The sequence below is a fragment of the Manis javanica genome, chromosome 10, assembly GCF_040802235.1.
Source record: "Manis javanica isolate MJ-LG chromosome 10, MJ_LKY, whole genome shotgun sequence".
Classification (NCBI taxonomy): Eukaryota; Metazoa; Chordata; class Mammalia; order Pholidota; family Manidae; genus Manis; species Manis javanica.
In genome coordinates this window covers 46,285,570-46,354,298 of record NC_133165.1, presented here as the reverse complement: position 1 = coordinate 46,354,298, position 68,729 = coordinate 46,285,570, and the positions used below count along the sequence as shown (strand labels likewise).

Sequence of the window (68,729 nt, the reverse complement as noted above, 5' to 3'; positions counted from 1 at the left end):
GTCTATTCTGGAGAATGTTCCATGTGCACTTGAGAAGAATGTGTATCCTGTTGCTTTTGGATGTAGAGCTCTATAGATGTCTATGAGTTTCATCTCTTCTAGTGTGTTGTTCAGTGCCTCTGTGTCTTTACTTATTTTCTATCTGGTGGATCTGTCCTTTGGAGTGAGTGGTGTGTTCGAGTCTCCCAAAATGAATGCATTGCATTCTATTTCCTCCTTTAATTCTGTCAGTATGTGTTTCACATATGTTGGTGATCCTGTATTGGGTGCATATATATTTATAATGGTTATATCCTCTTGTTGACCGATCCCTTTATCATTATGTAATGTCCTTCTTTATCTCTTGTTACTTTTTTGTTTTGAAGTCTACTTTGTCTGATACTAGTACTGCAACACCTGCTGTTTTCTCCCTGTTGTTTGCATGAAATATCTTTTTCCATCCCTTGATGTTTAATCTGTGCATGTCTTTGGGTTTGAGGTGAGTCTCTTTTAAGCAGCATAGAGATGGGTCTTGCTTATTTATCCATTCCATTACTCTGTGTCTTTTGATTGGTGCATTCAGTCCATTTACATTTAAGGTGATTATTGAAAGATATGTACTTACTGCCATTGCAGGCTTTAGATTTGTGGTTACCAAAAGTTCAAGGTTAGCTTGTTTACTACCTTACTTTCTGACCTCACTTGCTTATTGAGCTGTTATAAACACAGTCTGATGATTATTTCTTTCCCTTCTTTTTCCTCCTCCTCCAGTCTTCATATGTTGGGTGTTTTGTTCTGTGCTCTTTTTAGGAGTGCTCCCATCTAGAGCAGTCCCTCTAAGATACCCTGTAGAGGTGGTTTGTGGGAGGCAAATTCCCTCAACTTTTGCTTATCTGAGAATTGTTTAATCCCTTCTTCATATTTAAATGATAATCGTGCTGGATACAGCATCCTTGGTTCAAGGCTCTTCTGTTTCATTGCATTAAATATATCATGCCATTCTCTTCTGGCCTGTAAGGTTTCTGTTAAGAAGTCTGATGTTAGCCTGATGGGTTTTCCTTGGTAGGTGACTTTTTTACTCTCTCTGGCTGCCTTTAATACTCTGTCCTTGTCCTTGATCTTTGCAATTTTAATTATTATGTGTCTTGGTGTTGTCCTCTTTGGGTCCCTTCTGTTGGGAGTTCTGTGTGCTTCTGTGGTCTGAGCAACTATTTCGTTCCCCAGTTTGGGGAAGTTTTCAGCAGTTATTCCTTCAAAGACACGTTCTATCCCTTTTTCTCTATATTCTTCTTCTGGTACCCCTATCATGTGGATATTGTTTCTTTTGGATTGGTCACACAGTTCTCTTAATATTGTTTCATTTCTGGAGATATTTTTTATCTCTCTCTGCATTAGCTTCTACGCGTTCCTGTTCTCTGGTTTCTGTTCCATTAATGGCCTCTTGCATCCGATCCATTCTGCTTTTAAGTCCTTCCAGAGATTGTTTTAGTTCTTTAGTCTCCCTCTGTACTTGCTCCTTTAGCTCTTGCATATTTCTCTGCAGATCCATCAGCATGTTTATGATTTTTATTTTGAATTCTTTTTCAGGGAGACTGGTTAGATCTATCTCTGCAGGTCCTCTCTCAGGAGTTGTCTGGACTATTTTGGACTGGACTAAATTCTTCTGCCTTTTCATGGTGATAGTGGTGGCTGTAGGTAGGTAGCGGGTGTGTCACCAGGGAGAAGAAAGTCCTTTCCTGCTTGCTGGACACTTTGCCCTTCTCCGCTGCCTGTGTCGGTTACCAGCACTCCTGGAGCAGCCACCGTGTTAATCCCCCAAGCTGCTGTGGGTTGGGTCTCCATCATAGCAGCGTAGAGCCCTGTGGGGAGTCGCAGGCATGCTGGGTGCACTCCCCTGCGAACGCAGCACCCCTGCCAGACAACTGTGTGCCCGCAGTGGCCTTTGGGTCTGGCCCAGGTGGCTGTGCATCAGGCTGGATTCTGGGTGGCTGCTGGGGGCTTGGCTGCTCCTGAGCTGCTCCTCTGCTGCCGCTGCCAGCTTCCACAGGCCGCTCCAGGGCCTTCTAGTGCCGCTGCCACCAGCGCATGAGGGCTGCACTCGGGCCTCTCTGGTGCCACCACAGGTGCGGTGGGCCTCTCCTGTGCCCTTCTGGCGCTGCAGCCTCCGGCACGTGTGGGCCGCTCCCAGGCCACTTGGTCTCCGGTGCCATGGGCTCATGCAGGCCTCTCCCGGGCCCCTCTGGTGCTGCGGCCGCCAGTGCATGCTGGCCGCTCCTGGTCCTCTCTGGTGCCGCCACCCCTGGCACACACTTCCACTCTCCCACTACTGGGCCAGTGTGTAGGGGTCTGTGCCAGTTGGAGGAACAACTGGCAGGCTGCTTATTGCCATGAGAGGCTTCAGAGCTGCGCTGCTGCCCAGGGCATTAGGGCGCCTAAAGTTCCCCAGGATTCCCAGTTGCTCGCTAAGTGTGCTGGGATGACTTCATCCAGCTGCGTGGTCCCTGTCTCTTTAAGACTTGCAAAAAACAGTCGCTTTTCTTTTGTCTCAGGGGTGCTGGTTGCAGGGACCTGCCCGCAGGTTTTGCTTTTCCATTTCTCTAATATCCAGCACCTGGTGCACCGTGTGTCTGCATTCCAGGTGTGGATTTCTAGAGCTGGTTGTTTAGCAGTCCTGGGCTTTCACTCCCTCCCCGTTCCAACTCCTTTCTTCCTGCCAGGTTCTGAGGTCGGGGGGGCATTCGGGTCCCGCCGGGTTGTGGCTTGTATCTTACCCCCTTTGTGTGATGCTGAGTTCTCGCAGATGTAGATGCAACCTGGCTGTTGTACTGTATCCACTGGTGTGTCTTTTAGGAATAGTTGTATTTATTGTATTTTCACAAATATATATGTTTTTGGGAGGAGATTTCCACTGATCTACTCACGCCGCCGTCTTGGCTCTGCCCCCCTACCCCCCTCTTTTTTTTTTTTTTTTTTGAGAGGGCATCTCTCATATTTATTGATCAAATGGTTGTTAACAACAATAAAATTCAGTATAGGGGGGTCAATGCTCAATGTACAATCATTAATCCATCTCAAGCCTAATTCTCGTCAGTCTCCAATCTTCTGAAGCATAACGAACAAGTTCTTACATGGTGAACGAATTCTTACAGAGTGAATAAATTCTTACATGGTGAACAGTACAAGGGCATTCATCACAGAAACTTTCGGTTTTGATCATGCAATATGACCTATAAACCATCAGGTCAAATATGAATATTCATTTGATTTTTGTACTTGATTTATATGTTGATCCCACATTTCTCCTATTATTATTATTATTTTTATTTTTAATAAAATGCTGAAGTGGTAGGTAGATGCAAGATAAAGGTAGAAAACATAGTTTAGTGCTGTAAGAAGGCAAATGTAGATGATCAGATGATCAGGTGTGTGCCTATGGACTAAGTATTAATCCAGGCTAGACAAGGGCAGCAAGACATCCACGGATGCAGAAGATTTCTCTCAAAGCAAGGGGGGTGAGGTTCTGAGCCTCACCTCTGTTGATCCCCAAATTCTCACCTGATGGCCCCCCTGCGACTGTGCCTGTCTTAGGTTGTTCCTCCCTTGAGGAATCTTACCCGTCTCTGGCTAACCAGTCATCTTCCGGGGCCATACAGGGAAATGTAAAGTTGGTAAGTGAGAGAGAAGCCATATTGTTTGCAAAGGTTAGCTTTTTACTTCTTTGCAGATTTATGCCCTGTGGCTTCTATGCCCAGACTTGTCTTGAGGTATCTTTACCACCTGGAGGAATTATGATACTCGGTAAATTCGATATGAGGCACGAATTCTATTTAAGGTTTGTAATTAGGAAGGAAGAAGAAAAGCTATAGATGTAGCATATGAAGGAAACTTGGGAGGATTGATTATTTCTTTGACATATCTTCTTGTATAGTACCTTAAGTATGTATAGGTTTTAAACTACTAACTAATTTGCACACACATATTAACATAATAGGAATACGGTGACATAAACAAAGCAAATCTATAATTACCATCCATCTCCAGTGAAGCCAAGAAAACCATTTAGGCACCCTAGGCATTTGTGAAAATTTATCTATGATATGATGGATATTTTCCAACTGTACTTGAACCATCAGACAAATTAAAGCAGCCCATTTCTGGGATCTGTTCACATCCCATATGTTCTTTTAACCATAGATAGTCTATAGTCATGAGATTTTGGGGTGCTACAACTTGCACCCCTCCCAACTCCTGGTTGAGTTCCAACAGTACAGATCCAGTCAAATTCATTGTCTCACTGTATGCACATGCCAGCCTAGACATCTCCCTCCTCCTTCTTATGGCAAGTCCAGGAGACGGTGGGCTGGATGCAGCCACAACCGCAGCATCGTCCGGATCCCTGTGGAGGCTTTTTGATGATCATCCCCCGGCACGAGTCCTCCAGAGACTGCTGATGCCGGAAGCTCCTCCTCATATCGTATCTTAGTTCATTTTCTGGGTATCCAAGCTAGGCCTTGATCTTCTGCGTAGAAATAAACAGACCCTTTGCCCACACTTTGACATGCCCTCTATACCACTGTGCAGAACTCATTGGAGGTCAGCACACAGTAACTGCTTTTTTTTTTTTTTTTTTAATTAAGAGAAAGGAATATTATCAGAAAAGAGTACCTCCATAGCTGATCATCTGACACCCTTTAAGTGATCAACATTAAGGATATTTAAAGCATGCGTTGATCTTTGATTTACCAATAGTTTTATCCTGTTAAGGAGTAATCCCCCTTTTCTTTCTTTCTTTCTTTTTTTTTTTAATTTTTAATCTACACTTACCTGAAGAATACTATGTTTACTATGCTCTCCCCTATATCAGGTCCCCCCTAACAACCACATTACGGTTACTGTCCATCAGCTTAGCAAAATGTGGTAGAGTCACTACTTGTCCTCTCTGTGTTGTGCAGCCCACCCTCCCCTTTCTCCCTCCCCCCCATGCATGCTAATCTTAATACCCCCCTTCTTCTTCCCCCCCCTTATCCCTCCCTGCCCACCCATCCTCCCCAGTTCCTTTCCCTTTGGTACCTGTTAGTCCATTTTTGGGTTCTGTAATTCTGCTGCTGTTTTGTTCCTTCAGTTTTTCCTTTGTTCCTATACTCCTCAGATGAGTGAAATCATTTGGTATTTTTCTTTCTCCGCTTGGCTTATTTCACTGAGCATAATACTCTCCAGCTCCATCCATGTTGCTGCAAATGGTTGGATTTTTCCACTTCTTATGGCTGAGTAGTATTCCATTGTGTATATGTACCACATCTTCTTTATCCATTCATCTACAGATGGACATTTAGGTTGCTTCCAATTCTTGGCTATTGTAAATAGTGCTGCGATAAACATAGGAGTGCATCTGTCTTTCTCAAACTTGATTGCTGCGTTCTTAGGGTAAATTCCTAGGAGTGGAATTCCTGGGTCAAATGGTAGGTCTGTTTTGAGCATTTTGATGCACCTCCATACTGCTTTCCACAATGGTTGAACTAATTTACATTCCCACCAGCAGTGTAGGAGGGTTCCCCTTTCTCCACAGCCTCGCCAACATTTGTTGTTGTTTGTCTTTTGGATGGCAGCTATCCTTACTGGTGTGAGGTGATACCTCATTGTAGTTTTAATTTGCATTTCTCTGATAATTAGCGATGTGGAGCATCTTTTCATGTGTCTCTTGGCCATCTGTATTTCTTTTTTGGAGAACTGTCTGTTCAGTTCCTCTGCCCATTTTTTAATTGGGTTATTTGTTTTTTGTTTGTTGAGGCGTGTGAGCTCTTTATATATTCTGGACGTCAAGCCTTTATCAGATCTGTCATTTTCAAATATATTCTCCCATACTGTAGGGTTCCTTTTTGTTCTATTGATGGTGTCTTTCGCTGTACAGAAGCTTTTCAGCTTAATGTAGTCCCACTTGCTCATTTTTGCTGTTGTTTTCCTTGCCCGGGGAGATATGTTCAAGAAGAGATCACTCATGTTTATGTCTAAGAGGTTTTTGCCTATGTTTTTTTCCAAGAGTTTAATGATTTCGTGACTTACATTCAGGTCTTTGATCCATTTTGAGTTTACCTTTGTATATGGGGTTAGACAATGGTCCAGTTTCATTCTCCTACATGTAGCTGTCCAGTTTTGCCAGCACCATCTGTTGAAGAGACTGTCATTTTGCCATTGTATGTCCATGGCTCCTTTATCAAATATTAATTGACCATATATGTTTGGGTTAATTTCTGGGGTCTCTAATCTGTTCCACTGGTCTGTGGCTCTGTTCTTGTGCCAGTACCAAATTGTCTTGATTACTATGGCTTTGTAGTAGAGCTTGAAGTTGGGGAGTGAGATCCCCCCTACTTTATTCTTCTTTTTCAGGATTGCTTTGGCTATTCGGGGTCTTTGGTGTTTCCATATGAATTTTTGAATTATTTGTTCGAATTCATTGAAGAATGTTGCTGGTAATTTGAGAGGGATTGCATCAAATTTGTATATTGCTTTCGGCAGGATGGCCATTTTGACGATATTAATTCTTCCTAGCCATGAGCATGGGATGAGTTTCCATTTATTAGTGTCCCCTTTAATTTCTCTTAAGAGTGACTTGTAGTTTTCAGAGTGTAAGTCTTTCACTTCCTTGGTTAGGTTTATTCCTAGGTATTTTATTCTTTTTGATGCAATGGTGAATGGAATTGTTTTCCTGATTTCTCTTTCTATTGATTCGTTGTTAGTGTATAGGAAAGCTACAGATTTCTGTGTGTTGATTTTGTATCCTGCAACTTTGCTGTATTCCGATATCAGTTCTAGTAGTTTTGGAGTGGAGTCTTTAGGGTTTTTTATGTACAGTATCATATCATCTGCAAATAGTGACAGTTTAACTTCTTCTTTACCAATCTGGATTCCTTGTATTTCTTTGTTTTGTCTGATTGCCGTGGCTAGGACCTCCAGTGCTACGTTAAATAACAGTGGGGAGAGTGGGCATCCCTGTCTGGTTCCCGATCTCAGTGGAAATGCTTTCAGCTTCTCGCTGTTCAGTATAATGCTGGCTGTGGGTTTATCATATATGGCCTTTATTATGTTGAGGTACTTGCCCTCTATTCCCATTTTGCTGAGAGTTTTTATCATGAATGGATGTTGAATTTTGTCAAATGCTTTTTCAGCATCTATGGAGATGATCATGTGGTTTTTGTCTTTCTTTTTGTTGATGTGGTGGATGATGTTGATGGATTTTCGAATGTTGTACCATCCTTGCATCCCTGGGATGAACCCCACTTGGTCATGGTGTATGATCCTTTTGATATACTGTTGAATTCTGTTTGCTAATATTTTATTGAGTATTTTTGCATCTACATTCATCAGGGATATTGGTCTGTAATTTTCTTTTTTGGTGGGGTCTTTTCCTGGTTTTGGTATTAGGGTGATGTTGGCTTCATAGAATGAGTTTGGGAGTATTCCCTCTTCTTCTATTTTGTGGAACACTTTAAGGAGAATGGGTATTATGTCTTCTCTGTGTGTCTGATAAAATTCCGAGGTAAATCCGTCCGGCCCCGGGGTTTTGTTCTTGGGTAGTTTTTTGATTACTGTTTCAATTTCTTTGCTTGTAATTGGTTTGTTTAACTTTTGTGTTTCTTCCTTGGTCAGTCTTGGGAGGTTGTATTTTTCTAGGAAGTTGTCCATTTCTTCTAGGTTTACCAGCTTGTTGGCATATAGGTTTTCATAGTAGTCTTTAATAATTCTTTGTATTTCTGTGGAGTCTGTCGTGTTTTTTCCATTCTCATTTCTGATTATGTTGATTTGTGTTGACTCTCTTTTTCTCTTAATAAGTTGGGCTAGAGGCTTATCTATTTTGTTTATTTTCTCAAAGAACCAGCTCTTGGTTTCGTTGATTTTTGATATTGTTTTATTCTTCTCAATTTTGTTTATTTCTTCTCTGATCTTTATTATGTCCCTCCTTCTGCTGACTTTAGGCCTCATTTGTTCTTCTTTTTCCAGTTTTAATAATTGTGATGTTAGACTATTCATTTGGGATTGTTCTTCCTTCTTCAAGTGTGCCTGGATTGCTATATACTTTCCTCTTAAGACTGCTTTCGCTGCATCCCACAGAAGTTGGGGCTTAGTGTTGTTGTTGTCATTTGTTTCTATATATTCCTTGATCTCTATTTTGATTTGTTCATTGATCCATTGATTATTTAGTAGCATGTTGTTAAGCCTCCATGTGTTTGTGAGCCTTTTTGTTTTCTTTGTAGAATTTATTTCTACTTTCATACCTTTGTGGTCTGAAAAATTGGTTGGTAGAATTTCAATATTGTGGAATTTACTGAGGCTCTTTTTGTGAGCTAGTATGTGGTCTATTCTGGAGAATGTTCCATGTGCACTTGAGAAGAATGTATATCCTGTTGCTTTTGAATGTAAAGTTCTATAGATGTCTATTAGGTCCATCTGTTCTAGTGTGTTGTTCAGTGCCTGTGTGTCTTTACTTATTTTCTGCCCGGTGGATCTATCCTTTGGGGTGAGTGGTGTGTTGAAGTCTCCTACAATGAATGCATTGCAGTCTATTTCCCTCTTTAGTTCTGTTAGTATTTGCTTCACATATGCTGGTGCTCCTGTATTGGGTGCATATATATTTAGAATGGTTATATCCTCTTGTTGGACTAAGCCCTTTATCATTATGTAGTGGCCTTCTTTATCTCTTGTTACTTTCTTTGTTTTGAAGTCTATTTTGTCTGATATTAGTACTGCAACCCCTGCTTTCTTCTCACTGTTGTTTGCCTGAAATATGTTTTTCCATCCCTTGACTTTTAGTCTATGCTTATCTTTGGGTTTAAGGTGAGTTTCTTGTAAGCAGCATATAGATGGGTCTTGCTTTTTTATCCATTCTATTACTCTATGTCTTTTGATTGGTGCATTAAGTCCATTTACATTTAGGGTGACTATTGAAAGATATGTACTTATTGCCATTGCAGGCTTTAGATTCGTGGTTACCAAAGGTTCAAGGTTAGCTTCTTTAGTATCTTACTGCCTAACTTAGCTCGCTTATTGAGCTGTTATATACACTGTCTGGAGAGTCTTTTCTTCTCTCCCTTCTTATTCCTCCTCCTCCATTCTTCATATGTTGTGTGTTTTGTTCTGTGCTCTTTTTAGGGGTGCTCCCATCTAGAGCAGTCCCTGTAGGATGCCCTGTAGAGGTGGTTTGTGGGAAACAAATTCCCTCAGCTTTTGCTTGTCTGGGAATTGTTTGATCCCACCATCATATTTAAATGATAGTCGTGCTGGATACAGTATCCTTGGTTCAAGGCCCTTCTGTTTCATTGCATTAAGTATATCATGCCATTCTCTTCTGGCCTGTAGGGTTTCTGTTGAGAAGTCTGATGTTAGCCTGATTGGTTTTCCTTTATAGGTGACCTGTTTCTCTCTAGCTGCCTTTAAAACTCTTTCCTTGTCCTTGATCCTTGCCATTTTAATTATTATGTGTCTTGGTGTTGTCCTCCTTGGATCCTTTCTGTTGGGGGTTCTGTATAATTCCATGGTCTGTTCGATTATTTCCTCCCCCAGTTTGGGGAAGTTTTCAGCAATTATTTCTTCAAAGACACTTTCTATCCCTTTTCCTCTTTCTTCCTCTTCTGGTATCCCTATAATACGAATGTTTTTCCTTTTGTATTGGTCACATATTTCTCTTAGTGTTGTTTCATTCCTGGAGATCCTTTTATCTCTCTCTATGTCAGCTTCTATACGTTCCTGTTCTCTGGCTTCTATTCCTTCAATGGCCTCTTGCATCTTATCCATTCTGCTTATAAATCCTTCCAGGGATTGTTTCACTTCTGTGATCTCTTTCCTGACATCTGTGATCTCTTTCCTGACATCTGTGATCTCCTTCTGGACTTCATCCCACTGCTCTTGCATTTTTCTCTGCATCTCATCCCATTGCTCTTGCATTTTTTTCTGCATCTCTGTCAGCATGTTCATGATTTTTATTTTGAATTCTTTTTCAGGAGGACTAGTTAGGTCTGTCTCCTTCTCAGGTGTTGTCTCTGTGATCTTTGTCTGCCTGTAGTTTTGTCTTTTCATGGTGATAGAGATAGTTTGCAGAGCTGGTACAAGTGACCGCTGGAAGAGCTTCCCTTCTTGTTGGTTTGTAGCCTTTTCCTGGGAGAATAGCGACCTCTAGTGGCTTGTGCTGGGCAGCTGTGCGCAGACAGGGCTTCTGCTTCCTGCCCAGTTGCTTTGGGGTTTATCTCCGCTGTTGCTGTGGGCTTGGCCTGGCTGGGGCTGCTCCTCCAAAATGGTGGAGCCCCGTTGGAGGGGGAGCAGCCAGGAGACTATTTATCTCCGTAAGGGGCCTCTGTGCTCCCTGCTGCCCAGGGGGTTAGAGTGCCCAGAGATCCCCAGATTCCCTGCTTCTGGTCTAAGTGACCTGTCCTGCCCCTTTAAGATTTCCAAAAAGCACTCTCCAAACCAAAACAACAACAGCAACAATGAGAGAGGGAACAGAAAGAAAGAGAAAAAAAAAAGGAAAAAAAAGGAAAAAACAAGCGATTTTTTTTTTTTTTTTTTGTCCTCAGGTGCCGGTCCCAGGCACCCGCTCACTGGTCCTGCTGCCCTGTCTCCCTAGCACCAGGGTCCCTGTCCTTTCAAGGCTTCCAAAAAGCACCCACCCACCGGTCCCGCAGGGAAGGAACGCTCAATATTCTTTGTCCTCAGGCACTGGTCCCACGCACCCGCTCACCAGTCCCGCCGCCCTGCCTCCCTAGCTCCGGGGTCCCTGTCCCTTCAAGGCTTCCAAAAAGGACTCGGCAAAAAGAGAGAAAAAAAAGGGGAAAAACGCGCGATTTCTTCCGTCCTCAGGTGCTGGTCTCAGGCACCCACACACCGGTCCCACAGGGAAAAATGCAGGATATTCTTTGTCCTCAGGTGCCGGTCCTAGGCACCCGCTCACCAATCCCGCCGCCCTGCCTCCCTAGCACCGGGGTCCCTGTCCCTTTTAGGCTTCCAAAAAGCACTCGCAGAAAAGAGGGAAAAAAAAAGGGGAAAAACGCGCGATTTCCTCTGTCCTCAAGTGCCGGTCTCAGGCACCCGCCCACAGGTCCCGCAGGGAAAAACGGGGGATATTCTTTGTCCTCAGGTGCCGGTCCCAGCCACCCGCTCACCAGTCCCGCCACCGTGCCTCCCTAGCACTGGGGTCCCCGTCCCTTCAAGGCTTCCAAAAAGCGCTCACCAAAAAGAGAAAAAAATAAAAGGGGGAAAAACGCGCGACCTCCTCCGTCCTCAGGCACCGGTCTCAGGCACCCGCCCCCAGATCTCGCAGGGAGAAACGCGGGATATTCTTTGTCCTCCGGCGCCGTTCCCAGGCACCTCCTCACCGGTCCCGCCACCCTGCCTCCCCAGCAACGGGGGCCCGTCCCTCTAAGGCTTCCAAAAAGCGCTCGCCAAAAAAAAAAAAAAAAAACCGCTCCGGTTTCTCTCCACCCGCCGGGAGCCGGGGGGAGGGGCGCTCGGGTCCCGCCGGGCTGGGGCTTGTATCTTACCCCCTTCACAAGGCGCTGGGTTCTTGCAGGTGTAGATGTGGTCTGGATGTTGTCCTGTGTCCTGTGGTCTCTATTTTAGGAAGATTTTTCTTTGTTATATTTTCATAGCTCTATGTGTTTTTGGGAGGAGATTTCCACTGCTCTACTCACGCCGCCATCTTGGCTCCGCCCTTCTACCCCCCTCTTTTTTTAAGAAAAATTAAAAATAACTTGGGGCATCCTTAGTAAGTAGTGATCTTAATGAACAAGGCTCACTGTACATCCACAATTATCTTTAAAACACCCAGCATGTGCCAGGCCCTCTCACATGGATGATCTCTCTTTATTTTAAAATAATGCATGTACATGATAACAAAATGTAAATGATACAAAAGAATATGCAGGAAAAAAATAAATCTCCTCTTCACCCCTGATATCTAGTTCCTCAGTTTCTCTGCCCAGAAGCAAACCCAATTATCAGTTTCTTGCAGGAAACACAGGAACTACAAACAAGGAGTTGGGACAGCAATACGTTTGGTGAGAAGCAGCATTAATTGATGCCAGCACCGGCTCAGCAGATTCATATCCAAAAGCTGGGCCCCGAGTGCAGCAGGGCCTTGCTTTTCATACTTTCGATAAGGAAAATATTTAACACGGCCAACAAGGTCAGCAGAAAACCATCGGCCCCCTCCGCTTCTCTCACTCCTTTGGGCTCTCCGTTGGCAAGGTCAGCAGAACACTCCTGGCCCCTCCCCTTCCCTCTCACTCCTCCAGGCTCTCACCCCTTCCAGATCCTCTTTCACCCTCCTTGCAGCACACTCCGAAATGCCACCTATCAAAATAGTATAAATTGCTCCCCTTGCTTGTGCTCAGGGCTCAGACCTTTGGAGATTACTCTCCTCTGAGCCCACCAGTGTGAAATAAATCTCCACCCTCCAAGACTTCCAAGTGCCGCTTGGTTCTTCCATCAGCGATCCAGTCCAGGTTTTCTGTAACCCTTTCATTACAGGTTTAAAAGGCAACAACCTTTTCTTATTGGTTACCATCTGGTGACAGGGCGAGATGGGGTGGCACATGCGCCTAATACTGCCACATCACTGGAAAGCACTACCCTTCTCGGGTAAAAAAAACTTCCTTAAGTTTCCTACCTCATTCCCCCTTTTGGTGCTCGTACCTCTTCAGAGGCTACAGAACACCATCTGAGTTTTCAGATTGCTCATCTTTGTTTAGGGGTTTATATGTCCGCAATAACATTACATGGGCTCTTATTCTTTCAATTAAAGTTTCAATGAGTGTGGTGACAGATTGTAGCACTACAGGAGCAAGAATAAGAAGGATCGGACATGTTCCTCGTATTAAGAGCATTATGTCTATCAGGGCTTCGAATCTTCCAAAGGTAGAGAACCAGTCTCTAAACAGTTCATTGGGACTCCAGCCCTTCCAGGTTTGGACTGGGATGTGGCAACTTTCCTCATTCTGTCAGTAATTTCCTCTCTAACCTTTCCTTCATCATCTATTTATAGACAGAAGTTGCTAAGATTAAACTTCCCACAGACTCCCCCTTCAGAAGCAAGTACATAATCTAAAGCTAAGCATTTTTAATTGCATCGCAAACCTTTGTATATTGTTTAGCTAAGATATTGAGTGACTTTGCAGGCTCATTTGTTATGATTTCAACTACAGCTTGTAACCTAATTATGCGATTTAAAATGTAGATAGGGGTCCTATAATCATAGGACCCATCCTCGGCCCAGATGACTGGCCAGTAGTAGTGTTTAACACATTCTGGGGGGCCAGTTGTCATCCTTACAACTTCCAATTTGTAGGGTATTTCTTTTTTCTTGGTGTCCTTGATCCTCATATACCTGAACTACTGAATGTTCACCTTGGGGCACATCATTGGATGTTAAAATAGGTAACAGGTAATAGGCCAAAGGTAATAGGAAAGAAGGAGGGTCGTATAGTTCCTAAGACACATGACCCTGACCAGAAAGGGGGAAGCTCAACATAGGCAGTTTTTCCACAAATCCAATATAAGCCTCCTGGGGCCCTCCATTTAACCTCTAACATGACATTGTACCAGGTGGAATTGAAGTAGGTGAAGTTTGCTAGCGGATGGGGGTCGGGTTCTGAATAATTTTGAGTTGAGTCCCACCACAGCATTGCCTGGGATGAGACATTGTAATAGTTTTGACCCAGACAAGTTGGATTCCCCACTGACATATTGTAGGGTCCTCCCCATCAAGCAGGGCAGGATCTTTCAATTACAGAAGTTTTAAGGCCCCAGACCCCTTAGCCAACCAGGGAGTGGAAGTTTCATTATATGGTTCTTTTGGATTGAGTTCTTTTGCTTCCCAGGACCACTGATCCCCCATGTTAGTTCCTACACAGACATAGCAGGAGGTTGCATATTGCACAGCTGTTTCAGCTAGGGAGAGGACCAAGTTCCTAGCAATGGGGAAGAGTGGTACCTCACTTCTTATTTCTTCATAAAAGGAATGGAAGACCTCATAGGAGTTTCACTTGTGTGTTACCTGTTTGATATGAAGTAGGGTTCCAAGGTCAGTGCCCCTTCCACAGATTAGAAGGCCTATGACTGCCCCTTGGGTCCATCTAGAATCTTGGGGTGAAAGGACAGTGAAATTTACAGGGTTACAGGTTCCTGCAGGTTAAGGTTGCTGTAACCCATTCTTTAGGGTTGCCATTTTCCCTGATCTTTGCCAGGTGGCCCATGAGACACAGCTCCAATAGAGGCAGTAATACCAATCAGGGGCCCCACAATCCTGATTCTGTGGATCATCTGTCCAGCACATATACTTTTCCTCAAGTATGTAAATCTGCTCCTAATTTAATCCCCCCCACATGTGACTTATCCACAAGTTTTTGTCAATAGTGGCACATGTGTAGAAAAACAAGGAGATTGCTCCACTGGCTAATACTTGGGTCTGATTAAGGAGGGACCCACCCTGGTGGGTATGTCGGACTTCCATCCAGATCTTTATAGGAGAGTGCTGGAGGTCAAAACAGGTGTATTGACTTCCCTGTTGGCAAATGGAGTATATCTCTCCCAATGTGACTGCACCATCCTATGACAGTTCCTGAAGAGCAGGAGAAGTAGGTGTGGTACAGCAAGGTTTTTGTGACAGCCTGCCCTGACCTAGTAGTCTGTATATAATTACCACAAGAATTGTTTGCAGGAGCACCTTTGGAATTTTGGAGTAGTATACCCCCAGTTATGAATAAAGGTAACAGGCTACGCATTTTCAAGCTGCCAGTTTAACAAGTTTTTGCTGTGCATAGATTGGTCAGCTTCCGGAGTGACCAAAGTAGGGCTGTAGTCCTTTGGTTTCTTTGGTTTGGTGGGGGCCTGTCTCTAGATAGTTAGTTTTCAGGGGGACACAGCATCTGAAATGCACTTCCACTGGTTGGTGGCAGGCTTCAATCTGATGTGATGTATCCAGGGAGTATCTTCTGCCACCTTGACTGCAGTAGGGGTGAATAAAATGACAGTAAGTGGTCCCACCAGGAGGAGCTTTAAGGGTTGTAAATTCCATTCTTCAACCCATACTGAATCCCCTGGCTTGAAATGATGAACCTCTGTAGTGAGGCTGACTGGCAACCTTTCCCTCACCCACTGGTTTAGGGAAGATAGGGTGGTGCTCAGTGACTCCATTTGTTGCTTTAAAGTGAGGTTACCTAGTTCCCTGAGATCTCCTTTAATACCCTTAATAAGAGGAGGGGGACAGTCATAGAGAATCTCAAATGGGGTCAACCCTGTCTGCCTATTGGGGCTGGATTTTATTCTCAAAAGGGCTATTGGCAATACTTGATCTCAATGGAAGTGGGTTTCCTGGCACAATTTGCTAAGTTGCTTTTTTAGGGTCCTGTTCATTCTTTCAACTTTTCCTAAACTCTGGGGTCAATACACTGTGTGCAATTTCCAGGTAATTTTTAGCTTTCTGGCCACTAAATTGCACTGTCTCAGCTACAAAGGCCAGCCCATTATCTGACCCAATGGTAATTGTAATTCCAAAATTAGGAATAATTTCTTTTGGGAGGATTTGGGCCACCTCGTGAGCAGTCTCAGTGCGGGTGAGGAACACTTCTACCCACCCAGAAAAGGTGCACATGAACACCAACAGACACTGACATCCATGAATACGAGGCAATTCAGTAAAATCTACTGTTATGTTTTCAATGGGAGTACCTTCTGTGCTCTGACCCTGCGGGGCCACTCTCAGTCCTTGTCTTGGGTTGTTCTGGATGCAGACCTTGCATTTCTCCCACACAGCCTGAGCAATGCTGGCTAATCTTGGTACATAGAAATGCCTATTCAGGGAGGATTCTAAGCAGGTCCATGACACATGTGTTTCTTGGTGAAACTGTTTCACGAAGACTGGAGCCAGGGATTCGGGAATGACTATTTTCCTGCTGGCCAACATTCGCTGTCCTCTGGAGAGGTATTCTCTGGGCTCAGTCTCAAAGCACACCTTTTCATGCTGGAAGTAGTGTGGGTCCCAGTTAGCCAGTGGAGTCGCAAACAGAACACTTGCTAGAATCACCAGTAGCACATCATCGCTCTCTTGGGTCACTCACTTTGCCTCCCAGTAGGCCCTCGTTTTTCCTGTGGCAATCATAGCGTCTCCCTTCTGGTGCCCCCAGGCAATGTATGACCACCACCTTTTTGGGAGTCCATACAACATCTAGCAGCTCGAGGATTATCTTGCCATGTTTAATTTCTTTTCCACCGCAGTCAGCAAAGGCTTGGCCTCGATGGTGGAATCTAAGGTGAAAACTTATTAGCTGGCCAGTTGTGTCCCATACAAGAAAAACAGTTTTGAGGGATCTGGGAATTCCAAAGCCAGGGCATTGGTGAGAGTCTATTTTATGGTTTGGAAGGCCCTCTCTTGTTCTTTTTCTCAAAGTAGTGGTTCCCGTTCACCCCCCTTGGTGGCTTCATATAAGGGTTTTGCCATGACTGAGAAGTTGGGGATCAAGATCTGGCAGAATCCTGCAGCACCTAAGAATTCCCAAACCTGATGTCAGATTCGGGGGTTGGGGATTGCAAAAATAGTCTGTTTCCTTTCTGGTCCAAGTTGCTGCTGTCCTCATGAGAGGTGAAAGCCCAAGTACTTGACTTTTTCTAGGCAGATTTGGGCCTTCTTCCATACTTCATATCCAGCTTCCCATAGTAGGTGGAGGAGCCTCTCTGTTCCCCTAAGGCATTCCTCCCTAGTGGGTCCTGCGAGTAGGTCATACACATATTGAAGCAGAGCACAACTGAGTTGGTTGCAGGGAATGCCTTCAAGTCTGAGGCCAGGGCTGACCCAAATATGCTGGGAGAATTTTTGAAGCCCTGGGGCAGTCTGGTCCAGGTTAACAGCCTGTGTTCACCAAACTAAGGGTTTTCCCATTAGAAGGCAAATACCAGCTGATTTTTTGGGGCCAGGCGGATACAGAAGAAGGCATCTTTTAAGTCTAGGCAAGTGAAGAAAGTTACATCTGGGGGTATTAGGCCCAGCAGAGTGTAGGAATTAGGGACTACCGTGTGGAGGATGACAGTGGCTTGGTTCACTGTGCGCACATAAGTCTTGGACGGGCCAATAATAATCCGTCCCTGGCTTCTGGACAGGTAAAAGCAGAGTATTCCAACACAACTGGCATGGAGGATTCCACGCATAAGGAGTCTGTCCAGGTGGTGTTGAATGCCTGTCCGCACCTTTGGAAGGACGTACCAGCTCAGCCCCAGGCTTAAGTTCTATGACCACTGAAGGAATGTTTCTAGCCAGCCCTTGGGGATTATCTTTTGCCCAGATTCCGGGGATCTGGAAGGGCATCTCAGGGATTCCTGAGGCAGAGTTTGGGCAACTGAAGAGACATCATTCTTCTCCCTGGGGAACCGTGAGAGACATAATCTCTGCTTCAGACCTCCTCAGGGTTAAGGCCGCTTGCCCTTGGGAGACAAAAGTTATTTGGGCCTGGAGTTTTCCCAAGAGAACACGCCCCATTTAAGGCCATGGGACAGTCCGGCAGATACAGGGACTCATGGATGACCTTATGACCTCCCAAGGTGCACTGCCGAGGTGTCAGGAAGAGCCAGCGTCTTCTGCTCCCAGTGGCACTCACTATGGTTGCCTGTCATTGAGAGAGTGGGCCCACCTGCTGAGTGACCACTGAGTGTTCAGCTCCAGTGTTCACCATGAAGTCCATGAGTCAGCCCCCTACTGTCATTTGGATCATAGGCTCCTGGGAGCCAAAGGGAATGGAGCCTGGTGGGCCCTATTCATCTTCATAGTCTTCTTCCATTACAGCGAGGCCGACGAAGTCCTCCCCTGGGCTCTCGGGGACTGTTTTCCTGGGCTGGTACCATCACTGTACTACTTGTCCCCTTCCCCAGGCCCCGGACCCAGTCTGGGTCTTCCCCTCCTTTGAGAACATTCGTTCCTCCAATGTCCATCCACATTCTTTTTTACCCAGCCAAGGCCGTTCAGGTCGGTATCAGCCCCTTCGCCCTCTGCTGGATGGACTAGACCTCTGCGGGTGTCCCGAATGTTCTGTTAGGGCTGCTATGATGAGATCTGACTTTTTCTTCAGCTTCCTATCAGCCTCCCTCTGAGCTTCTTGATCTTGGTTAACAAAAACCTTGGTGACCACTTCCACTAATTGGCTAACATTCATTCCAGTGAAGTCCTCAAGCTTTTGTAGTTTATGCCTAATGTCTCCCTGGGCCTGACTGACAAAGGCAGCGTTAACCATCCTTTGGTTTTCTGGTGCTTCTGGATCAAATGGAGTGTAGAGCCTGAAGGTCTCACACAGCCTTTTGTAATACAGAGCTGGACTCTCTTTGGGTCCCTAGAGAATCTCGGAAGTCTTGGCCATATTAATGACCATTTTCCCTCCTTCTTTCATTCCATTTATAAGAAACTCTTGATACTGTTCTAAATTCTGGTAGTCCTGGTCATTACTTAGGTCCCAGTTGGGGGTCTTCCTCTGGGAAATGGTTCTGGGCATAGGCACAGGTATTGAGAATTCCATTCGGAGCATGGTCTTTCAGCTACTTTATGGCTGCCTGGGTTATTCAGGGTCTCTCCCCCGTATTAAATAACATTAGGAGTTGGTGGACATCTGTCCAGGTGGGTTTATGAGTTTGAATTACAGATTGTAACAAGTCAATCATGGCCTGTGGTTTTTCAGAATAAGGTGGAGTTTAGTTTTTCTAGTTTAAGAGGTCTGTGGTAGTGAATGGCTGGTAGACAAAGACTTGTTGTTCCCCTTGAACATGTCTGTCCTGGTCATAGAAGATAGGGCCATGTGTCTCATGCAGGAGCATCAGCAGGGCTCCTGGCGAGTAATTACCGGAGGAGTCCCTGACCAAGGCAGATTGGCCCCTCCAACAGGCGGTCTGCAGAGTCAAAACTGGAGGTTCTGGAGTTAATGGCGGCAGGGATGGTGCACGAGTGGTGCTACCTCCCAAGGCATCTGAGTCTGCCTGGGGCTCTCCCGTGGACTCAACCAATGGTGGGGGAATCGGTAATGGTGGGTAAATGGATGAGGGAACATATGGTGGAGGTGTCTCCTCTGGTTCACAGGCGACGACAGACTTCTTTGAATCAGGGGAACACTTGGAAGAAGCCTCCACTTGGGCCATCATAAGCTTACAATTTTCCTCTAAGCATGGCTTCAGCCAGGACAGTTGGGACAGGACTACATCTTGCCAACAGGCAATATAGGGGAACTGGTCTGGGTGTCTGGGACTTCCAGTGATCACCCAAAAACTCTGCTGATTAACTGTCTTTCTAGAGATCCCCCAAATGGCCATCCAATCTCAAAGGAGACCCAGTCTATTTCACAAAGCACCCAGAGTTTCCCAGGACTAAGTTTGACACGATAATCATCCCTGAATCCCTTCCTAAAATTCCTAAGGATACCCTCTAAGGGGGTAGACTTACCTGTTGACCACCCATACCTCCCTTTATGTATACATATGCACAAAAAAGAGTTGGATTCAGGGAAGGGGGTGATTTAGAAGGGTTATTACACACTTTGTCCTTCTTGAGCCACTCTCCTTGCAGAGATATTTCAGGCATCTCCTGGCATTGGCGGGACTGTGTAACTCCCAGTCAGGATCGCTCTGAAGAGAGCTGCCCTAAACTTTACGAGGATTGCCGCAAACCCACAGATCAAAACCCACCCTCGCTTCATGACCAGGCCATGTCTCACACATCTCCACTCACCAGAGTCTCATTGCATTTCCGCCCCTTGCCCTTTACCTTCGGGTAGCGGTTTCACCCCAGAGGGGGATCCTCGGGCGACCCTGGGAGGTGATCAGACTCCCCTTCTGTCTCTTAAGACAGGTCTACCTTGAACCGGGTTCTTACCAGTCATTCAGGCAAAAGGCTTCCCACTAATTCTGGAGTCTCACTGGGTTTCGTTGTGCATTCGGGTTATATCCCCGACTTGCCAGGAGGGGCGAGTCCCCTACAGAACAATCATCGGTTGGCACCAGGGGAAGTCACCTCTCCCCGCACCCCGGGGACAGTCCCTCAGCAACAAAGGAGGTGAATACACCGTCTCTGAATCCCGGACGAGCCCCGACGAAATGTTACAGGCACCGTGGGAACTACAAACAAGGAGTCGCGACACGGAGACTTGACCAGTTTATTGACGGCACCGGCTCAGTGGATTCATAACCAAAGGCTGAGCCCCAAGTGCAGCGGGGCCTTGCCTTTTATACTTTCATTACAGATTTAAATGAAAACAACCATTTCTTATTGGTTACTATCTGGTGACAGGGCAAGGTGGGGTGGCACATGTGCCGAATACTGCCACATCACTGGAAAGCACTACTCTTTCTTGGGTAAAAAAACTTGGTACTTCCTTGAGTTTCCTTCCCCAGGTTTACAGTATAATTTCTAGATGTCTCTCCATAAACATAGATATGGGTACATAAAAAGATGCAGATATATGTGTGCATGTGTAAGGTTTATAGGATAAGGATCTATCTAGTGGATATCTATGTACATATTCTTATCTATATAATCCATATACATACACATACACACATTTATCTATATTATTTAATGTATTTGTAGAGACAGATCAATAAATCTATCAACATCTATCTATTGAGATGGTATATATCCCCACCCTTTTTCTTACACAAATCATAGCATACTTTATTTGCTCTTCTGCATCTTATTTCATTATTCATATATCTTGCAGCTCATCCTATAATTCATATGGACCTCTCTCATTCTTTTTAATGGCAGATTATTGTACTGTGAATCATAAAATGTATTTCCTATTGAATACCTCTCTTAAATCTTCATGACAACCCTGTAAAGCAGGTATTATTGTCATGAGTTTAGAGAAGAGGATGTTGACATCCTAAGAGGTCAAGTGACTTGCCCAAAGTCACACTATTAGCCTGTGTTCCAACCCAAACATTTCACAGCCATATGCACTCATGAAGGCTTTGCTGTTTAAAACTAGAAACTAACAATTTTTGAGTTGAAACAAATTGGTCTTATGATAAGGATGGTTGAGAATGAGGACATCAGAGTAAAGAAAACCTGAGAATTTCTTCCTTTTCAGCATAACTGGGCTTCATTACTGAAGCCAAGCATAACATGGGTATTTTTAATAGGTGAGTTTTATTAATACCTAGATTTTGATGGGGTCCTTACTGGTCCCTGGAGGTGCTTTGATCAGCCTAGTGTCTCTGGGTCATGTGGGTATCACATTTCCCTCAGTAGATTGCTTCTCTCCAATGCCTGTAATAATGTAACCAGCAAGAAGAAAAGTGACAGTCATTACTGGCATTTGAATAGCAATTTCAAATGCATCAAGGCATTTGAAACTCTTGACAAATTTGTAGGTAGGCTGGAAAAGCAGCTATTACTAACCTGAATTTCCAGATGAAAAAAACAAGACTCTGAAAAGGGCAGGTGATGGTAAAGCTAGTGATAGAGTGAAATCCTGAAATCAGATCCTCTAATTAGGCCACAGAAGACTCTTCTGGATGTATTGCTGTATTTTCTAATGTTCACCATAGTGGGCCCATTATAATTGTGGAAGGGGTGTGGACTGAGAGGAGGCAGAGAATGGAGCATGGGGAAGTGAAGGGGTGGCATTAGGACTCCTCTCTGGGACTAAACCCTAGGCACTACTCTTCCTTGCTCACCCACCTCCAGCCACTGAGGCCTCAGCTGTGGCAGACCCTGTGCTCCATTTTATAAACAAGTATCCTGTAACACTTCATGAACTCCACCGATAATATAACCTTCTGACACACATTATTTTATGTTATTCTGTGTGTGTTTTATTTTCTTAAACAGCCCGAGCTCCTTGAAGACAGGGATAGTCTTGGTGGTCCCCTCAACACATTCTACATAGTACATGTTCACTTATGTGTTCTTTTTATTAGTATTATTGAAAGACAACATACATCCAGCTGAATGAGAGCACCAACTGTTTTGACTTCTGCCATCATTTTTTCATTTTGCCTGTACTTGGCTTCATATAGATAGAATCATAAGGAATGTGCTATTTAGTGTCTGGCTTCAGAAGCCTGTGAAATTCACCTATGTTGTTACATATACCAGTAGTTCCCTCTTTTTTGATTGCTGACTAGTCTTCAGTTGTGTAACTATGCCACAGTGTATTAATTCTCCTGTTGATTTTTTGTTACCAGTGTGGGGCTCTTATGAGAAAACATTTTTGTACAAGTGTTTTTGTGGACATAAATATTTGTCCTCTTTGGTGGGATAGCTATAGCCTAAGTGTATATTCAGCTTTAGTAAATACTGCCATGCTCTAAGTGTACTTATAATGGAGAAAAAGGAAAATCGCTTTTTATTTCAAATGTGTACTTAAATATGTAAATGATGACACATGAATTCCCTAGAAGATACAGAAAGTAGCAGTCAGAGATTTGCACCTGCTTGCAATGACACAGTATGGATTTATAAGGAGAGGATTACAATATGAACAATTGCTGAACATTTTTCTTTATATTTGACATTTTGAAATAAGTATGTATACATATACTTAGCATTTTACATTTTTACATACTTGAATCACAGTGAATTAAGGCAGCTCAGAAAACAATGGGTTTTATTATGTGTGTTGCCTTCAGTGAAGGGATTTTCCAAATATAGTGAACAATTCTTGGTAAAGAGCCAAACAAAACAAAATACAATGTCCCTTCAATGTACATGATAGTTGAATTCCTGGAAAATTCTATGTATATTAAAACCAAGCAAAATGTATTTTGGCTTCACGTGTAAAATAAAGTTAGAGTCTTGGCACAAATTGCTAGATGTCTAGGGGGACACTGAGGCATAGGAAAAATTCTCTTCATACAGAACATTACTACATATCACAGGATAGTTTGGCTCTCAGCCTCTAAGGATGCTGCCCCCACTCACAGTGAGATTCAAAACCCCCACAAACTTCCACAGGACCATAGGGGGCAGTACCATCCCACTGAGAACCACTGTCCAAGACCTGCTCTGTTCAATATAGTAAATAGCCATCTGTAGCTTTAAGTTAACTAATTAATAATAAATAAAATAAAAATTCTCATTTCTCAGTCATACTAGCAATATCTCAAGTGCTTAAAAACCACATAGCTAAAACTACCCACAAAGAAAAACCCAAATCTGGATGGTTTCACTGGTTAATTCTACAACTACTTAAAGAATTAACACCAGTTCTTCACACACTCTCCCAAAAAACTGAAGAGGGAACACTTCCCAACTCATTTTAGGAGGCCAGCAGTATCCAGATACTGAAAGCAGACCCCCCAAAAAACAAAAAAAATTGATACAAGAAAACCACAGATCACTATCTGTTATGAATACAGACAAAAAATCCTCAACAAAATACTAAAACTCATACACAGACCATGACCAACTGAAATTGATCAGGAATGCAAAGTTGGTTGGTTTAACATGTGAAAATGAATTAATGTAAAACACCATATCAATAAAATCAAGGACAAAAACCACACGATCTCAATAGTTGCAAAAAAAAAAAAAAGCATCTGACAATATCCCAAACCCCTTCATGATAAAAAACACTTTATAAACTAGGATTGAAAAGAACTTCCTCAGTGTGATAACGGGCATCCACAAAAATCCACAGTTAACATCATACTTAAAGATGAAAGACTGAAAGCTTTTTCTCTGAGATCAGGAACCAGATGAAAAAGTCCACTCTTGCCCCTTGTATTCAATGTTGTACTAGAGGTTCTAGTCAGGGCAATTAGGCAATAAAGTAAAATAAAAGGCATCTGGATTAGAAAGGTTTGCAGAACACATAATCCTGTATTTAGGAAATTCCTAAGGAATCTAACAAAAACCTATTAGAACTAATTGCGTTCAGCAAGGTTGGAGAGTAAAAAAATCAATAGGCAAAAATCAATCATATTTTTATACACTTATAAAGAACAATCCAAAAATAAAATCAAGAAAACAATTCCATTTACAAAAGCACCAAAAAGAATAAAATACTTTGGAATAAATTTAAAAGAAGTATAAAATACATACTCTGACATTACAAAGCATTGTTGAAAGAAAATAAAGGAGATCTAAATAAATGCAAAGGCATCCCATGTTCATAGTCAGAAAATAATATTAAGATGGCAATACTTCCTGAATTGACTCTGTCAAAATCACAGCTGGCTTCTTTGCAGAAATTGGCAAGTTTTTCCAAAAATTAATAAAACAATCTTGAAAAAGAAGAACAAAACCAGAGGATTCACACTTCCCAATTTCAAAACCTTACTACAAAACTACAGTAATCAAGACAGTGTTGTACTAGCATAAGAATAAACATATAGATCAATGGTATCAAACTAAGAGACCAAAAATAAATCCTCACATTTACAGTCAACTGATTTTCAACAAGGTACCAAAACAAATCAATAAGGAAATTCTTTTCAACAAATGGTGCTTGAACAACTGGATTATCGACATGCAAAAGAATGAAGTTGGGTCCTGTGTTGGGGGGTCCCTGAGACCATACTTAGGTTCAGTGATTGATTGACCAGGAAGACTCACAGGACTCAGCATGTGATCATACTCATGGCTAATTTATTACAGCCGAAGGAAACAAAGCAAAATCAGCAAAGGGAAAAGGAAGACACATGGTGTGAAGTTTGGAGGAAACCAGACACCAGCTTCCAAGAGTCCTGTCCTAGGGAATCACATAGGATATACTCCCAGCAAAGAGTCATGACAATGCATATGAAATGTTGCCAACCTGAGAAGTTCATTAGAGACTCAGTGCCAGGGGTTTTACTAGGGGCTGTTCACAGAGGCACTCTGCCTAGCAGGTATGAAAATCCCAGACTGCCAGGAGGAAAGCAGGTATTCAGCATAAACCACATTGTTTGTATAAACAGTTTAGGCAGTGTGGGCCACCCTTATCAAGTAACAGTGGGAATCCTCCTGAAATCTAAGTTCCCAAGTTCTAGTCATAGGCCATCCTTGCAAACAGGCTTTTACAAGGTCAGTAGTTTTGGCCTGCTATGTTAACTCTGATCTGCACACACCCCTGCCTCACACCACATGCAGTAATAACTCAAAATGGATCAGAGACCTAAATGTAAGAGTTAAAATTATACAACTTTGAGAAGAAAAAGTTTGCTAGGGCTCAGGGAAGAAAGGAAGAGAAGAGTAAGGGGTGGTAGCCAAACGATACAGGATTCCTTTTTGAGGTGAAAAGATGTTCCAAAATTGACTGTGGTGATGGACACACGTATGATGATACTGAAAACCAACTGCATGGTATGTGCACTGTATCTCAATAAAGCTATTGAAGATATTTGTAAATAATGAAGATTGTTTTCACTCAGCAAAGAATCAAAAATGATTATACCCCATGCTGAAGAGCATGCTGTGAAACACACAGGCGCATGCACACACACACACACACACACACACACACACACACACACACAGAAAATATCATTAAGTAAAAAATGCATTTAATACACTTAACAGACATCATGACATAGTGTAGCCTCCCTTAAATGTGCTCAGAACACACAACTGGTGCAATATGAAGTAGAAAAACAAACAAAAAAACTTCCAGAAAACAAAGTGTTTACATATTGCCCACCAAAATCAACATGACTACTTAGGACAGAGTTCATTCAGAGTCTTACTGAGGACCATGGCCCCACAGCAACCCATCAGGGTGCTCTGATAAACTGCTCTAACGCCCCTTCGTTTGAAGACTTCTTAAATAATTTATCTATAGAAGGAGATATATGCAGAAGAGAGGTTACATTTTACCAGTACATCAAGCAATGTGGCAGGGATACATCTAGTCAGCGTCCCAAAGACCGTGCTGTGCACACTGATGCTGTGGGAGGAGGCAAGGCTAAGGGTATCATTAGGTGGATGGCCTCATCTTCTTTTGGGGATGGAGAGGGCACATGTGATGTTATGTTATCTGTGCTGACCAGAAAATTCCTAACTGGCTTTCAGGGAGAGGTTGAAACTATAATTAGGTTAGGTATCAAGCTCTGGTTTGGTGACTTGGCCTAGCAGAGATGACATCATGTTGGGCCTTTCATTTTAACAGTACCAAAACCTAAAAAAGCACTCATCCCTTCAAATTTTACTGAGGATCTGTCTTAAAGAAATACTCTTATATAGAGAAAATATCTAATGTACAAAGCGCTATTTTTAGTAATAATAATAATAATAGTAATAGTGAACAAGCTTGATGGCCAGCATTAAAAGAATGATTAAATTAAGTTGTGAGGCTGCATTGTTGTGGAATATTATGCACCCATTCTAATGAAATGTTTTTGTATCCACAGCAAAAAAGTTCCTGGCCTGAAGAACATACTCGTAAGTTTGAAAAGGAAAAAGGGCCTGTAAATTATTTTTTTAAAGGAAAAGCATAATTCGATGGTTCTCAAAGGGTGGTCCTGAGAACAGCAGAACAGCATCACCTGAGCACAGAAATGCATATTCTTGGTCCCCATCCCACACATCCTCAATCACTCTTGTTTTTCACTCAGTACAGTATTAGATTACACGAGCTGTTCAACACTAGGTATAAGTCTACTGAAATGCTTTCTTTAAACTCTCCTGCATTTTTCTCCTGCTTGTATTTTTTGTAGGAAAGAAAAAATTTCTCAAGGAGAAAAATGGCACCAGATTCAATTGATAAAAATAGGTATTTATTCTGAGGGCATAATGCCAAGAAGAAACTCCCCAAGACCATTTTGGGAGTGGGAGAAAATCACTGCCCCTGCTCCAACAGGAAAGGGACCCAGCACTTCTCTACACCCCAGCTGTGCAGGGAAGCCTGGGGGCAGAGCTCACGGATGGGATCTGGGATGTGGGCCTGGGTTCTGACCTCTTGGCCTGTCATTATGGGCCCAGGTCAATGTGTACTGTGTTTCTCCCGTCAGGAGAGGTGACAGAGGAAGTTATGCAGAGGCAAGGCCAGGAGCCCTGACAAGGAGATCCCCAAGGTGTCGGAGATACAGGCAGCTGCCATGGCAAATTCCCGGTGTTCAGCACTGGTCTGCAGAGGGCAGGAAGCAGGGGTGAGGCTGCAGTCCCAGATACCCCTATCCTGGCCTTCCCCAGGGAGATGCCCCACAGCCCTCCCCAGCAGGTGCTGACCTCCAGGGCAATGTTGTGGAAGGTGTTCACGTAGGCAGCACCCCCCAGGAGCCCCTCATATAAAATGATCAGGAAGATGAGGTAGATGCTTGGCAAGAAGTTCAACCACACATCCGCCAGCAAGAAGGCCAGGTTGAGACACTGTGGGTGCATGCAGAGGACAGGGCTGAGGCTGGGACTGGAGGCAGGCAGGAAGGAAAGCTGCCATCCCATCCAGCACCCCATCTGGGAGATGCTGATGGGGGAGAGGGCTGACAGGCCTGGATCAGATCTCAACACCCAGCTGGCTTACATTCCCTGGGACCTAGGGGAGGCCTCCCTACCCCATCTCAGCACCCCACACCATGCCTTTTGCTCATGTCCCTCCTACCATACCACCGAATGCTAACCCCCCTTCCCTCATTTGGGATCTCCTAGTCACCACTTTTCACAGTTGAGCCTTTAGATCAGGGCCACTCTCCCGTCATCATGTTCCTCCTCCCACGGACTTCCTGAATAGAGTTTCCCACCACTTTACCAAACTGTTAGACCAGGCTATGGTTAGACCAACAGTTCTCAACTGGGTGTGACTTTGCCACCCAAAGAACATGTGGTAACATCTGCACATGTTCCTGGTTGTCACAACTGGGGAGAGAGAGTGCAACCAACATCTACTGGGTAGAGGCCATGGATGCTGCTCAACATCGTACAGTGAACAGGCTGGCACAACACAAAATGATCCGGCCCCAAATGTCAATAGTGCCAGGTCTGAGGACCTCTGACTTAGATGTTCCCACATCTTCCAGGAAGCCTCTCTGACCCCACCTGAGGGCGTTAGGTCCCTCCTCTGCACCCCAGTTCTTCAGGGGATCCCACTGCCCCAGTCTTGAGCACATAGGGCTGCCTTCCCAGTGTGTAGGCCACTACGGCATTCATAGTACATAGAGATCGCCTGGAGCTCGTTACTCGCACACGGCTCGCCCTCAGAGGTTCTGATTCATTACTCTGAGGTGAGTTCAGAGACCTGCATTTAAAAGAACATACCCCAGTAATACTAATGTGACTGGCAAGCCACTGCAAATACTTTCAGCTATAGCATTAGGCTACGCACTTTCTGTAATGGAATCAAATGATTATAAGCTGCTAATTCTATGAAGCAGCCATGGTTAGAAGTTTAGTTAAAATCATAAGCTACACATTTTGGTGGTATCTACTAAAAAACCCTGAGTTAAGAATTGTTGACCCAACAATTTGGGACTTTGGGAGTACAAAGCCCTGGCTGGCAGTATGCTTAGATAAATAAGGAAGAAAGGCAGAGAATATTTACATGCTGTTGCCATAACATTCAAGTGTAATGTATACTGATTCTGTTATCTTGCTATCATAGAATTAAGTTTATTAAAAAGGGCAGAGGACTTTCCTGCAATAGTTGCAGGCTTATTTTAATAGTTACCTTCAGCAGCTGTAGACATGTGATCTTGAAAAACTGAATGTTGGCTATGTGAAAGTACTTCAGCCTATAGTAGGAAATGGTGTTTGTTCACTTAAGCTGTAGAATACCTCTGCCGTGGGTAGCTTAATTTGCTCACCAGCCTTGAAAGAAATAACCTGTTGACTGCAGTGTCACACACTCTATCATAATTAACCATCCAGACACGTTTTTTTAATCATTAGAAGTGTTATTTCAAAGCCTATAGTCTCTACATGAGACTTGTGTAAATAATCACTAAATAAAGGCATCTAACTGATTAAACACAATATAAATTCTTGTTCTTTCATTCTTTTCATCTCTATTTCTTACAACCACCCTGACAAGTAGATGTTGGCTGCACCCAATTTCTAAAGGAGGGAACCTATGCTCAAACTGGTTAGGAGACCTGCCCTAAGTCACACAGCAGAATACAGAAGCTGGCAATCATACTCAGGTTTGCCTGGCTCCTGTGGTCACACATTTTACATGGAGCCCTGCTAGCCTTCTGTTCCCTGGGATCAGAACATGGCAATTAACAATAAATGCTTTCTGCTGAGGGAGGGAAGTGTAGGGCCTGGGGAAGCTGGAGCCAAGGTGGGAATGGAGTGGAAGCCAGGGGCTTGGTACCTGCAGCAGGGCCAGGGCCCACGTGCAGCGGATGCGACAGCAGCGGAGAGAACTTCGGGAAGCGAAGACACCAGCCTGGTACAGCATCTGGTACCTGAGATGAGAACGGGAAGGTGCCTCTGGGTGCCTACTGGGCAGAGCAGCCCCTCCCAACCCCAGGTCCTATCATCAAGGGGTCCTCCCAACTCACTGCCTGTCTGGCCACCCATCCTCACTCTCCTCACCAGCGGTATTGCTGAGCATGATTCAGGGATGTGTTCTGAAAGAAGAGGAGCTCAAACTGCAGCAAAAACCAGACAGGGGAGATGGTCAGGGACATGTGAGTCCCCACTGCAAATGCTACTTCCACAGCCCTCCCTGTAGCTCACACTCACAAGTCCCTGATTGATGAAATACTCAGCAAAGTAAACCAGAACCAAGGGAATGATGTACCACAGCAGGCCCTGGAAGAGTCAGAAGACATAAGTGGAAGCCTGGGAGATGGCCACTGGCAACAGGGCTCATGCCACAGCCACCATCCATACCTTGAACACAGTCCACCTTTCCTGAATGGAGAGGTCTGAGCTGGAGTCTGCAGGGGAGCAGGAAGAGAAGAGCAGGTAAGGTTGGCACACTGACTCAGCAAAGAGGCACTGGGGTGCAAGAATCAACTAGCCGGCACAACGGTGGGAATGCATTTAAATGCCACTGGGTTGTACAACTAAAAGTGGTGAAATTGGTAAACTTGACGTTATGTCTATTTTACCACAATTGAAAAAATAAAAAGAAACAGATGAGACCTCTTCAGGCTCCCTGGCTCCCCATCTTCACCCCATCCACACTGGCCTTCTTTGTTTCTTGAATGTCCAAGCTCCTTCCTGCTACAGGGATTTAGCACTTGCTGCTCCCTCTGCCTGGAGCCTGCTCACCATGATGTCCACAGGGCTGACACCTTGTCATTCAAGTTTCAGCCCCATTGACACCTTCTCAAAAAGGCCTGCACTGACGACCCTAAACAGAATCCCTTTCCATTTTTCCCAGTGTCTAGCATGTCACTGCTCTATGTCCTTCGGCACTGACCAGTGTGTGAGAACAGTGTCTTCCCAGTCAGTCATTTGTTGATGCATCTGCCTCATTTCATCTTAGTCATGCTCCACAACCAGTGACTGGGATGTCTGGCACATAGAAGTTCTTGACTATTTCTTGAACAGATAAATGCAACTGGTTTTTACCATAATCAGCACACCCATCCACTTCTGACTGTGTCCACTAAACAGAGGAAAAGATGAAAATCCAGAGAGAGACTCAAGAGAATCCTGTGTCTCCTACCTGGCTTTGACTGTGGGGCTTCGCTGTTTATCAGGGGTTGCCGAGCTGCTGTCTCTGCCTCTTCATCCCCTCCAGGGTCCTGGAGTTCAGGAGATGTGAGCAAAAAGAAATAGCTAGGAGAGGGCAGAATGAAGATAAGATTGAGGAGCCTCTATTGGGCTGGAAAGGCCACTCCCTCCCAGGGCAGCTCCAGTCATTTCTAGACTCTAATGCACTCCATCTTGTACTGCAGAGCTCTAACTATGGAAAATGCTTCCTTCTTCAGAGTTGAAATTGTCTATCCTCATTCTGACTCCTGGCTCACACCAAGCAAGTCAGCTGTTTTCTTTTCATTATTATTCTAATGATTGCCCTAGCTAGCATTTATCATGTGTTCATTCCATGCTGGGCCAGAACTTCCTGAATTTTAGACACTTACATTTGCCTTTATGATATTTGCCATATCCACCTCACAGGGAAGCAAGGAGAACCACCATTATTTGAGATAAGGGAAACAGGTGAAGCAACGTGGCCCACTACACAGCTAACAAGTGGCAGCTCCAGAACTCAAATCCAGGCCTACCAGAGTCTAGGATCCAATTCCCCTCTTAACAAGGCTGTAGGGATATGAAGATTGGGATCACAATCAAGTTCTCTCTCTCCAAACCCCTCTTCCACATGGCCCAGGGAAGCTTACCTGGCCAGCAGCAGTGCTGGGATGCCCAGCATGGACAGCAGGGTGTGCTGCGGGGAGAGGCCAGCCTGTGTGAGGCACAGGTAGGACAGTGCCCCCAGCAGCCCTGCTCCCCCAGTACCTGAGGACCACCAGGAGATCACAGCCCTGAGGAGGAGAGCAGAGGAGCACCAGGGGGACCAGCACCAGCAGTGGGATGCCCCCCAGACTCCCTGCTCTGCCTACTTACCTGGGGTAGATGGCGGTGAGTGAGAGGAAGGTGACCTCTCCCAGACCTGATGAGATGCTAGCCAAGACCACACCTGGGAGAGGACGAGCACAGCAGTGGCCATACCGAGCCTCTCCGATAGCCCCCGAGGTGTCTGGCCACAGCCTCCTCTGCATCAGCTCAGAAGGGCTGAAAACAGATCCCTGGACAGGCGGGGATCCAGATGGAAAACAGAACCACCTCCTGCCCAACATGTCCTCTCACAGGAATGGCACCTCCACCAACCCAGTTCTCAAACCAGCAGCAAGGACTCATCCTTGAGGCCTCCTCCAGCCCTATCACAGAGTCTTGGTGACTCTGCTCATCTCAATTTTCCATCTAATTCATCCATTTTCTCCCCTCCACCCCTCCCCCACCTGCCTCTCCAAACTGACCTCACCTCTCATCTCCTACCTGTGTCAGTCCTAGCAGGCTTCTGAGGGCTATAAAAGGAATCCCTTTCCTCTGGGAAGCTGGGGAGATGACCCCCCCAAACATCCTGTTGTGGTTCCTCTGGGCCTTCCACCTGACACAAAACCTCACACTCACCACACAGGCTGGTCCCCACGGAATGAGAAAAGGCAACAAGGAGGAAGCTTCCGGCGGCACAGATCCCACTGATGAGAACCCGGGGGCTGAGGGGAGAGAAGGGCAGTGAAGAGGAAGGTCACTTCCATTCTTTGCTTCCCAGACCTCCTGCTACCTCCTTTGCCCTTCCTTCCTCCCCACTCTCAGACCCCACCTGCCTTCCTCCCACCACACCCTCCCAGACCTGTAGGGCAGCAGATGAAGGCCAAGAGGAGCCAGCAATTTGATGACGAGGGTGGGGAGGATATCTGCGAGGAGCACCGCCTGGGACAGGAGAACAGAGAAAGATTCCAGACCTTCTCGGGAACAAACCTCCCAACCAAGTGGCCCAGGAGAAACAGAAACCAGCCATTGGAATTGCTACAAACACAGGCTCTGAAGTCAAACAGATCTGGGTTCAAGCTTTGCCACTCCTTAGCTGTGTGTCAAGGTATTGACAGACTGTGAACCTGTTTCGTCATCTGGAAAATGAGGGATGATTATGGTGCCCAGCTCACAGTACTGTCATGTGGATTCAATGAGCTATATATGCTACATACAGAACAGGCTCACTAAATGGTGGTCTTAATTACTACAATCATGACAGTCCCAGCTGAGTGCTAAGGGGGTGGGAGTGGGGGTTAGGGAGGGAACAGATGGGTACTCACAGCTGTGGAGATAGAACTGCAGTCAAATCGAGATGAACTATTGTGGGGTGTGGGTGCTAGGTCTGGGTCCACCTGATGGAAGGGAAGAGCCTGTCACCCACGGAGGCAAGAGGGGAGACAAACAGGGCCTGGCTCCAATTTCAGCTCTGCTCTAACTTGAAGGACGGCCCTGGACCAGTATTGGCCTTTGGGGACCTCAGTTTCTCTAAATGCACAATGGGGAGCAGGAGGTTTCCATGGCAACCTCAATCTAATGACCCACAGACCAAAGATAGCACTGTAAATGGATTTTATTTGGTAACACATTCATGGGCTTTCTTTTAAAAAACTTGGGTTCCCAGAAAATCTGATCTTGGACCAAATGCCCTTGTTCAGCCTGCAAGGTAGCAGCTGCTCCCTTGGGGCATGTACCCTCCAGCTCATCATAGATAGACAAAAGGGTCTCAACCAGAGGGGAATGTATGCCACCCAAGGGAATATTTGGCAACGTCTTGAGGTATTCTTGTCTCCAATGGAGGGTGGGGGATATGCTGCTGACACTTAGTGGGTAGAGGCCAAAGATGCTACCAACCATCATACAACATCATACATAGGGCTGCCCCGTGACAAAAAATCAGCCAGCCCAAAATATCTTACGGGCAGTGTTAAGAAACCCTGCCATAGACCACGGTCCATCCAACCAAGCCAATATCTGACTTTGTACACTTGACATCAACTGATTCTTAAAAACCCTTCTGCCTCTGAGGTCTGGGAGACTGGAAACTTTTGCTCCCTTGCCCCACTCGAGGCCATGCCATTCCATGAGTTTTTCAAGGGAGCCTCTGCCCAGGGTGAATCCCACATCTCCCCACAAGGACTAAACAGGGTGGTGGTAAAAGCGTTACTTACATGGCTTTGGTTCCCAGATGCCCTCTGGTGGCTAAGGATGTCATGGGCAGCACTGAGCATCACCACGTAAGAGAAGTTGTTGCAAAGGCCCAGGAGCCTAGAGTGAGCAGGAGAGATTTTTTTCACCCCAGTTTTACTGAAATATAATTGACATATAAGAACAGATCTTAACCTCCTTCAGGCCTACCATCTACCCACAGTTCTAGCACCAAACTTCCCCCTTTCTTGTGCCCTTTGATCAGCTCCCTCTTTTTTCTCTATCATGACACTCTCTCCACTCAGTGTTAGGGTTAGAAATATAGAGTTTGGGGTCACAGACTTGGGTTCACATCTAATCTTCGAGACCTCTCCCAGGAAGAGAAGGAAGTCATCCTTGACGACTCTCTTCTCCAAGTTCCCACCATGATTCAGTTCCTGGGCATTTCTCATCCACTGATCCACTCTGATGCGCTGTGGTACAGAAGAAAGATCTGGGGCTTGAAACCCAAAGGACTGTGTTCAGGTCCCAAGTCTGCCACTTCCAACTTGACTGGCCTCAGGTCTACTCATGTGCAAAAGAGGGAGAAAAATTTCTCTCCTGACTACCTCACAGAATGCTGTGGGGACCAAAATAAGGTAACATCAAAGTCCTTTATGGTCCTTAAAGGATCTCATTTGCTTACCCTCATCTCCCAGAGTGCTGAGAATGGGAACTGGCCCAGTGCCAGAGATTTCAAGTGTCTTTTCACAAGTCTACTACTGCTCTTCCCTTTTACTATGGAGAAACTGAGGCTCAGAGATTGGATTTTTCAATCCAATCTGCCACCCAAGTCCTCAATGTTTAGGTTAGTGCTAGCATTTCCCAAAATTCGGTATTTGAATGATTTTAGGAGGTAGATGGATAACCTTTTAAAAAGTGGTGAGGCATTTATTTAAATGGACATTAGGGAAATATTCACTTTCTGTCTGGAGTAGTGATTTAGTTTTCTTTTTAAAAAAGATGTGTATTTACATATATAAAGGCTTAATTGGTTGGAAGAAAACATGAAGTAAATAATCCTAGTTCCCCACACACACACCCCAGTTTTATTGAAATAAAACTAACAGGTAGTGTGAGGATCTGGCCAAAATGCGAAGGTCGTAGGTAAAGGAATGAAGTCTGGGAAATTAATACACTGCCTCAGGACAAACCAACTGGCTTAGTAAATATTTGTGCATTTAGCAACTGTTTCCCCGCTCAACCCTTCTCTTTTCTCCTGTTGCTTCCCCTCTTCTCACTCCGTTTTCACTTCTGCTGAACTCTCCAGGCCACTCACCAGAAACCCATCCCGTTCCTCCTCCAGTCGACGCCCTGGCGGTCCAACAGAGCGGGCCGAGATTCCGAGGCGGTCTCCTCCCCTGGAGGATGAGAATAAGAAGGCATGACCCCCACCCCATTCTCAGGTGCACGGTGACCCCACAGTGTTCTACCAGGGCTGAGCAGCTGGAGCAGAGGCTGACACTCCCGAAGAGCCAGGACGGAATACTCACCGTCGGAATCCGAAAGGCGCCTACCAGAGCCCGCACAGCCTCCCATGGCATCAAGTTCAGATCTTCGAAGCTTTCAAAGTCAGTGACAGTTCAGGGTTGGCTCCGACCTGACAGATTGAGGCATGAGATAGGTGAGAAGGATCAACGGCCCATTGTCGGTCGCAGCTACGGCTTCCCAGTTGCACTCACGCTCGGCCCTCCACCACGCTAACCCTAGGCTCCACCTCGCACCTCGCAGCCCCACCACAACGCCACCCGTAGGAGTCAGCCTCCCCAGCCCCTGCAATGCAGGGGACCTGCAGCCTGTACCTTTAAGAGCAGCTGAACGTTCAGCTCCGAAGTACAGCCAGGTTGGCGAGTCACGTGACAGCACCGGGTTTGTTTGTTTTTTTCCCCATCACGTGCTTGGAGGTCCTCACAACTTCCGGGTCTTCTCTGTTTTCTGTTTAGCCTTCCCAGCTTTGGGCGTGGGACAGGGGGATGCCGAGAAGTCCCTGGAACCACAATTTAAAAACTGGAGCGGGTGGGATTAGCAATTAGAGCCGCGGAGTTAGATTACCGGTGCCCAAATCGTGACAGCATCCTGCCAGCACTAGACATGGCTTCAGCTCCTCTAGCGGCCCGCCCTTGCCAGAAACAAATATGGGCGCCTTGATACTACTTTCCGACTAGACTGTTTCTGGCTGGGAACAAAGCACGGCCAGCTTCAGGTCATTTGAATTCCTGTCCGTTGCCCTTAGATTGTTCTAGAAACTGAAAATAAGGATAACATCCACCGAAGAGGATTTCATGAATGATCTGTTAGCAGTATCCAAGACGTTAAGAGATCTCTTTTACCACATAATACTAGAACCAAAGAATAATATAGAAGTAGACCAATCCCTCGTTCACATATGAGAAAACAAAAAGTTAAAGTTATTGTTGATCATACAACATTAGACCTAAAGGTGACTTTAGAGATCCTTTTATCAGTAAGAAATAGACCACCAGCTGCAGGGATGATGGCTGAGCAGGCTACTGCAGGATTCCTGCCTGCAACAAGAGTGCTTAGACAAGATGATTCTAGGGCCCAAGTTTCTGACTCTGTGATCTCATCTAGTTCCTCTCATTGAAAATCGGGAAAGTGGGCCTTAGAGAGGGGACTTGGGAAAGAGGTGATAGGTCAGGGCCACTGAACATAGTCCCAAATAAGGAGTGATTATTCTCTTACCTTCCTCTAGGTGGTAAAGCAGCATTCTGAATTTTGTTCTTCACATCTTTCCCCTGCTAATCTCTCCTGTGGGCTTCCAACAGCAGGGGCCCACCTCTGCCAGTTCTTTCTCACCACCAGGCCCTCAGATACTATTTGAAATGTGCCCCCTTTGGTCTGCTTCCCAGGTCAAATCAACCAATGGAAAAACCAGATCCTTCTACCCATGCAGGGCTCTAGAAATTCAGCAACATTCACGGCTTCTGCCCTCAAGGAACTCACAGGAGGATGGGAGGTAGACACAAATAGCTACAATACAAAGCTTAGCCAAGATTTGTTTTGCAGGAATGACTACAGATGAGGAAATCGCCACTGGAGCCACCAACCCAGCCTTCTTCCCCTTAGGTGAAGTATTGACTCTGAAGCCAGAGCTCTTACCAGCTCCCTCCTCTTCCCTACTCCTTGTCCCCAGCAAAACAGGAACCACAAACCCCAGCTTCCTCTCACAGAGTGGCTGTGGCTTGTGGGGAGACGGAAATGGCTGAGGTGTGAATATAAGACCTGAGTCACTTGAGCTGCAATTGCCACATGCCCCATCCCCCACCCCCAATTCTGAGATCTTTTGTGCCCACTTTTTTCTTTCTGGCCTTCCCCGTCACCCTTCAGCTCAACATGTACACCTGAGTCGTCTGCGTGGTGCACACCCATCTCCTAGCCTGGGCTGAAAGCTGCCATGGCGTTCATTGGAGGGGATGGGCAGGGCCTAGGGTGGGGTGTGTCAGGGAGAGACAGGGGAAGAGGAAGTGGGTCCTGGGGAAGACTGGCTTGTCTTAGTGGGTGGGGACGGTCACTGTCAGCTTTCTGGACACACAGCAGAGACAGGATGGATTTCCTCCGGCAACATCTCTCTGGGCTACATCAGGCCTTGAGGGGGGCACTGGTGAGAGGGGCAAAAAGATGCCAGAGACTGTCACCTGCTCCCTAGGGGTTCATCTTCTCTCTCCCTTTGAGACTCTCCTCAGAGTTGAGGTCCCTTCTCCAGGATTAGGCAGCCTCCTAGCCTAGTCTCTTCAGGATTTCAGTCCCCCACTTCCACAAACACATCCACACACCCCTAACCTATGCCCTTTCCTATTCCTTCTACAGACCTTGTTTCTCTTCTCCTCCTAGCTCCCCTCTCCCTCTCCCTTATCCTGAGTTCCTCTGGCCCAGGGGCCCCAGGGAGAGGGCTGGTCCTCCCCTTAATGCCTTTGCCATGCCCCCTTTTCTTCTAGGATTCCTTCAGCACCTTTATCTCCTACCTTATGGGAGATGAGGTCCTCACTGCAGAGAGGAGGGAGGCGCAGGCAGCTGAGGAACTGGAGGAAGTAGCTGCAGGAAGGCCAAGGCCAGGGAGGGCTGTAGAGGAGGAAGCCCAGGAGGCCCTGGAGGGCCTTGGAAGCAGCCAAAGGCAGGGTGATGGAAGGCTGAGAGGGCCTAGAGAGGCTGGTAGATGCCAGGAGAGAGGCTCAGCTACAGAACAGACCTGGGGCTGGGGGGAAGGCAGCTCCTATGGGTCACAAGCAGATAAGCAGGACACTGGGGCCTGGGAAGCAGCCACAGCCACCAGGTGCCAGCAGCCAAGAGGCCTCTTGGAGACCAGGAAGAAGTCTGAAGCAGTATCTGAGGCTCATCAAGACAGGAGTAGTCCAGCTCAGGAAAGTCAGGAGCCCGATGAGCAGGAAGTGAACAGAGGGGAGACACTGAGAACCTGGGAACAGGAGGAGGAGGAGGAAGAGGTCAGGGCGGAAGAGCCAAGGGTGGCAAGAGGGGCAGAGTCAGAGTGGACCTGGCACAGGGAGCTTGAGGAAAAGGCCAGCACTGGTGGGCAAAAGGTGGCAGGGGACAGCAGGGAGTCAAAGCAGGTGGTCAAGGAGGCAGTGGAAGAGGAGATCCAGGGGCCTGGCACCAAAGGGGCTGTGAGGGAAGAAGAGGTGGCAGTAGTGGCGAGGGATAGCCAAAGCATAAGGGCCCCGGAGCCACAGGAGCCAGGGACAGAATCTGAGGATGGGGCAACCAAGGGCAGGGAGGAGGCTGGGACAACCTCACATGGGGAAGAGGCTGGGTCAATCTTGGGCAGAGAGGAGGCCAGGGTAACCCCAGGCAGGGAAGAGGCTGGGTCAGCCTCAGGAGGAGAGGAAGCCAGGATGACCTCAGATGAGGAGGAGGCTGACCTACCAAGATTTAGGGAGACAGAATATGGGATAGTCCCAGGAGAAAGGATCTCAAAGGACATTGGGAGAGTCTGGACCCTAGAAGAGGCCTCCAAGGGAGACCAAGAGGAGGTGGATGAGAATAGGGAGGCTGAGATAAACCTTTTCCCCAAACAGACGCAGGCCCTGGGAACTGAGGGAATGGAAAAAGCAGCTAAGGACCAGACAGCAGGGAGGGAGACTGCCAAAGGCCAGGGGTCAGAGGAAGAGGTAGGGGAGGACTTTGAAGTCCAGGCAGATGAGGGTTGGAAAGAGGCTGTGGAAAGGCAAGACTCAGAGGTCAGGGCTGTTCAAGTCAGTCTGGAGGATTTGGTGCAGGCAGAGGAGGCCAAGGCGGAGGAAGAGAGTTGCTGGGCTGCAGAGGCTGAACTGCTCACGGGAAGAGTGACAAGCAAGGCTTATGGTAATGCTGACTTGGAGGCCACTCCAGAGGCCAGGCCTGAGAAGGAGTTCAGTGGAGAGAGGAGTGAGGAAGAGGCCCAGACATACCAAGAATTATTTGGGGTGGAGGGGAGTGGCCTCAAGCAGGAGAGGACTGAAGGCCAGGAACCTGAACTGATGGGATGCCCCCAGACCCCAACAGAGCAACCTAAAGAAGGGCAAGGGGGTAAGGAAAAGCCCTGGAACATTCCAGCCTTGAGCAAAGAGCAAATGGAAAGGAGCCTGGAGGAATATCCCAGGAACATGGGGTATACAAAGCCTGACACTTTTGAGGCAGAAGCCTGGGAAAACTGGAGAAGAGATATGGAGAGAGAGGATATCCAGGAGGAAAAAGCAGGTGCTGAGGGAGAGGAGGGGGCTGCAGGAGGCCAGGCACAGGAGGCTGAGGCTGAAAGAGACCGAGAGTCTGCGCTGCCAGATGTCCTGGAGTCTGGCGGGGGGTATAAGGAAGCAGAGTGTGAAGCAGAGGAGGGAGAGGCCCCTGGAGCAGAGATCCAGGATCTGGGTGGAAGGTGTGGGGCAGAAGCAGGGACAGGTCAGTCACTGGGAGAGTCAGATGCCAGAGAAACCAAGAATGAGGAGGTGGTGCCCTGGGGGGCAAACAGAACATTCAGTGGAGACCAGAGACTGGAAGAGGTGTCTCTGAGTCTCCAAGACAGTGAAGACACCTGGGCCAGTTCTTTGGCTTCTGTGATTGTGGAGGATAAGGCAGCTCACGACGGAAGGGCAGCTGGGGCTGGGGAAGCATGGGGTGTGGTCTTTGGGACAACCTGGGACTCAGAAGGCAGAGAGGAAGCTGAGGGAGGTGGGAAGCTGATGGAGGCTGCAGAGGGAGAGGATAGGGGAGGGCGGGGGTTTGGCCTGGAGGGCTCAGAGGAGGAGGTGACTCGTAGAGGTGGCAGAGCAGGGGTTGTTGAGGGTGAGCCTGGGAATGGGTGGGCAGAGGTCGGGGAATCTGCAGTGGCACAAGGAAGCTGCAGGATGGATGGCTTTACCTTGGGTTCCCGGGTGGTGGGGGCTGAGGGGACCAAGGCCATAACGGAGGCTAAGAGGCAGCCAGGAGGGAAGATGCTGTTGGAAAAGGAGGCTGGGGGATGGCAAGGGAGAGAGCAGGGGCAAGGCAGTCAGGGACAGTATGGGGACCACCACCCTGAAGGAGAGGCACGAAGGCCCCCTGATGTGGAGGATGTCAAAGTGACTGGAGACCAGAGGGCAGAGGCTGAGGACACTGATCCAGAAGGCCTGGAGGACGTCCAGGACCAAGAGGATCAGTCAACAAGCCCGGACCCTGCTGAAGCTGCACCTAGGCCAGGTGTGGAGGCCTCAGGAGGTGCCCATGGGGACTCTCACAGCAGCTGGAGTGAGGTGAGGGCTCCAGGCAGCATCCAGGGCTGGACAAAGCAGAGTCTTGAAGCTGGCCCATGGTACTCCATACCCCTTTCTCTGCAGGCCCTGCTCCCTGGGTCCCGCCTGGATGTGTCTGCCCCATGGAGCCGGGTACTCCTCTCCCGCAGCTCCTCACAGCGACGCTCCCGGCCCTCTTTCCAACGGGGCTCAGCCTCTGAGCAGCAGGAGGAGCCTCCCAGCACCCCATCGGCAGAAGAGCTGTCAGTTCCTGAGCAGGGAATTCTCCAGCCAGAGGAACCCCCAGAGCCAAGCCCCTCAAGGCCTGAAGGGACCCCAGTGCCAACCAGGAGAAGGCTTCTGGGACATGGGTAAGTGCAGGATGTGGTGACTGGGCTCGGATGGAGAAGAGGCAGCAGATAACTAGAGATCCACTCCCATGGCCTGTCTCCCATCTCCAGGTTTGGTCTTGCACACCCCAGCATGATGCAGGAATTGCAAGCCCGACTGGGCCGGCCAAAGCCCCAGTGACTGGGCCCTGAGTGAGGGGCAGAAGGCTCAGGTGAACCCTGCTCAGCCTGACTCTCTCTACTACTTTGGATGCATCCTTTCCACTCTCTGGGCCTTAGTTTCCTGGTGTGTCATTCATGGAGTGGACAGTACCAGAAGTCTGCAAGAACTATGACCTTAAGGAATCTGACTCTCCAGTGTGGCTGATGTGCCACCTGCCCTGCTGGGACCACCTCTCACAGCCATCCTTACTCTGCCCCACAACCTGTCTCAGTTATCCAGAGGGCTGAGAGGGGACAGAGACTGTTCTCCCACAACCTTCCCTCTCTGACTGTCCCACTCCCCACCCCCACCTCTAAGCTCTTTAGAGAGCCGTGTAGGAGTAATTCAAACCTCTGGGGTTGAAGCCAGCTGAAAGCAAAGGGGTTAGGGGGCCTACAGAGCTCCATTTGCAGTCAAAGGTTGATGGGAAGCAGACCAGCTGCCCCGAGCCTTCAAAATGGGAGCTCAGTCTCAGTACTCTGATGGTTACTATGGCAAAAACCAGCTGATCAAGCCAGAGTAGAGGAAGGTGGGCTAGGACCCCCAAAATTTAGGAGTGGAGTCATGTCCAGGATGACCAGAGGCTGCAGACTCCATTCCAGGCTCTCTTGCCTTTGGGTGTCAGGTACCCCTTCTCTGAAAAATAACCAAGACAAAGAGAGGGTGAGAGTGCTTTATTAGGCATCCTGCATGGCAGCCTAGCCTGAGGATTACTGGTAGGTCCTAAAACAATAAATAAACCATAATTTCCCAAACAATAAATAAATATTCAAGAAATAAATATCTGACAAGGACTGGAGGGACCTTAGTTATTGGGTAGGGCCTGGGGCAGAAGGCTGGTGGAGTCCTGCCCTGTCTAAGGCAGATGAGCTGGAGGCTGCCCTGTTTGCCCAGATGACAGTCCTAAAGTCCTAAAGGGTGAAGGGGAGGGGCTAAGAAGTCACTGCATGGGGGCTGGGAGCTGGGTGTTAGGCATCCCAAAGCCTGGGTTGGGTTCCCAGCTTGGGAGAGCAGAAGAAAGTCTCGTACAGCCCGAGACAGGACAAGCTCCAAGGAGTGCAGCAACTGGTAGGTGTAGATGAGCTGAGGCCAGGACACGTGGGCTGCCATCTGTGCGGGGCTGCCCAGAGCCCTTAGGAGCAGCCCCTTACCCTCTGCATTCTCTTCCTCCTCAGGCAGGTTAAATCCTGCAGCCAGCACCTGTGAGGAGAGGCCTGTGGGTCAGAGAATGGCCAGGTTGAGACTCTGAGTGACCCTGTTCCTGTGTGCCCAGTGGTGTAGAATGACATCAGAGACCACAAGGTCACCATCTCCCTGGACAGCCCCTACTTAAGATCTTCCATTATGTCATCATCTCACGTGTATTGCCTGATTTTTTGGTTCAAGAACTGGAAGTCATAGAGCAAGACGCTCACATAGCTGGCTCACTTGTCCAGGACTGCCCTGGGCATTTTAGGTTCTGGCAGTTCCTCTCTTAGGGTCGTCTCAGGATCAGAAATGGGCAGAAAGGTGGTACAGTGATTTTTTTATGCTGCTTGCAGTTTCTGTTCTCCTCTCATTAAGGGTAAAATTCCTATTTCCTTTTGAAATGTTCAGGAGGATGTGGTGATGTCAGAGGATGAGGGAGAAAAGAACCAACTTTCTTGTAGGGCCTGCTGATGCTGGATGCTATTCTGGGGCTTCAAAGATGTTTTTTCTTTTAAGACCAACATTCAAAAGAAGGCAGAGATTCAGGGTGAAAGAGCCAGGGCCTGGTGCACATGCACACACACACATACACACACACACACTCAGAGAAACAGGAGCATCTCCCTCCAAAATTACCCAGCCTGTGGGCAAGGGGTAGTTTTTTTTGTTTTGTTTTGTCCCTTTGGAATAAGGGTTATTTTAGTTCTTTTTTTTTTTTCAGCTTAACATCACTCACTTTTTTTTTTATATCATTAATGTACAATTACTTGAACAACATTATGGTTACTAGACTCCCCTTATTATCAAGTCTCCCCCACATACCCCATTACAGTCACTGTCCATCAGCATAATAAGAGGCTATAGAATCATTACTTGTCTTCTCTGTATATACTGCCTTTCCCGTGTCCCTCCCCCAGCCCGCTACATTATGTGTGCTAATCTTAAGGGCAAGGGGTGTTTTAAAAATGGAGCCAAAGAGCCTCAAATCTGTGTGTTGGTCTCTAGGGGCTAGGGAGGTAGGTGGGCACTGTACCTGGAAGTGGAGATGCCGCTGCAAGTCCCGGAGATCCAGCCTCATGGTCCACAGCTGCATCCTCTCTGAGCTGGTCCAGCCCTTCTGGCTCCCCAGCCCTCCCAACAAGGCATGAAAGGAGTGGAGCATCACAGAGAGGAAGCAGAGTCTTTCTGAGTCCTGTGGAAGGGGAGGGAATGGGTCAGGAAAGGCTCACAGGCCAAGGATGACCCACTTCAAACCCAATCCCAGCCCTGTCCGGGTCCCATTCCCATCCAAAACTCCAGTTCCCATCCCATCCCTGTATCTGTTCTCATCCTTAACCCTATCTCCATCCTCACTCCTATCTCCACTGTCTTTGATCACTATCCTAGCTCCTTTTCCAACCTCATTTTCAGTCCCACCCCTGACCACATCTCCGTTGTCTACTGCTCTGCCAACGACCCCTTTTCTTCCCCACTCCACTAACCCATCCCATCTCCTTCTCCTCACTTGTCTTCATCCTGTCTCCTACCTCTTCTCTATCCTTATTCCCATTGCTAATCTCAACTCTGTCCCTGTTCCATGTGTCCTGCCTCATGCTCCCCTCTCTCAACCCATCTCCATTCCCATCCTCACCAGCACTCTCCATCCTTTCTCCAACCTCCACTTCATTTTCTCTCTCGTCCCCAATTTTGTTCCTTCCCTAACTTCTCCCCAGTCTCAGCCCTAATGCCAGCTCCATCCCTCCTCCATCCTAATCTCTAGCCCCAATCCCATTCTGTTCCCATCCCCACCTTTTTCCAGGCCCAGCTTCACTCACATCCTCTTCCTCATGTCATTTCTTTATTCCAACGTCATCTTTATATCCACAAACGTACTCAACCTCATCCAGATTCTATCCCTCAGTTTATGCCCAAGTCCACTTTTCAATTCAATCCCCAATTTAATCTCCAACTACCCAGTTCAGCCCTTCCAGCTTGCCTGCCCCACTCCACCAGCCCACACTCACAGAAAGGCTGCGCCAGGCCTGGAAAGTCATGGAAACATTGGGAAGCTGATTTCCCAGGGGCAAGAGGTTCAGGCTCACTCCTGGCAGGTGAGATTCAGCCTGTGGAGCAAGGTCTGTTAGTGGGGGCCAGAAGGCTTGGGGATCTGCCCATACTGGAACTGGTTGCATTACAGAAACTCACAAAATGGTGGGCCTGGGTCCGAACCTCAGAGAGCAACTTCCTGGCAAGATGCAGGCTGACCTTGAACTCCCTCCGCAACTCCTGCAGGCTCAAGGGGGACCTCCCAGGTGGTCTCGGGAATCCCCAGACACCAGCTCGAGCCAGAAGCAAGGAAAATAGCAAAAGGCTGAGCCCTGGAGAGATGGGGAGATGGTAGATAAGATGAGGGGCAAGCTTAAGAAGAACTTGGGTGTAGGAAGGGAGCATGCCTTTTCTGAACCTGTGCTACAGGCAAGTGCTGTGTATCATCTCACTGGGCTCTCAAAGCCACTAATGAGATGATAGCTATTGAGGACACCATGTATTGTCTCTGTACAAGCAAAAAGAAGGTGCTCCTTCACTCAGGCAGACAGAGCATTACACAGAGTGCCCACCTTTGCAAGCAGATCTCAGGCTGGGTCTTGACCCTCCACTAACTCCCTGGCTGAGGGTCTTTTTCAGTGAACTGCACAGCTCTATGTGGCAGCCTGGGCAGCATTATTCTCCCTGATTTTGTAGATGAGGAAAGTGAGGCTCAGTGAGGTTAAGTTGTCCAAAGTCATATAGCCAGAAGATGAGGGAACCAGGACTGGATTCCAGATCTGCCCAAATTCAGAGTTTGTGTACTTCCTCCAGGGAACTCAGAGAAGGCAGCCACCTCCCTGAGAGTGGGCACAATCTGTTCTGCCAAGGATTCCTTGGGCTTAGCCAGGCAGCTCTGATGGCCTGAACTAGGGCCCTGAGGGTAGGCTGGCAATGCAGGAGGTTATGTCTCTGGAAGCCAGAGAGCAGATTGGTTCAGCCTCCACCAGTGAGGTAGGTGGCTTACTCTACAGTGTGGAAGGAACAGGGGATGCCAGGAGTGGGAGGAGGGCCTGGAATGGGAGGCAGAACCTCTGTTTCTCATATAGTCTCTGCCCTTGAGCAAGTCACCTCTTATCTCTGTGCCTCAGGCTCCTTTCTGTAAAATGGGGGAATCAGATTGGCTGATTTCTCAAAGTGCTTCCTGCCCTGCATTTCCTGGACAGAAGGAAGAGGGGCAGTGGGGTGTATGCTCTGGGAAAAGAGTAGTGTTCTGCGGTTTCTCCCTCAGGGAGAGGAAATCTAGCAATCTCTGGAGTTACACAATTCTCTGCAAAACACAAACCAAAACCAGCCCCTAAATCTGAATCTATTCCTGCTCAACCTCCTCTCTGTGCCTCTTCCTGATCCGTTCATCTCTAAACCATGGGCTCTGCTCCTCAAAATATCCTCTCAATAAAGACTAAGAGGAGCTTCTGAGTACTTCCACATCCCCCGAGGACTTCCAGTGGTGGTGGGCAGTGCCTGCAATCACTAGTGTTCAGGCTCCCTAGCTTGGGGGCCACTTGTCAATTCTGTAGACATTAAGCAGAGTGGGGTTTTTCCTAGATCTATACCGAAGGAGAGTGGATGCCCCCAGGCCCTAGTGGATATTACCAACCCTGAATTGAGCTGTGCCATTTCCTACTGACCCTCCACTTCCCATCTGAACTCTGGAGCCCCCAGAACCTTCCCTTGGCTTTCCCTACCCTTTGCAGCCAATACTGGGTTCTTTGATGGTTCAGCTTTGGCCTTTGATGGTTTTGTCTCCATCTTCCAGCCCTTCATCCCAACTCTGGACCTACCATCTGCTCCTCGGTCTATAGCTCCAGTTCCAGACTTTGAATCCTTCGGACACCAACTACAGATTGGACCTGCTTCCAAGTTTTAAAATACAGACCCTTGACTCAGTTAGGCTGCTGATTCCTTGGCCCCAGCCCTGCACTCTTGCCAACTTCTTCTGCTGTTCTCCCTATGGCCAGTGCTAGTTCTCAGCCAAACTGTTTGGCCCCTGCTCATTCACTCCAACCAAACTCTTCACTTATCTCCTCAATTCTGGTCCTGGTCAAACTACCTGCCCAATACTCCCCACCCCATTCATGCCAAACAAGGTTTCCCATCCTCAGCTCAATCCTTGCCAGACCACCCCTACTAGCCCTCCCCCATCCATGCCAGCAAACTGTCCCATCCTCTGACCAGCCATGGCTGAACCATTATTCTGCCACAGTCCTTCTTCGCATTCATGTCAGCCTCATTCCCATTCCTCAGCCTGCTGTATCCTATATCCTTAGTCTTGGCCAAGTTAGTTGCCCCTCAGCCCTTGGCCCCCATCCAAACCAGTCAAGCTCTCCCATCCTCTGCCAGGTCTCAGCCAAGCCTCCCACCCCTCTGACCCCAACCCTGGCCTCAAACTCACGCCAGCCAAGGTCGCCTGCCATCTGGCCCATGGCGGGGCCCAGCCTCTTTGGCCAGCCATCTCCCGGGTAGGGGGAATCTTATAGTGGGGGCTGTGCCGGTTTCACTTTCCGTCCTGCTTGTACTTTCAGCTCTGCATTCACTCAGTCTTCCCTCCTCACCACCCCTTGCTAAAATGGGGAAATGTAATTTCCCTTCCCAGAGGGGGTGGGAGCTGCAGTGATGGGTGGCGGGAAGCTGGGGTTTCGGTCAATCCAAGCTCTTGAACCCCTGCTGAGCCCCCCAGGTTCAGCCCTCCCTGCACTTCCCCACTTGCATGAGCTATCCACTTGAATTGCTAGTAGGTCCCAGAGACTCCAAGTCCCTCTTTCTCTGCTCTGTCATTATCATTATAATGCTGTCACCAGTCCATTGCCTTTCAAAAGATGGATGGCCAAGTAAGGGGATTGCCGTCAGAGGGGCCTTGGGGTTTTGAGTCATCCTTACTCTCTTCTGGTTTACCAGATGGCTGAGGGAGGGAGTGTGAGGGATGTCAGGGCTAAATGGATGGCTGGGATGGAACTTTGTGTGGGGTGGTGGGGTCTCAATCTGGGCAGATTTAGGGTTCAGTCTATAGCCAGAGTCAGGGCTGGATGAGACTGGTCTGTTCAGGGACAAGAGCTTAGTCTTTGGCCAGAGTCAGATCTAAGATGAGAGCCCAGTCTGTAACTAGCATCAGGGCTTGGTCTAGGGCTGGACAGAGCGTTGCCTGGGGCCAACGTCCTGGCTCTGCCTTTGTTTGTTGTCAGAGCTATCAATGACCTGGGGGCTCTGCTTGGGACCAACCAGGATTAGGCTTAGAGCTCAGTCCAGACCCAGCACAGAGCTTGGTCTGTAGCCAACATTGGGACTGAGCCTGTGACCCGGGTCAGGGCTCAGGCTTGGGCTGGGATAAGAGCTCAGTGGATGGACAGGGTCAGGGCTCAGCCTGTGGCCAGGTTGGGTTTCTGTGAGGTCAGGCTCAGGGCTCAGCCAGGTCCTACCATAATCCTGGTGTTACTGCCCTGAGATGGCTGTCAGGGCTGGGCCACATCAACCACAGAGCTCCCTTCCAGCACAGCCCCACCCTCAGCTCCACCCTGGGTTTCCCATCTTCAGGGAGAAGATGGGGGTTTCTTGGTCTTCCCCAAGGCCCATTGCTGCCACTTTCCTTTTGGGACCTGTGGGGTTTCCCTGCTGGGTCCCTGCTGTGAGACAGAAACCAAGGGGGCTTCCCCTTCTTACACTATGCCTCCTCTGCCCTGTCTGGGCACTGCTGTATGGGACCAACGGCCAGGGAAGTACCAGCACGTTTTGGAGAGCAATCCCAGAGCGCTGCTGAAGGAGAAGGAAAAGAAAGAGTTGCTGGTACATGCCTAGCCCAGACTCGTTTGCCTTGCACTGCCCCCCAGTGGTAGCAAATCATTCCCTCACACCCTATGCAATGGGGGAGACTGATGCTGAGGACAGACTGATGGGCCTGGCTGTTCTTCCTCACATCCCCAAGTCCTGCCATCATCCTGGAGGCATGGCCACCCCACTTACCCCTGACCACAGCCCTCCCGACCTTTCATCATCATTGCTGTACTTCTCAAACCTTGAACCCCATCTCTCACTCTCTGACCACAAGCTCTTGACCCTCCCAACCTTATCTTAAGGTTCCCTGAGACCTCCTGTTCCTTGTGCTTCTCTGCGGGTCTCAGGGTGGCTGCTGCTAACCTCCTCAGCCTTGCCCCTCAGTCGCGTCCTATTCCTGCTCCAGCACCAGGAGCTTCACACCAGAACCTGATGAGATACCTCACGTTGGTTAGTTTTGCACGAGCTGTTCTCTCAGAATGCCCTCACTGCCTTCTCTGGAGTTCCTTCTCCTCAACCTTCTCTGTATCCAGACCCCTTGACACCGGCTTCCTCTCTTGAATGGCTCGTCCCTTCCTGCCATAAATCTTGTCTCCAGTGGACATTTCACATTTGTTTATGTTGCTCACTCTTCCTGGATCATACCACTCTAGCCATACTGGCCTCGTTGCTCCTAGAACATGCCAGGCATGCTATGCCTCTGGGCCTTTGCACTTGCTATTCCTTCTGCCTGAAACACTCTTCTTCTAGATATCTACAAAGCTCCCTCTTTATAATCTCTGCTCAAATGTCACCTCAAATAGAGTCTCCACTGGCTACCCTACTAAAAAGTAGATAGGCACTCTCTATTCCCTTTCCAGCATTATTTTTCTTTGTAGAATTTCAGATATCTAACATTTTCTCTCACTTGCTCATTTTTGTTGTTGTTTTTTTTTAGTCTGTCTTCATGCATTAAAATATGGATAGACTCCACAATAGGAATTTTGGCCTGTTTTGTGCACTGATGTATCCCCAGTAGTAAACAATAACAGGTTCTTAATGAATCATTGAACAAATCTGTCTTCTGCCATAAGTAACTAATACATGTTCTACTGTGACTGGTCTGCAAACTGCCCAGTTGGAGTAGCAGGTCTTGGACTAGCCTGAGCCCTAAAGTCTCATCATTAGCCACCTCCCACTCTGGCCAAGGCTCTAGCCAGGTACTGAGGGATACAAAGGGGGCACCTGGGCTGCTGGGAATAGCCTTGGGCTGATGACCTTAGCAGATCCTTGGCAAGAAGCCATAGGGATAGTGAGGGTACTGTTAGCCTCTGTCCATGTCCTTGGAGGATCAGCCTGGGCTCATCTCTGCCTCAGTTTCCTCAGTGGATCTTGGTTGGTGGGCTGAGACTTGGGCTGTGACCAGCAGGAAATGGAAGGGATGTGGTGAAGGATGAGACTGCCAGAAAGGAAGCCAAGAACCCTGGGTTGTAGACTCCAGTGTGTAGCTAACCCTTCTGGTGACCTCAGGTGAGTCACTAGCCTGCTTTAGACCTGTTTCCTCACTGAAAAGTGATAGCAATGTTCAAATGCTACCACTATTGTTATGTAGAAAAATTAAAACCTAGATGATTAAAAAAAGAGAAAAGAACCATCTACCAATTTTCTGATTATTTTCCAAACCCTGTCACAGCTCTGACCCTGTGGTCAGCTCCAAGACCCAGCTCTCTGGACTTGTATGGGAATCCTCAGCTCATGAACCAGAAGTTAGAAGCTTCAGCTGTGACATCAGGATGGAATCAGGGAGGGGAAGTCTTGTTCAAGGTCACACAGCAGATGAATGATGGAATGAGGACTGGAACTCAAGTGCCCTGTTTTCAGCTGGGCTGGGGAGGGGAATCCCTGGGCTCTGTGATGTCAGTCCCAAGGCTTGGAACCAACCCCTCAGTGAAACCAAGATGGGCTTCAGCGAAGGCAGGGAGGCTGGGGAGAGGTGAGGCTGGGCTGGAGCTGGGGCCACACCTCTGGGTCTCCTGAACACAGGTGGTGAGACCCTGAGGCTAGGCCCAGCACCCAGCCCCTCCCAGAGGAGTGGAGGTGACTGAGGCCCTGGAATCCCAGCCCTGATCACAGGACCTCTCTCTCACTGTGCATGTGCACCCCACCCCACCCACACCTGGGCTTACCAGATTTATTCTGCAGTATGCAGTCAGGTGCCCCTCCTATTGACCTTGGGGGCCATCCCTAAATGTGGTGTCTCTTAATGGACTATGACACTGGGAGGAGGAGCCTGGCCAGGGGAAGGGGCTTCTCTCCCTTGGTCTCACTCCTTTTTTCTCATGGGGCACTCTCAAGGCCATGGTGGTGCCTGGGGAGGGCTGAGAGAAAGGGGGCAATGGGGGCATTTGCCATGAACGAACTGTTCCTTGTTGGGTGTTCTACATAAATGATGCACAAATGCAAGGGTTGAAGATGGAACGGCAGAGGGCATGAGGGGATGGTGGGAGGCCAGGCCTGTTGAGTGCCAGGAAGGAAGAGCTTGAAGCCTGGGAAACAGGGCTGCAGAGGAAAAATCACCAGCCTGGGCATGAAAAGTCCCAGTTCAAGTCCCAGCCTGGCTCTGCCCTTTCTCACATGTATGCTCTTGAGCAAAATGCCTAAACACTTTGCTTCAGTTTCCACATCTGTAAAAATGAGGCTCATGATCCCAGCCAGGTGAACTTGGGAGGATTCAGGGTGTCACAAGTCAGGGCCCCACTCAGGAGTCAGACAGACCTATACTTATTTGTTTTGTTTTGTTTTTATTTTATTTTATTTTTATTTTTTTATTAAGGTATCATTGATGCAATCTTATGAAGGATTCACAAGCAAAACAATGTGGTTACTACATTCACCCTTATTATCAAGTCCCCCCCCCATGCCCCATTGCAGTCACTGTCCATCAGTGTAGTAAGATGCCACAGAGTCCCTGTCTCTTCTCTGTGCTGCACTGTCTTCCCCGTGACCCCACATACACCATGTGCACTAATTATGATACTCCACGATCCCCTTCTCCCTCCATCCCCACCCACCCTACCCCCACCCCTCCCCTTTGGTAACCACTCAGTGTAACCAAGATGGGCTTCAGCGAAGGCAGGGAGGCTGGGGAGAGGTGAGGCTGGGCTGGAGCTGGGGCCACACCTCTGGGTCTCCTGAATACAGGTGGTGAGACCCTGACTTCTTGGAGTCCGTGAGTCTGCTGCTATTTTGTTCCTACAGTTTTGCTTCATTGTTATACTCCACAAATGAGGGAAATCATTTGGTAGACTTATACTTATTGCATAACTCCAACACTTCCCAGGGTGATCTTGGTCAAGGCAGAATCTCTCTGTGCTTGGCTCATCTACTAGGTGGGTACACCACTCATATCAGCTGGTAGGACAGCTGTGACGTTTATGCACATAAACAGTTGGAGCTGCCACTGAGTAGCTGTGTGATCTTAGGCAGGTTACTTAACCTCTCTGTGGTTCAACGCAATCGTCTATAACACGAGGAAACTAATACAAACTCCCTAGGATCTTCTCCAGACCTTGAGCCTCCACCTGATTCTGGGGTTCTTGTTCGCAGAATCGAAGAATGAACTTAGCAAACACTCAAGGTAGGAGAGCAAGGGAGAGGCTTTTATTTTGAGATAAAGTGAGAGGACAGAGCTCCTGGCTCCTGCCAGGAGGGGATAAGGTAGCCCGTGGTTGTGGTCATGCACTGTCTAGGAGTTTTATAGGCAATTGAGGATTTTCAGGAATGTGATTAAGGGCTAGGGGTGTGGACCTGTTAAGTGGTCCTAGAATGTTCATCCTAGATGAGACATTAAGTCTTTTTTTTCATCAGTCCTCCAGGTAATTCTGAAAAATTAACATAAGAAATTTACTGCAGATTCCTTCCCAGAATAGCAGCTTCTTGGTCTGGGAGCATATCAATCAAGACTGCCTGCCCTGAGTTATTGTCTGTTGGCTGAAGAGTTTGTTAAGAGCAGTACTTCTTAACTTCCTGTACTTTAAAAGGCAATCTAAGATGGAATATTTCTTGCTTTTACTATGTTGTTTATGGATGGGCTTGCTTGCCATTATCAATTGCCCGGGTTGCAAATTACTTGATTAGGTCTGAAGGAGGTAAAACAGCATATAGGTCTGGGCCTTTTAGCATGCTAAAGTGAATCTTACAATAGCATGATTAACACAATGAAAACATGCACTATGCTGAGATACTTTCCTTGGGGAATATGAACTGATCTCACTGAAGAATGACTCTAGAGCTTAATGTTTAACACAGAGTTTTGGTAGGGGGTTTCTTTGACTGTTGTTACACTGCTCTGTCATTATCCTGCCTTGCTTTTTCCAGAGGCTTCATCCTACTCTGTCTAAGCCCATGTCCCCATCTCACACCTACCTCATCAGAAACCTGGGTCCTGTTGACAATACTGATACAAACAATAGTGACCTGAGTGGGTCAGGAAGTATGGATCTGCAGGGCGATGGAGTAATGAACTTAACACCCTTATGATTGCATGATCACATGGGCAATTTCCTTTCACACAGCACTCAAAGGGGGGATTAAACATATCTAAAAATCACACATATCATGGATCAATACATCTCATACTGGTCACAAAGGATGCTTCCAGTCCAGGCTGTCCCAGTCAGCCTTTCATCTGTCCCAAGGGAAAGTGATGCAGCAGAGACAGTTCTAGTGAAGTGGTATGTCCATGATGGAGCAGGAGTGCAGGCGGATGAGCAGGAGCAAGCATCAGAACACACATCTGTGGTCCGGTGTCAGGGACCTCTAGGACAAACTTGCCACAGGGACTCCGTGTCCAGTTCCTTATACAGTCCAATCCATCCATTCGGGGGACGAAGATGAGAGGGACAGTCCACATGTGGTATTATCCAGCTCAGGTGTTGTTCACTGGCACACCTAACATGTGGAGTTACCTGGGTTGGGCATTCACCAGCATGCCTTTTAGGGTGGGGTATGTTTACAGAGGCAGTCAGCGCGAAAGCAGGAAAGCCTGACCTAAGCAACTCCAATATTGGAGACCTGACATAAGCAGCTCTATGAAGGATGCTCACATCAAATGGCCATTCCTTCCATGTTTCTGCACTGACATGGTGCACCTGGGTTGGAGAGAGGAAGACGGGACTAAGGGTTGAATACAGATGTGTGGGAACCATGGTCCTTGCCCACAGAGGTGGTCATTTGGCTGGAAAGACTGGACAAACATGTGAAGCCAGAAAGAAGAAGACAAAAGCAAGCAGCTTGTAACTTACTGGGAGATCCTGGCAAGCCACTTTCTGGTCTTCATTTCTTTACCTGGAGAATGAGCATAGCAGTACCTTTCTCACGGAGAGAGAGGGCACATGAAGCTGAGTACTGATGCTCTGGAAACTGGAAATAATATTGAGAGCTCATAGGCAACCTTTGTCAACTGGTCATTAGGGGAGATGATGAGGTGAGAAGAGCATCACTTGGGATGTGCTGACATTTGTCATTTCCATCTGCTCACCCGTTCTTCCTTTTTAAGTTAAACAAAAAAGCATCTGGAGTTTTCTTTGGAGAATTATCCATCCTCTCTCTCAGATACCCCTACTCATGGTAGGCACATGACCCAGGCCCACCTTGTCAGGGTGCCCCATGTCCTTCACTACAGTGAACAGTTCAAAGATGGGTATATGGCACACTGAGAGTCAGCCTGTGGACTTGCTCTCAGGAAAGACTTTCACTGTAGCAATGACTAAACTGGTAGGATGTGAACTTGAATCTGCTGGGGGCCAGCCTGAGGGAAGACCCTGCCTCAGACTGGAGCCAAATGCATGGGAAAGTAGAGCTGAGAGTGGAAAGGGAGACACGAATCTAGGTGTGGGATTAATGGGATTAATACATAAACCAAGTAATATAGAAATCAAATGTACAAATACATATGACCTGATTGTTTCTCCTACAACTCCTGATGCTTGATCAATAACAAAATGAGTAAAGACAAAACAGTTCCTACAACTCATGACCACCCTCATATGGTTTCGGTGTCCTTGAGGAGCATCATGCCCCAGGGCTGGACTCAAGGTCAGATAATGATTGTGTGTTGATCATGTGTTGAACCCCCTACTCAAAATTCTTTGGATGTTTGGGTTCATTTGCTCAATAAATATGTGGAGTGCCTTTTCGGCATTACTCTTGTGCTGTTATGCCTTGAGTCCCCTGGCTGGTCCTTTCAGGTCTTCGGTATCTCATCGTGTCTCCTCCCTTATCTGCAGGTCGGAGGCAGGGAGGGACCGACACTAGGTTACTATTTACTTTGAGTTCCTGGGTCCAGTTATTCCTGAAGCAATCCATTCTGAAATGTTCGGTCCCATGAGCCAATCTTGCTTGTTGAAGTTATTTTGAATTGCAGTGGATGTCCTCTCCCCTGCTTTGATCTACCTTCACAGTTGATTTCCAATGTCAAAAATCATAGACTAGATTTTAAAAATCATAATAAAGTCAAACTATCATATAGTAGAAACAGCACTGTGTCAGAAGCCAATAGACAGAGCATTTCAAATAGAGCACTATGAAAACAGAATAGATGCTTGGTGAATATTTATTAAGTACCAACTCAGTATATCCCAGGCATTGTTCTAGGCATTAGAGACAGAACAGTGAATGAAGCCAACAGAAACTTCTGCCTTCATGGTGCTGAATGGAATAAAATTATTATAACTAAAATTTAACCACACACTTATACATGCAAGGCACTTTTCAACTCTTGGCTCATTTAATCCTCACAATAACCCTATGCTGTAGGTATTATTTTTCATGTTCATTTCTCACAGAAGAGGAAACTGAGGCCCAGAGAGGTTAAGGCTTTGTGTCCAAGGTTACAGAACTAGTAAGTTGCAGCTCTGGGATCTGAACCCATGACATCTGGCTTTCTTAACCACGATACTATACTGCCTAGTATAGCAGCTAGCACTTACTGAGCTTTCTCATGCAGTCATGTAGTCCTCAAAACAATCCATTTTACAGATGAGAAAACTGAAGCTAAACAGTAGCAGAACTGAAATTTGAACCAAAACAGTATGAATTGAGAGTCCACACTCTTTTTCCCCCCAGGCTTTGAGGTATAATTGACAAACAAAAAGTAAAACGTGATTACCTGATACAAGTATACATTGTGAAAGGATTTTTCTCATTGGGTTAATTAATACACCCATCACTTCTCATACATTTATATACATATGCATAGTGTGTGTGTGTGTGTGTGTGTGTGAGTGTGTGTGTGTGCGTGTGTGTGACAGGGAACATTTAAGTTCTACTCTCAGCAAATTTCATTATATAGTACACTGTAACCACCTATCATCTTAGGAGTCTACACTTATTACCACCAACAAAAACAGCCTTGAATGAATGAACAAAGGAATGAAAAAGGGCTGGAAAACAGAAACCCCAAAAGTGAAGGATGGGCTAAGGGCCAGGCCCTGAAGCATCACCCCCCACAAGTGGTGTCAGGTTGCAGTCTTGATGACAGATCTCTCCTACATTCACTGAGTGTGGTGAGCCAGCTTCTCCTGGCCTCTCTCTGTATCCCATAGGCCCGGACCTCTCTGTTCCCCAGCATGAAGGACCTTGCCGGGATTTCTGTGGTAAGCAGCATGAGCCAGGAAAGGGCAGGGAACAGAGACACGATGAGAGGGCACAGAAGAGGACAGGGACAAACAGAGTGTGGAACCCAGGAAGTTCCCCAGTGCCAAGGGCTCCACTAATACCCCCATGAGAATCTCATGGCCATTCCCCCAAATACTGGAATTGCTCACCTGTTCAGAGTAGGAACATGCGTTCCAAGCTTTCCCAGAAAACACCAGGAAGTCCTCAGGAGCAGAGAGGTAGATGAAGGCAGAGGCCTTTTTGCCACAGAGGAAGCTGGGGGAGAGGTCAGGGGTCAGAGCTATGTCCAGCTCTCCCTCTCCAGCTCCTCACTAACACCCCTCCCCCTGGCTGACCCCACTCACACTCACCTTTGCAGGTGATTGATTTTGTGAGTAAACAGGCCCCACTTACCGGGACCCCTCTCTCTCAGAGTTGGCTGGTCAGAACCGCAAGCCCCCTGCCACTGTCTTTGCTGGTCTGAGCCATGGAATCCAACTGTCCTCCTGCTACTGGAGGAGGAGAGCAGAACAGGCCCAGCGAATTCAAACAGAAGCAGCAAAGTTATATCAACTCCCCCAGCTTTGTTCTCATTTAGAAGTGAAGCAGTTGTGGAGACAGCCCTAAAACAGGTGGGACTGCAACAAGAGAGCATGGGACTCAGGGCAGGATGGGGCAATTCCTGGGAGGAATCTCAGAATGCTTCCTGCAAGACAGTCTCTGACATGGACCTGGCCTAGGGGCTTCAGCTCCAGCTTTGCCTCAGAACAGCTGCATGGCACCTAGCAAGTCATTTTCTTTTTGAGTCTCAGTTTCTGTGATTGCAAAATGGGGATGAGATGATGATTATAATTGGCCTGATCAGGTTATTGGGAGGGTCAAATCAGATGGGTGACTGGATAGGTGAAACTCTGCAAAATGGAAGGCAACACTCGTGTTAAAGATTATTATTGAGAGTCGGAATTCTGATAGGTGGGGATGAGAGGAGAAATGTCTCCAGTAAAAAGCATGGCATGAAGCAAGCCTCCTTCCAACACATTCGTTCATGACTATTTACTGCACCACCTTCTTAGTGCCGGGCACCAGCCCTGAAGAAGAGGAGCCAGAAGGCACTTAGACTAAGATGCAGGTGGTTGAAGTTCTGGAACACCACATTCAAAAACATGGACTGTGTCCAATGGGCAATGGGGAAGCTTCTAGCAGCAGAACTGCAGCAGACTCCTCAGGGGTCCTGGAGCGAACAGCTCCTCTATGGAGCTGGGCAGCAGCACCTGACGGGGAAGGGAGGCTTGGGCCTAAGCAGAGGAGGGAACACTAGGCCTACCTGTCCAACCCCGACAGCCCCCCAAACCCCTACTGGCTGCCTGTGGTCGCTTAGCCTGCAGCCCTTCTCATTGCCTCAGTTTCTCTCTTGTCAATGGTCACCTCCCCAAGTGACAATAAATTAATAAATAAAATACACCGTATGTCAGATGGTACTATGTGCTTGTGGATAAAATGAGAGTTCCACCAGGATTCTCACCTGGCCCTGGTTGACTAGCTCACTGCACACCTGTGGGTAATTTGACTCTATATAAAGAGCTCCGCCCAGTGCTCTGGGCACGACATGGTGGCAGGGCTGCAAGGCTGCAGGAGAGCAGGGGCCGGAGTGGTGGCAGTGCCAAGGACAGAGGCACAGAGGACGGCTGTGCAGACAGAGGGGCCCAGAGGCAGAGACCGGCTTGCTGCATGCAGACTCACTCTGAGTGGATGGAATTTTATTGACTGATCTGCCACCTGGAAATAAAGTTGTGTATAACCCTTTCACCCCAAGAACATTTTGCTGTCAATTTCTTTGGTCACATTGAATCCTTAGCAAACTTGCCTGGGGCTGAAACCCATTGGCAAGACAGTGCTCTTAGGAAATAAACTGGGATTTCAGCATGAATCACTCCCTAACTTCCTTCTGGTCTTTGCTTAAATGCCACCTTGTCAGTGAAGCATTCCTTAACCAAGACATTTCAAAACTGCACAAGTCATGCTGAAATTTTTGTTTTTGTTTGTCCACTTGTTATTGTTTGTCTGCCCCCACTAGAATGCAACCCCGAGAAGAGGAAAGAACTAGTTTACTGCTGTATCTATAGCTTTTCGAATATTCTCTGGCTCAGTAAATATTTGTTGAATGAATACACAATTATTTCCTCTAACAGTTAAAAATAAACTCTCCCAACCAGTTCTCCAGAAAAGAGAGCACAGGATAAGTTTACACAGAGCTGGTGCAAGCATTCCATGAGGTGATTACAAACACATGTTAATTTTTTAACTTAAATGTTTTGCAAAAGCTGGAAGGAGTGTGTGATAGGTCAAGAGAACAGAACCAAAGTCTGGAGGTTATCTTCTGATTTCACATTATTAACTGCTTCTGTACTCAGAAAGCAAAGAAAACCTTGTTTACCAAGGAAAGGAAGTGCTTCTAGTTGACAGACATCTGGGTTCTGGGTCCAACCCATGGGGAAAGGTCTCTGTCAAGCCTGGCTGCTGGCACAAGGCCCTGGCAGCTAGGGTGCACTTACTTCTTTGCTTGCTTCCCTTTGGGACTCCCTGAAGGCCGCAGGACTCTGTAAAGTGTGGGCCTGGGTGTCGGCACACCTGGTCTTCATCTGACTCAGCCTATGACTGGCAGTGAACCAATGACCCAGGTCTTTTCTCTCCCATGGGGATTTGGTAAATATTCAGTATGATAATAATAATCACTGTGGCTGGGTAATAATTTTTACACTTTTTAATTGATGTAAAATTTGTATATAGCATTGCATAAGTTTCAGGTGTATGACATTAAAATTTGACATCTGTATGCAGTCCAAAGTCACCACCAAAAGTCTAGTTACTGTCCGTCACCATATGATTTTTTAAGAGAATTTAACACATTTTATTTATTTATTTTTGGTATCATTAATCTACAATTACATGAGGAACATCATGTTTACTAGACTCCCCCCTTGCCAAGTCCTCCCCACAAACCCCATTACAGTCACTGTCCATCAGTATAGTAAGATGCTGTAGAATCACTACTTGTCTTTTCTGTGTTGCACAGCCCTCCCCATGCCTCCCACACACATTATACATGCTAATCGTAATGCCCCCTTTCTTCTCCCCCCTTATCCTTCCCTTCCCACCCATCCTCTCCAGTTCCTTTCCCTTTGGTAACTGTTAGTCCATTCTTGGGTTCTGTGATTCTGCTGCTGTTTTGTTCTTTCAGTTTTTCTTTGTTCTTATACTCCACATATGAGTGAAATCATTTGGTACTTTTCTCTCTCCACCTGGCTTATTTCACTGAGCATAATACCCTCTAGCTCCATCCATGTTGTTGCAAATGGTAGGATTTGTTTTCTTCTTATGGCTTAATAATATTCCATTGTGTACATGTACCACATCTTCTTTATCCATTCATCTACTGATGGACACCTAGCTTGCTTCCCATATGATTTTTATATACAAACCAAGGTGGAGGTTCCCCATGTTCCCTTTTATGCTCATCCCATTCCTGTTGAATCAGTGAGGGCTCTGTGGCTGTCATTGCTACAGTGAAGGGATGTCATTGCAGTTTCATTTGTAGTTTAAGAACCTTAGGGGACTGAAGGCACAAAAAATTATGAGATGTAAAAGCAAGGTGGATGGAGTGGGGCATGGAGTAAGCTTTAAAATACTCCCTAAGTCAAGGAAGGAAGGAGCCAATTTGGAAAGGAAACAAAGAAGTCAGAACTGTCCCTGAGAAAGGGCTCCTGTGCCTTGCTTGTTCTGAACGGGTTGGTGACGTCTGTGATGGGAGGAATTGTACCCCCCTTTCCAGGTGGACAGACCCCAGCAGTGCCTCTGCCCCTGCCCCCAGTGTGACAGAGTCTGTGGGAGGTGTGGGCTGTGTGGGTTGACAGTAAAGAGCACACAGTAAGAACAGGAAGGACAGAAGGGGGGACATCCTGGCAGATGCCAATGTAGCAAGGGGATGTGTAAGCCACGAGGATTCCATGCCCCTTCCCAACTTCCCTCTGCTCCTGAGGGAAAGAAAACACTATAAACTGACTCCATCAAACACCTGCCCCAACATAAAAGTAGCAGGGAACACCAATTAATTAAACAATGGACAAATGTTTCTTGCACACCTGAGCTGTGTTTATGTATCACTGTTTTCATCTAGCACTTACCTGGTGCTTACTATGCATTTTATAAATGAATTCAACCAGCAACAACTCTATGTGGAATGTTATTGGCATTCCTATGTTACATATAGGGAAACTGAGGCTAGAAAGGTCAGGTAAATGGCCCAAGGTTACACTGATAATAAGAGAGCTGGGACTTGATCCCACAGAGTCTGGGTTCAGAGTCCATGATGTTGCTGGTACTCTGCTGCCTCCTTAAATTCTTTCTCTGGCTCACATACTCTACTAAATGCTTACAAAATGCAATTTGCTTGCATTTCCAAAACCATTTCAGGAGGTGGGTATATTCTTCATATCCTGTTTATAGATGTGGAAATTAAGATGCAAGTTAAACAATATTTGTCCCAGGCCATAGCCAAGTTTACAGACAGGATCTGGACTTAGGTCTGGGGTCTCCAAGACTATTCCAGACACTACTGCTACTTAACAACCATCCCCAAACAAAGTGCTGTAAAACAACCACTTTATTATTCTGCTATATTCTGTAGGTAGGGAACTGGAGATGGCTTGTCTCTGTTTTACAGTATCTCGGCGTCATCTGAGAAGTCTCAGTTGCTGGAAGTGACTTGATAGCTGGGAGTGGAACCATCTGCAGGCTCCCTTCACTCACATGTCAAGAGGCTGAAGATGGCTTGCAGCTGGGACTTCACCTGGGCTGAAGGCCAGAGAAACAACATGTAGCCTTTCCAAGTCATCTCTCCAGGTGTGTTATTTTGGACTTCCTCACAGCAAGATGGCTGGGTTCCAAGAACCACAGAGAGTTTTATGATCACACCACTTCTAACAGTATCATTCAATGCAGTCATAAAGGTCCTTCCATGTTCAAGGGGAAGGGACACAGTTCTGTGCCCCTCATTTGTTAGGAATGTGTCAAGGCCACACCAAAGAAGAGCACATGGGCTGGGAACGTTTGCTGTGACCATCATTGGTAACACAGTCTGAGACAGAAGCCTGCTGTATTAGTGGTCCTCAAACTTTACTGCACATTTGATTCACTTCTCAAACTCCCAAGGCCCAGGTTATACCCTGAGGATAAAATGAAGGTTCCTGTGGCCAGGATTCTCACCTGGCCCTCTTTGGCTACCTCACTACTCATGTGTGGGCAATGCATTGTTACTGATTCTATGTCAAGAGCCCTGCCTAGGGCTCTGGGTGACACGGTGGAATGGCTTCAAAGCTGTAGGAGATTAGAGGCTGGAGTGGTGGCAGCACGGAGGTCAGAGGCCCAGAGGATGGCGGTGTGGACAGAAAGGCCAAGAGGCAGAGACTGGCTTGCTGCATGCAGACTCACTCTGAGTGAACGAGATTTTAGTGATTGACCTGCCACCATGGAAATAAAGTTGGGTATAACCCTTTCACTCCAAGAACATTTTACTGTCATTTCTTTGGTCACATTGAATCCATAGTGAACTTGCCTGGGGTTGAAACCCATTGGCAAGACAACTCCAGACCAATGAAATCAGTCTTGCTGGGAGTAGAAGCCAGGCATCAGTAGTTTCTTTAACTCTCAGGGGATTACAGTGAGGCTTCCCCTGTGCATGCAAAGCAGCCAGCAGAGTGGTTCATGACCAACCCGTGTTTCTCCAAGTGTGAATGCCTATGACTCAGAACACCAGGCCATTGGAAGCAGTGCACAGGTGGATTTTTAAAAAGTTATAATTAGGTGTTTCTGTTTACAGTTATCTCCTAATTATGGCAAGTGATAATGGTGGTTATGTGTTTTCCTTTTTTAAACACATTTAAGCAAGAAGGTAAGAAAGAAATTTTAAAAATTCTAAGTAAATAGCAGTACAGCTCAAATGCATATAAGGCAGAAATCACAAGTGTGAAAGATGAGGCAGATCATCAGTAATGGTAGCTATGGCTACTACTATTAGTAGTATTACCTCTAGGGAAAACTTAGTTGAAAAGCAACTTTAGGTGATTCTGAAATTTAAAAAAATATACATCTGAGAACTGGCCTTTGGGAAAGGAGTGGGCAGAACAGGACCAGGGTGTTGTGGAACAAATAAAGAGCCCCCTGGTGAGTTTCCTGATTCTCTGACAGGAGCTGTGAGTCCTTTGAATTGCGGCAGCCTGATGGACAATTCCTGTTAAGAGGTAGACATCTCTCCAATTCCCCAAGGAACTGGGGAAATAGACATTACATTCAACCAAGGAACAAACAACAAAGGTTGTAGGAAAAGAGGGTGTGCAATGGGAGAGGGACGAGGTCCTGGAGGGGCAGAGTCAAGAGTGGGTTCTTGTCCTGTCTGGGTCTCTAGTCCTCACAGTGAGTTTAAGCTAGTCCCTGACCCTGTCCTGCCAGGCCTTGATTTCCTCTTCTGCAAAGGGTAAAGAGTAGGCTCTAACTCTCAGTATCCTTTCAGTTCTGAACATTCTGTAATTTCAAGAATTTGGTTCCTGGAACAGCCACTTGAAGGCCTCCCAGGCAAAGGCTGTGCCAGGAAAGGGCCAGGCTGGAGAAGGCCTATCAGAGGCCAGGAGTGAGGGGGAGTGTGTGGGGTCTCTGGAAAAGTGTCCAAGGACCCAGAACACAGGCAGCAGCCTCATGGAACACAGCACTTCCAGGCCCTTGTGTGCTCCTTTCAAGTAGTTAGTGCAGAGGGTAATCTAAACATGTGGCAGGTGAGGAAACAAGCTTGGAAGGAGTAATTGACCAGAAATTAACTAGCATCATGGATTCTGGGTTGTCAGTACATAGTTATTCTTAGGCATGTAGTAAAAACATCCCAGGCTTCAAAAATCAGACAGACCTGAATTCAGAATCTCAGCTCTTGTGGGTTGTACTTATGTGACTTTGAGCAAGTTACTTAACTTGTCTGAACCAGTTTTCTGATCTGTAAAATGCCTATTGGGTTACTGTAAGGATTAAATGGGGGAACGCCTTTAAAACGTGCCACAGAGTAGTAGCTCAATAGATGGGAACTGTTGCCTTGATTTTTCTGAATCCGACACACCAGGTCTGTGCTGGCCTGAGAGCTCAGTGCCCAGACCTGCCATTTGCCCCCTGAGTTCAAGAGCTGACACTGGCCCCGAGGCCTGGTTCCAGTCATACCAGGGTTGCACTTGTTCCTCCTTACATGCAGTCCATGTCTTCAACCAGGCCCTGGTAACACAGTAGGCATCTGATAAACATAAACTGAATGAGTAAATGATCTGTCATTGAAGAGGGGCTCCACGGGAGGCCTGAAATACCCACAAGGACTGATAGATTCTGGGTGCAGACTTGCCATGTGCTGCGACCCCAGAGAAGGCATCCCCCTGGGTGGAGGTGTGCAGATGGATATGGAAGGCAAGCTGGGGAAGACTCTGAAGAGCTTGGTCTCGCAGGCCAGGTAAGATTAAAGGCATCTCAGATAGAAAGGATCAGAAAAGCAGAAGATTATTCAAGAGTAGGTGGGAGAGTCAGGTTTCAGCCCCTGAAGAGTTGCTCTGGAAAGGAATCAGGCAACACAGATAGAGGCAGCAAGTTCCTTATTCCTAGTGGTAATCAAGCAAGCAGATGTGATCCCGGTGGGGGGTGAGATGGGGCTGGACTAGATGCTTTTTAATGTCCTTCTCTATCAGAGATTCTGTGACTGTTTTCAGGCTGGACTCAGGGAAGACCAGTGGGTAGAGGTTCCCAAAGGTTCAAGCTGGTCTTAGTCGGCTATGCAACTCTTACTGTTTCAACAGGTATTTCATTCCTCTGTCCATATTCTTGGCTCTGTAAGAACAACTGGGTCCAAGTTTTACAGCCTAAGGCTTATATGGGAGGGACAGGAGAAAAGGAAAAAAGCTTTGTCCAGGGCCAAATCTAGGGGTTTTCTCCCCTGAATTCCGTTGAGTTTGTGGAAAATATTTCTTTCTAGTTTTCTCCAGCATTCACTCTCCCCCGCTTCCTTTAATAATAAAGGAGTCTTTATAGGAACCTGATCTTCCCTGCCCTCCCCAAGTTTTGGCTTGCAGCTAAATACTACATTTCCCCATCTCTCTTGTAGTTAGGTGTGGCCATGTGACTAAATTCTGAGCAGATGTGATGTGTTCTACTTTTAGGTTATGGCATTAAAAATGAGTTGGTGTGTATTGCTTCATCTGAGGTTTGGATGGGGCAGTCCATAGTGGCCCAAGGGAGATCTTCCCCACCATATTCTGGTTAGCTTGGGGACAGGTAGTAATCATGTAGCTCAGTGGTTAAGAGCCTGCGCCCTGCATAGAGCCGAGTTCAAATCTAGATTTGTCATTCACCAGCTGTGTGATCACAGGGAAGTCACTCAACCACTCTGAACCTGGAGTCCTCCAAACAGCTTGTGTGAAGAGCTTCCTACATGACTTAGAATGTCAGAAGAGCTCTCTCAGTGCAGAGTGAGAGTGGCTGAAAGCTATTTCCTCTTCCCCTGCCCCAGGTGACCCTCCACTCCATAGCCACACCCTGATTGTCACTCATTCATTCACCCCACACAACCTGTGGTCTGTCCCTGACAGTCCACCCATAACTTGTGTACCTTGTACTTACCCACTTCTGTTCTCCAAGAGTTTGAGACCTCCAAGGTTCCTGGGGAGACTGGATGGCCATCCTTCTGACACAACCACCAGGTTTGTGGTTTGACCCACTGAGGGACTGACTTTGAGGCCAACATGCCCACAGAGGCTCAAGTTATGAATTTTCCCTTTTTCCGTCCTGTGCAGGGTCTGGGTGTCCAGTGTGAACTCTAGCAGGCCCCAAGAGACCCCATCTGTGCAAAGGTAGGTTGAGTTAGCAGCATTTAAACCACTACACTTGAGGTAGGACAGGGACATAAGACAAGCATCATGATTAACTTTTCCTGCCTATCATGAAAAATGCCAAGATATAAATAGTATAGTAAGAACATAAGGGACTTCTTCTTAAGGCTAAGATTCCATTTTAAAAACCAGGGAGTTAGGAGGTAAGATTCCTAACATATTTTTTGGTAATCAGCCAATAACTGACCCTATCTGAAGGCGAGGCAAACAGTCCTAAATGGTAGTTTCCACTGCTTGAGGGTAACCACTATCTTGGAGAAAAACAGGATCTATAAATTCCTTGTGTTAAGTTTGTCTTACAGAGCATCTAGAGGACCATGGATGGTGACATAATGTCTCTCACTGGAGAGAGACATCAAGAGACTACATGTTAAGACTACACTCCCATTCTTGAAAGCCTTAAAAGACAGAATCCTAAGCCTTTAAGCATGCCTCCTCTCTTAGGTTGCCTGCACTCCCCTTTCTTTGAGTGTTTACTTTGCCTTAAATAAAGCCTTCTTGCTACTAAAAAAAAAATGAGTTGGTGTGGCTTACCCTCATCACTTCCCTGCTCCCTTTTCACAGGCTGAGATGAAGATGTGATGGCAGGCACTGCAGCAGCTAGTTTGGACCTCAAAGTGTAAGCCATGTTTTGATGGTGGCATAACAACAAGCTAAAAAAGTAGGTGGAATCCCTAGCAAAATGGAGTTGTCATTTTAGCTCAAGAATACTTATCCTTAGAACTGTTATGTGACAGAAAGATAACTTTCTATACCATTTTGTTTAAAGCCTAAACCTGCATCTCAATCAACATATCCTCTTAGTTCTAAGCACACTTCTTATTTCCCTGTGTTACTCTCAAACTCTGGTTCTGAGTCTGATAATCCTAGGTAAAAATCTTCCTCCCCCAGCTGACCTCCCAGAACCCTGTGCTGGCAACCCCCTTGGCAAAGGGACCCACCTAAAACTGGTGGACAATAAGAATCTTTGAATTTGAGCCCTACTTTGGGGCAAGTCCCTTAATGCTTTAAATCTCAGTTTGCTCCATTTTGCAAAGGGCACCAATAAATAATATTCACTTCAAAAGGTGGTTTTGTATGAATATGAATATGACATAACCAATTAGATGGTTGTTCTGAAAATGGTGAGGTGCTGGGGAGGGGGCTTGTTTCATGGGCAGCATTACAAAGACTCAGAGAAAATTCCCTTGCATCCCATAAGAGACCACAGAAATGTCCACACCAAAACATGCATGCCAGAAAACAAAACAAAACTCGCTCACCTCTACTGCCCCTACAAAATCAGGAACACCACCTCCCAGACACATAACCAAATACAAGTGCTGACAAAAATGCTCTCATTGGTTCATGCAAACATAGACCCATGCAGGCAGAAACATGTACAAACAAAACCACACAAAGACAGAGGACAAAAACACACACAAGTTGCAGCTGCTGAACTTTGTTTATTATCACTACTCCCCTTGGGGAGCTCCAGTTTCTTCAGTGTCTTTCAGTTTTGGGGGTACCTTTATGATTCTGCCTCCATTCCCTGTTTCTTGCTCCTTATCTTGTCTTTTATTCTGGGGCTGGGGGTGCTTCCTTGGTGACCCCTTGGAGCCTCAGTCAGGTGGGGTAAGTCCCAGGGGTGGGGTGGGGTACAGGTAGGCCTGTATCCTGCCCCCAGGGGCTGATTCCTCTGCAGTCCTGTCTCCATTGCTGTGTCTGTGCTCTGGCCTTGTCTGGGGGCAGAAAAGCAGGTGGTGAAAGGGTCGGTTTTAGTTCTGCCTCTCCTGTCTTGCTCTGGACTCTAGAGAAGGGCCCTACCCTCTCTGGGCCTCAGTTTCTCTTTCTGTAAACCAAGTTTCCCTCCAGTTGGAAAGACGCTCTGTTTCCCCCTTTGCTCTGGTCACTAGGAAACTCAGAATGAAATGTGTGCATCAGTTTATTCAATGTTGAGACAATCATTGTTTGATCCCTCCTCCCCACCCACCACACACATTCAGTCCTGTCCTTCTGAGATAGAGGGACCTCCACTGGCCCTCAGACCCCTGACTCCTTACCTCCAGCTCTGTCTCAGGGCCGTGCCCCTTGTCTTTTCCGCTCTGTATTCCGGAGCTTGGTCAGCAACTTCCTCTCATGCCCCCCGGGGTTGTGGCGGTTGGTGTTAGCCACAGCTTCTTTCTTGGTGCGACCCTTCCGGCCTCCCACTCCTGGGACCCAGGGTGAGAGGCCCAGGTGAAGTGGGTGGAGGTGTGATGCCTCAAAGGCAAGTGTGGGGATGACTGAGGGGTTGTCACCACATAGTTTTGGGGCAGTAATAATCTCTGTTTCCCTGTCTGTGGAATGAAGGACCCCCTATGACCTGTTGTTGCTCCAATATTCTAGGTATGTGAAGTCCCAGGGCTGCGTAGGCCAATGCTCAGTGGATGCAGGGTTAGAAGGGGGTGACTCAAGGGGTCAAGGGAACAGGTTAGAAAGGATGAAGGGAGAAGGGTAGGGAGAAGTCCAAGGATGGGTCCTAGTTCTGGGGCAGGGGCTCCAGGCCTTTGTTGGGGTGGGGGTCAGCAGTGGAGGGATCAGGAAGGTGGCAGAGCCAGATCTTACCCAGGAAGGAATGAGCCAGGCTGTAGAGGTCATAATCATCCAGGCTGGGGTCTTCATCCTTTGGGCCTGGGGGCTGCTGGGTCAGGCTGGCTGCTCTTGGGAAGGGGGCCATTATGTCCAGCTTACTCTTGCCGTCTCTCTCTCGCAGTCTAAAACTTGTTTGTGTCTGTTTTCCCAACATCTCCCAGTTCACTGGCCCCAACTTATAAGGCCACATCTCCTCCTCAGCCCGCAATCTGGCTCAGCCTCTCAGGCCCTGTCTGATGCAATCTGGCCCTTTCCCAGAATCTGGCCCAATAAACACCAGTCATGAGAAGGGAAAGAGTCTGTGCTGGGAGCCCCAGCCTCCCTGGCCTCCTCCCTCTCACAGGCGCTCACCCAGCTGGGTATTTTTCCACAGAGGAGATCCCCGCCCCTCAGGAAGGAGGAGGAAAGATGCAGGGGCTGGACATAAGCAGTCCATGGGATCTTGAGGGCCTCACTTGACCACTCCTGTCCATCTCCTACCCTCTGCCACGCACCCCTACTGGGCTTGGGGTCATGGCCACACGGCTGACCTCTGGTTCAGATTCAGGACCTTGATGGCAGAGTATGGAGTGAAGAAGGATGCAGGAGAATATTAACACACTGTGTGCTGGGTCTGTGGTTCTCACCCCACCACACCCAACGTGGTTTTCATAGAAACATCTGGAAAGCCCCCTAAATCTCCAGAACTGGAGTCCCTAGATAATTTCCCTTACCTAGCAGAGTGGTTAAGAGTGTAGATTCTGGAGCCAGGTGCCCTGGGTTTGAATCCCTGATCCAATACTTTCTCTGTGACTCTGGACAAGTCACTTTACCTCTCTGTACCTCAGTTTGCTCTCCTGTGAAAACTGTATCTATCATAGACTTAGTGAAATGATCAGGTGAGATGGGAAAGGCACTTGCTACAGTGTCTGATACAGCATATGCTGCACTATATGACTTATTCATGTAGGTTTCACACAACTCAGCACAATGGCCTCTGTTACATATCAGAGACATACAAGGAAATTAATTTATAATAAAATAATATGTATTTCAAAACACTGGTATACTGAGATAGATAGAAGACATTATGAGGGGTTCAGATAAGATACCTATGAAAGTGGAATTTTCTATTCTCCTGCAGTATCTGCCCGCATGTTTCTTTGCCCAGAAAGGTCCCACCCAAGGATGCCCACTCATGCTTTAGCTGAGGCTTGTGCACCACCTACCAGCTCCCACTGTCCCAGGCAAGGAAGGAAGCAGACACAACATTTTTTTTGTTTTCTTTTTAACTCTTTGGTCTCCAGTGCAACAAGAACCTTCAGCCCAGGCTGGTGTTCACACTTGGCTCACACTCCCACTCTGTGGTGCGCCCGCTGAAACACTGTACCTCTCAGCGTTCCTTAAACTCCTTCCCACAAACCTTATAAAACTTATGTCCCCTAACAAGAAGCAACACTTCTGCTTGTGTTTCTCCCTGGCCTGAGTCAGCATTAAATTTAGCTTTTGTTTTCCAGATTTGGGTGATCTGTGAGTTAATACTCAGGAAATGAAAGTGAAGAGAGGAGGACACTTTAATACAGAGTTGGGACAATAATAACAGGCCAGGTGATAAGTGAAAGAGGAAAGTAACTGTAACTTAAACAAAGATAGCACACCAAGGCAAAA

General features: G+C 47.1%; 4 protein-coding genes and 2 long non-coding RNA genes across 17 annotated transcripts; 2 read left to right on the top strand and 4 right to left on the bottom strand.

Moving 5' to 3' along the window:
- Positions 1–26,663: 26,663 nt before the first annotated feature.
- CLN3 (CLN3 lysosomal/endosomal transmembrane protein, battenin) lies at positions 26,664–36,659 on the bottom strand. Of its 11 annotated transcripts, XR_001855777.3 has the most exons (19): positions 36,284–36,652; positions 35,383–35,567; positions 35,074–35,180; positions 34,860–34,941; positions 33,966–34,014; positions 33,565–33,661; positions 32,677–32,766; positions 32,214–32,293; positions 31,991–32,076; positions 31,424–31,496; positions 31,198–31,341; positions 30,522–30,634; positions 29,738–29,784; positions 29,588–29,656; positions 29,438–29,493; positions 29,214–29,307; positions 28,569–28,632; positions 27,137–27,277; positions 26,664–27,035 (listed from the first exon to the last, which is right to left on the bottom strand). XR_001855777.3 is itself a non-coding variant. In XM_017677083.3 (18 exons), the coding sequence occupies exons 3-18, from the start codon at positions 35,122–35,124 to the stop codon at positions 26,916–26,918; spliced, it is 1,392 nt and encodes a 463-aa protein (XP_017532572.1). In that variant the 5' UTR covers positions 35,125–35,180; positions 35,383–35,567; positions 36,284–36,624; the 3' UTR covers positions 26,664–26,915. The 11 variants fall into 11 exon arrangements, 10 of the variants coding, with proteins under 10 accessions (XP_017532572.1, XP_017532575.1, XP_017532577.1 ...); XM_017677083.3 differs by lacking the exon at positions 28,569–28,632 and having other exon boundaries at positions 36,284–36,624; XM_017677086.3 differs by lacking the exon at positions 28,569–28,632 and having other exon boundaries at positions 32,677–32,748; positions 36,284–36,614.
- Positions 36,660–36,721: 62 nt separating this feature from the next.
- Positions 36,722–41,636, top strand: APOBR (apolipoprotein B receptor). Its single transcript, XM_017677082.3, has 4 exons — positions 36,722–37,202; positions 37,537–40,320; positions 40,405–40,670; positions 40,761–41,636. Exons 1-4 carry the CDS (start codon positions 36,996–36,998, stop codon positions 40,828–40,830), a joined length of 3,327 nt encoding a protein of 1,108 aa, XP_017532571.3. The 5' UTR covers positions 36,722–36,995; the 3' UTR covers positions 40,831–41,636.
- Positions 41,637–41,753: 117 nt separating this feature from the next.
- Positions 41,754–48,330, bottom strand: IL27 (interleukin 27). 2 transcript variants are annotated; one of them, XM_017677098.3, is made up of 5 exons: positions 46,499–48,327; positions 44,224–44,396; positions 44,043–44,141; positions 43,073–43,231; positions 41,754–42,051 (listed from the first exon to the last, which is right to left on the bottom strand). In XM_017677098.3, the coding sequence occupies exons 1-5, from the start codon at positions 46,527–46,529 to the stop codon at positions 41,755–41,757; spliced, it is 759 nt and encodes a 252-aa protein (XP_017532587.1). In that variant the 5' UTR covers positions 46,530–48,327; the 3' UTR covers position 41,754. The 2 variants fall into 2 exon arrangements, with proteins under 2 accessions (XP_017532587.1, XP_017532585.1); XM_017677096.3 differs by having other exon boundaries at positions 44,224–48,330.
- Positions 48,331–51,333: 3,003 nt separating this feature from the next.
- On the bottom strand, positions 51,334–56,075 carry LOC140843732 (uncharacterized). Its single transcript, XR_012121739.1, has 3 exons — positions 55,878–56,075; positions 55,677–55,782; positions 51,334–54,338 (listed from the first exon to the last, which is right to left on the bottom strand). It is a non-coding gene; the product is annotated as an uncharacterized lncRNA (long non-coding RNA).
- An 8,101-nt stretch (positions 56,076–64,176) lies between these two features.
- On the top strand, positions 64,177–64,935 carry LOC140844073 (uncharacterized). The gene is made up of 3 exons (XR_012122246.1): positions 64,177–64,280; positions 64,374–64,430; positions 64,772–64,935. It is a non-coding gene; the product is annotated as an uncharacterized lncRNA (long non-coding RNA).
- A 959-nt stretch (positions 64,936–65,894) lies between these two features.
- Positions 65,895–67,380, bottom strand: NUPR1 (nuclear protein 1, transcriptional regulator). The gene is made up of 3 exons (XM_017677113.3): positions 67,056–67,380; positions 66,512–66,661; positions 65,895–66,190 (listed from the first exon to the last, which is right to left on the bottom strand). The coding sequence occupies exons 1-2, from the start codon at positions 67,270–67,272 to the stop codon at positions 66,525–66,527; spliced, it is 354 nt and encodes a 117-aa protein (XP_017532602.1). The 5' UTR covers positions 67,273–67,380; the 3' UTR covers positions 65,895–66,190; positions 66,512–66,524.
- Positions 67,381–68,729: the final 1,349 nt, after the last annotated feature.

What these genes read in the sequence shown, in the direction of transcription:
- CLN3 (XM_017677083.3), bottom strand. Translation starts at nt 35,124, where the DNA reads ATGCCATGGGAGGCTGTGCGGGCTCTGGTAGGCGCCTTTCGGATTCCG. An exon ending in CATCTGGGAACCAAAGCCAT is followed by an intron (nt 32,767 to 33,564) that starts GTAAGTAACGCT and finishes CGTGGGTGACAG; the next exon opens with GCTCTTCCCTTCCATCAGGT. An exon ending in CCAGCACTGCTGCTGGCCAG is followed by an intron (nt 30,635 to 31,197) that starts GTAAGCTTCCCT and finishes GCCCTCTCCTAG; the next exon opens with CTATTTCTTTTTGCTCACAT.
- APOBR (XM_017677082.3), top strand. Translation starts at nt 36,996, where the DNA reads ATGGCGTTCATTGGAGGGGATGGGCAGGGCCTAGGGTGGGGTGTGTCA. An exon ending in AGGCCTTGAGGGGGGCACTG is followed by an intron (nt 37,203 to 37,536) that starts GTGAGAGGGGCA and finishes CTTTTCTTCTAG; the next exon opens with GATTCCTTCAGCACCTTTAT. An exon ending in AGAAGGCTTCTGGGACATGG is followed by an intron (nt 40,671 to 40,760) that starts GTAAGTGCAGGA and finishes TCCCATCTCCAG; the next exon opens with GTTTGGTCTTGCACACCCCA.
- IL27 (XM_017677096.3), bottom strand. Translation starts at nt 44,469, where the DNA reads ATGCTCCCTTCCTACACCCAAGTTCTTCTTAAGCTTGCCCCTCATCTT. An exon ending in AGGCCTGGCGCAGCCTTTCT is followed by an intron (nt 43,232 to 44,042) that starts GTGAGTGTGGGC and finishes CCCCTTCCACAG; the next exon opens with GACTCAGAAAGACTCTGCTT. An exon ending in AGCGGCATCTCCACTTCCAG is followed by an intron (nt 42,052 to 43,072) that starts GTACAGTGCCCA and finishes CTCTCCTCACAG; the next exon opens with GTGCTGGCTGCAGGATTTAA.
- NUPR1 (XM_017677113.3), bottom strand. Translation starts at nt 67,272, where the DNA reads ATGTGGCCTTATAAGTTGGGGCCAGTGAACTGGGAGATGTTGGGAAAA. An exon ending in CCTGGCTCATTCCTTCCTGG is followed by an intron (nt 66,662 to 67,055) that starts GTAAGATCTGGC and finishes CCTGGGTCCCAG; the next exon opens with GAGTGGGAGGCCGGAAGGGT.